This window comes from Lithobates pipiens, unplaced genomic scaffold (genome assembly GCF_037356315.1).
Source record: "Lithobates pipiens isolate NorthernLeopardFrog02 unplaced genomic scaffold, aLitPip1_a1.2 Scaffold_3, whole genome shotgun sequence".
Classification (NCBI taxonomy): Eukaryota; Metazoa; Chordata; class Amphibia; order Anura; family Ranidae; genus Lithobates; species Lithobates pipiens.
In genome coordinates this window covers 274,666,953-274,739,041 of record NW_027507790.1, presented here as the reverse complement: position 1 = coordinate 274,739,041, position 72,089 = coordinate 274,666,953, and the positions used below count along the sequence as shown (strand labels likewise).

The following is a 72,089-nucleotide window of genomic DNA, read 5'->3' as shown; positions in this document are numbered from 1 at the left end:
GATTTACAGTCCCAAGAAACACGTGGACATGTACGTGGCTGGGAGGAGGTAGCTGTGGATCATGTTGTCCTTAGTGACCCAGAGGACTCCGGACCGAATGCCTCAGCTAACCTACGCTGCATGGCCTCCCTGATCCTGCAAAGCCTGCGGAAGGATCCTCGTATTCTTCGGATCAAGGAGAGGGACCATTACTGGCTGGCCACTCTCCTTGATCCACGGTACAAGGGTAAGGTTGCCGACCTTATCTTGCCATCGCAGAGGGAGCAGAGGATGAGACATCTCCGGGAGGCCTTGCAGAAAGGTCTGTGCAACGCGTTCCCAGAGACTGGGAGGTTACAAACTCCTGGTCCTGGACAACGTGTTGCTGAGGCATCGGTCAGAAGGAGCGGTGGAGAAGGTGGCCATCTGACTGATGCTTTCAGACAATTTTTTAGTCCGCAGCCCCAAGGTATGATCGGTTCCAGCACCCATCGCCAGCGTCTGATTTACATGGTGCAGGAATACCTAGGGGCAAGGTCAGACTTGGACACCTTTCCCACCGAAAATCCTCTGGCTTACTAGGTCTTGAGGATGGATCACTGGCCAGAGCTTGCACAGTATGCAATTGAGCTACTGGCCTGTCCTGCATCCAGCGTTCTTTCGGAACGCACCTTCAGTGCTGCTGGTGGCTTTGTTACCGATCACAGGGTGCGCCTGTCCACCGAATCAGTTGATCGACTGACCTTCATCAAGATGAATCAGTCTTGGATCACCCACAGCTACCAAGCACCTGAAGCTGATGTAACCGAATAATTTTTTTTGAAATACCACATCCCTTCAAGACTGCCTATGCTGATGCTGAGTGACTGTCCTGTTATGTTGATTGTCTATCCTCTTCCTCCTCCGCTGATATGTTGGAAGAACATTTCTGGTTCTGGTTGATGCCATCAGCCCAATTTTTCTGCCCCTGTTTAACAGGGGCGTTTAAGTACAATTTTTGATGCAATGCTTTGCAGCAGGGCTAATTCCTGCAATCAAACAAGAGTATATGGGAGAGGTTGCAGTGGGGTAGCACCAGTGCCTAAGGCCCAATTTTTCTGCCCCTGTTTAACAGGGGCGTTTAATTACAATTTTTGCTGCAATGCTTTGCAGCAGGGCTAATTCCTGCAATCAAACAAGAGTATATGGGAGAGGTTGCAGTGTGGTGGCACCAGCACCAGTGCCTAAGGCCCAATTTTTCTGCCCCTGTTTAACAGGGGCGTTTAATTACAATTTTTGATGCAATGCTTTGCAGCAGGGCTAATTCCTGCAATAAAACTAGAGTATATGGCAGAGGTTGCAGTGTGGTGGCACCAGCACCAGTGCCTAAGGCCCAATTTTTCTGCCCCTGTTTAACAGGGGCGTTTAAGTACAATTTTTGATGCAATGCTTTGCAGCAGGGCTAATTCCTGCAATAAAACTAGAGTATATGGCAGAGGTTGCAGTGTGGTGGCACCAGCACCAGTGCCTAAGGCCCAATTTTTCTGCCCCTGTTTAACAGGGGCGTTTAAGTACAATTTTTGATGCAATGCTTTGCAGCAGGGATAATTCCTGCAACAAAACTAGAGTATATGGAAGAGGTTGCAGTGTGGTGGCACCAGCAGCAGTGCCTAAGGCCCAATTTTTCTGCCCCTGTTTAACAGGGACATGTAATTACAATTCTTGATATAATATTTCACAGGAGGGCCCCTTCCTGTGCCCACCCAGAGTAACGGTGAGGACATATAGTGTTGTGGCACCAGCACCACAACCACCAAAGGTCAATTTTTCTACCACTGTTCAACAATGGCATGTAATTACAATTCTTGATATAATCGTTCACAGCAGGGCGCTCCAGCGCCAACCAAAAGGGCTTACAATGTTGTGGCAAAACCAACACCTTGTTCCGCCATTTCTGCAGAGCATATAGGGCAGGCCCCTACTTTCAAACATCCAATTTACAAACATCTCCTACTTGCAAACGGAAGGAGACAACAGCAAGTGAGATGAAAAAAGATGGACGACAAAACAAATTATACAGGGGTGATAACCCTTCCCTATGTTTTCCAAAAAGCTTTAAAATAGTTTTTTTGACTGGAGCTACACTTAAAAAATGTACCAGTTGAAAATTACAAACAGATTCAACTTAACACAACAAACCTACACAGTCCCTGTCTTGTTTGCACCGCCTGTATACTGATGTTCTGAGTATATAGGGCCTGGGGGCCACACGCATTTCCTTTTTTTAATATGGGTACGGGGTTCCCCTTAATATGCGTACAAGACCCAAATAGGCTGGTAATGGGCAGGGAGGGCTACCCATGCCATTTTTCTCAATGATTTAATTTTCAACCATATTGCAGGAACCAGATATAACATTAAAACCGCAAGCAGTTTTAAATGGTGTTATTTCCGTTAAATGTCATTTTGTGCAGGGACTGTTCTAAACACGGGAAACACGTGGCACTTCACAGGCATACTACAGACACCCCACAGGCACCATATTTAAAGGAATATTTCACTTTTTCTCCCACTTTAATCGTCATTAAAATCAGTGCTCCCGCCAAAACGGCAGTTTTTAAAACTTTTTTTTGCATTGACCCATGTCCCCTGGGGCAGGAGCCAGGTCCCCAAACCCTTTTTAGGACAGTATCTTGCATATTAGCTGTTAAAATTAGCACTTTTCATTTCGAACGTTCGAGTCCCATAGACTTCAATGGGGTTCTAACGTTCGTTCGAATTTGGGGTCCGTTCGAAAGTTCTGGTGCGAACCGAACCGGGGGGTGTTCGGCTCATCCCTACTCAAGACCCATTAAGCCAGAGGATGTTCGGTGGGAAAGGTGTCCAAGTCTGACTTTGCCCCTAGGTATTCCTGCACCATGTAAATCAGACGCTGGCGATGGTTGCTGGAACCGATCATACCTTGGGGCTGAAAAATTGTCTGAAAGCATCAGTCAGACGGCCACCTTCTCCACCACTCCTTCTGACCGATGCCTCAGCAACACGTTGTCCAGGACCAGGAGTTTGTAACCTCTCAGTCTCTGGGAACGCGTTGCACAGACCTTTCTGCAAGGCTTCCCGGAGATGTCTCATCCTCTGCGATGGCAAGATAAGGTCGGCAACCTTACCCTTGTACCGTGGATCAAGGAGAGTGGCCAGCCAGTAATGGTCCCTCTCCTTGATCCGAAGAATACGAGGATCCTTCCGCAGGCTTTGCAGGATCAGGGAGGCCATGCAGCGTATGTTAGCTGAGGCATTCAATCCTGAGTCCTCTGGGTCACTAAGGACAACAGGATCCGCAGCTACCTCCTCCCAGCCACGTACAAGTCCACGGGTTTCTTGGGACTGTAAATCATCCCTACAAGACTGCTGCTGCTGCTGATGCTGAGTGCCAGCCTCCACCTCCGTGCTGACACAATCATCCTCCTCCTCCTCTTCCTCCCCCTCATCCTCTTCCTGTGTGATGGGTGGCACAGCAGGAACACTGTCTGGATAAAGGGGGCCTTGAGGGGCAAGGAAGTCCTCCTCTTCCTGCCTCTGTTCTGCCTCAAGTGCCCTGTCCTTTATTCCACGCGGCGTATGCTCCAAGAGGTGGACAAGAGGTACAGTGTCACTGATGCATACACTGTCACTGCTCACCATCCTTGTGGCCTCCTCAAACGGTCACAGGACAGTGCATGCATCCCTGATGATGCCCCACTGGCGTGGTGAGAAAAAACCGAGCTCCCCTGACCCTGTCCTGGTGCCGTAGTCGCACAGGTACTCATTGATGGCCCTCTGCTGCGTGTGCAGCCGCTGCAGCATGGCTAACGTTGAGTTCCACCTGGTGGGCATGTCACATATAAGGCTGTTCTTGGGCAAGTTCAACTCCTTTTGGAGCTCAGCCAGCCGAGCACAGGCATTAAATGATCGGCAGAAATGCACACAGACTTTCCTGGCCTGCTTCAGGAAATCCTGAAAGCCCGGGTACCTGCCCAAGAACCGCTGCACCACCAGGTTAAGGACGTGAGCTACACAGGGCACATGGGTCAGTTGTCCCTGTCGGAGGGCGGAGAGGAGGTTGGTGCCATTGTCGCAAACCACCATTCCTGTCTTAAGCTGGCGTGGCGTCAACCACCTCTCGGCCTGCCCCTGCAGAGCTGACAAAACATCCGCCCCAGTGTGGCTCCTGTCCCCCAAACAAACCAGCGCAAGCACGGCATGGCATCGTTTTGCCTGCGTACTTGCGTAGCCCCTGGAACGCCTACGGAGCACCGCTGGTTCTGAGGACAGAGCACTGGAAGAGGCCATGGAGGAAGAAGAAGAGGAGGGGGTGGAGGAGAGAGGTGTATCACAACCAATAGTAGCATTTTGGAGGCGTGGTGGTGGAACAACCTCCAACACTACTGCACCTTGTCCTGCATCCTTCCCAGCTGCCAGAAGAGTGACCCAATGGGCCGTGAAAGACAGGTAACGTCCCTGTCCTTGCCTGCTGGACCATGAGTCAGCGGTAATATACACCTTACCGCTGACCGCCCTGTCCAGTGAGGCAAGGACATTGCCTTCCACATGCCGGTAGAGAGCCGGAATCGCCTTCCGTGAGAAAAGTGGCGTTTGGGGACCTGCCACTGAGGAACCGCACATTGTACAAACTCACGGAAGGGGGCCGAGTCTACCAACTGAAAAGGCAGCAGTTGAAGTGCTAGCAATTTAGCCAAGCTAGCATTCAACCGCTGGGCATGTGGATGGCTGGGAGTGAACTTCTTTCGCCGGTCCAGCAGCTGGGGCAGGGACATTTGCCTGCTATAATCGGACTTGGGTGTACTGCTAGCAGAGTGTCCGGAAGCACTTGGCTGTGACACACCTAATTCTACACCTTCATTCCTCTCAGAGCAGGTTTCAGAAAGGACTGAAGGTCTAGTGGGGTTGGAGATGCCAGCTGATGAGGAGCAAGGAGAGGTCTGCTTTGTTCTTTGGTGTGGGTCTTTGAGGTACGCTTGCCAACGAGCTGCATGGCAGGTCAACATATGTCTGGTCAAGCATGTGGTGCCCAAGCGGCTGATGTTTTGGCCACGCGAGATACGCTTGAGACATATGTTGCAAATAGCAGCGGTGCGATCTGATGCACTCGTCTCAAAAAAGGCCCACACCAAAGAACTTTTAGAATAACGCGCAGAGGCAGCGCCCTGCACAGGCGGAGCGCTGCGGTGTGATTCAGTCGGTGTGCTGCCCCTAAGCTGGCCCCCGGAGGGCATCCTGCCTTGTTGGACATGTGCCTCCTCCTCCTCCTCCTCCTCTCTCCTACCAGGCACCCACGTGGAGTCAGTGCCCTCATCATCCCTTCCCTCTTCATCGCTGGAGCAAACCTGGCAGTATGCTGCAGCTTGTAGAACATGACTGCCAGATTGCTGTCCTTCTTGAGCATCCCCTCTCTCTGCATTCACACTACTGCCTTCCTCTAGCTGAGTGTCATCATCAGAGCCTACAAAACACTGGGCATCCTCCTGGAGCATGTACCCAACACTGTGCTCAAAGAGTTCAGGAGACTCCTCAGGAGGACGTGGTGGGTCTAGGGAAGGAGTCACTGATGATGACATTGAGAGGAGGGAAGACGATGTGTTGGCAGCTGCTTTGCTAGTACCCTGAGACTGGGTGAGAGAGGATGAGGAGGATGAAGAGGGCTTGGTCATCCACTCTACCAAGTCGTTGGCATGTTGCGGTTCAACATGTCCAGCTGCTGAAAAGAAGGACAAGCGTGTCCCATGGCCACGTGCTGATGATGACGATGCACCGCGTCCACGACCAGCACTGTTGTCTCTAGACCCAGAGCCTGCTTGCCCTCTGTTATCGGCTCGCGCCTGTCTGCCTCTCCTTGCTGGCCTTCCAGACATGGTAATGGCCTGAAGGGAGTTGGGAAAACCAGCAATTGGGTAGTGAATATTGTGCTGGAGGCACACACAACTTCCACTAACTCCTGCAGATGGCAGATGGCTCAAATAGAGAAGAGCTATGTAGGTGGATATAGCGGTGTATACTGGGTTCAGAGCACGCAGACAGCATGCACAAGCTCCTACCACTGACTGCAAGCTCTATTTAAAACGAGCAAGATAGTTTGCTATATAGGTGGATATAGCGGTGTATACTGGGTTCAGAGCACGCAGACAGCACGCACAAGCTCCTACCACTGACTGCAAGCTCTATTTAAAACAAGCAAGATAGTTTGCTATATAGGTGGATATAGTGGTGTATACTGGGTTCAGAGCACGCGGACAGCACGCACAAGCTCCTAACACTGACTGCAAGCTCTATTATAAAAGATAAATATATAGCTAGCTATATAGGTGAATATAGCGGTGTATACTGCGGTCAGGGCACGCAGACAACAACCACTACAGAAGAGCAAGAACAAAAAATTGGCCGATAACGATCGGTGTATACTGTGTGTAAGGTACACAGAACACACACTAACTGCTACAGACGCCAACACACTACACAAGGCCGCCGCGCTGGCGGCCTTATATAGTGTGGGGCGTGTACTACACAGCCTGAGCTATGATTGGCCACAGGCATCCTGCCTGTGGCCAATCATGGCTCTCCTCGCTGCAGGCGCTGTGATTGGCCAAGCATGCGGGGTCACAGTGCATGCTTGGCCAATCATGAGCCAGCAATGCACTGTGCCATCGCAGTGCATTGTGGGCCGTGAGCGCCACACGAATTTGGCGCGAACGGCCCATAACGTTCGGAATTCGCCGAACGGGCGAACAGCCGATGTTCGAGTCGAACATATGTTCGACTCGAACACGAAGCTCATCCCTAGTATGGAATGTGCATAAGGCATTCATATGAGGCATTTTGATCCAACAAGGGGCTAGAATGATAAAATACTATAACTCCAAACCTAACATCCTCACATCGGAAATACACAAATTAGAATCTTAAACAAACATAACTGCACACCAACTATCTCAAATTATCTTCACAAACTCAGGGATGACCTTAGCATTCTCTTGACACAACACTATGACAATCTCCTAAAAAATTTAAAAGCATGCACATATGCCAATTCAAAAGAAACTTGCAAACTCTTAGCCAACAGAGTTAAAACAGAAAAAGCCAAATCCAGAATAGCTCACCATATCCACCCTACCCTCAACCACAAGATTACTAACCCGCAAGAGATTACTAACCAATTCACTGAATATTATGGAGATCTGTACAATCTTCGAAAAGATCCAACCCACTACAAAGGACATTGAGGTGTTTTTACACAAATTACACCTACCATCCCTATCTGACCCCCAATTACAAGTGCCAAACACCCCATTCACCCTTAAGGAAATAAACCAAATCATAGCCACTCTTCGAAATGGGAAATCACCCGGTCTGGATGGATTTTCTAACAAATATTACAAATTATTTAGCTCCATCTTATCCCCCCAATTTAATAAAGTGTTTTCTGAGGCAGCATCTTCCTCCTCTTTTCTCCAGGAAAGGCTCAAAGCACATGTCATAACTCCTAAACCTGGGAAAGACCCTATTACTCTATCTAACTTTAGATTTATCTCGTTATTAAACTCAGATATCAACATTTTTGCAAAACTTCTAGCAAGACATCTAATGGACATTATTTTGTCTTTAATTCAAAAAGACCAGATGGGGTTCATCGAGGGGAGACAGACCTCTGATGCAAGTAGGAGAATACTGAATGTTGTGCACTATGCAGAATGCTCACAAACGTCTTCTCTGCTACTTTCAATAGACGCGGAGAAGGCATTCGATAGGGTGCATTGTAGATATATGTCTATGGTACTATCAAAATTTTGGTTCATGGATTCCATCCTATCGGCCATCTTAGCACCATATTCCCAACCTATGGCACAGGTGTATAAATTGGGTCTACTGTCCACAACATTCAAGATTTTAAACGGTTGTCCCTTATCTCCCTCCATATTCAATCTAATGATTGAACCCCACGCAGAAGCGATTGGGACTCACTCCCTCATCACTGGCTTTCAGTTTAAGTCACGACAACATGCCATCACCTTTTTCACTGACAATTTCATACTTACTCTGACCAATCCGCATGATTCCCTCCCTGCAGCCTATTAAATCCTGCCCAAATTTAGTGAAACATCTCATTATAAGGTCAATTTTTCAAATTCCCTAATTCTAAACCTCGGCCTCAGCAATTCATGAAAAAGTGCTCTCCAGAGTGCTCTACCCTTTAAATGGAGCACATAAGGCATTCCATACCTAGGCATCACACTGACATCACAAGCCACAAGACATCACAAGCCTCTGAACTACCCTCACTAAACCTACTCCCCCTTATAAACAAAATCAAAGAGAAACTGAAACAATTCTCAACATGGGAACAATCCTGGGCGGGTAGACTGGCCTCCTTTAAAATTATACTTCCCCAAATTCCTTACCTATTCAGAGTGCTCCCCATCCCCATACCAAATTACTATCTGAAAACCCTGTCGAGTATCCTTAGTAGCTATGTGTGGTAGGGTAAAAGAGCCTGATGCTCCCAATCCCACCTGGTTTCCCACAGGCCAGTAGGAGGAGCAGGATGGGTAGATATTCAAGATTATTATCAGGCTGCTCACATGAACTAACTTAAATTTTGTCTCCGTGACACTGTCCTTCCATTGTGGACAGAAATAGATCTAGCCCTAGCTCCTACCACTGACATGCTTCAGCATGCCTCATTTCAGTGTCTGCACATTTATTTACATCACTCGGTTAGCATGGCCTTGGTTCTTCCCATACATGTTCCATTTTTCGCTACTGCTTGTTTTTTGCCTCCCTTCGAGGCTACTTTTTCGCAACATGTTTTGCAAGCTCGTTTCCAGTGGCAATAAACTCGGCTACTCACATTTACTGCATTTTGTAGTTTCTCCATTGGGTCAGTCAAGTTCAGGTTGTTCATCCTGAACCAGGTTGGACATTGTTTTCTCAAAAAATAAAAATAAAAAGGAAAAATTGTAAAAAAAAACTTTTCTAAAAAAAAACACAAAATGTTCTGCATCTTCACTCAGGGGAATAAGTCACATGTGAGGGGTGGGTCAGGATTTATTCCATACCAGATTAAAACTTGGACTCCTATGTCACCTTTCCTACAGATTCTCGGTTGACTAGGTTTCTCAGCCTCAACCAGAACAACTAGGACATTGAGACAGGTGTGTGGTACACGGGTTCCACCCTCACATCACTCTGCAGCATCCTTTCACCATGTTCACTTCACATATGCGATTTGGGCTGCTCATCAGGCGTCAGCCACTGTCACATGTTTCTTTGCACTACATTCTATTTTCCCTTCACCTATGAAGACAAGGCCTCTAAACATCAGGCTTAAAGACAGCGAAAGCATTGGCAGGCCGAACATATGTCACAAACTACAGAATGCAACATTTCTACTTAGGCCATATCAGACTTCAGCTTCTTGCCCCAGTACACCCTAGGGCTCTGGTCCACAGGTGTTTGCTTAGCGCAGACAGGCACCCGAGTATTGGTTACCTGGCCAGTCCCCTCCTTGCTCACCTCAGTTGCAATGCATTCTTTTGAGTTTTCAAAATTTCCACTCAACAGTGTTTGACACCCCCGAACGCAATATGGCTTCTTCATTGTGTCTGTTGTTCCTTTGCTATTCTTCTTCACCTTTTTCCATCTATGTTTATGTACTCCATCTCTCCTCATTTTGTTCTTACATTTCCGACTCTTCTTAAATATACGCGCTCCACATCAGCTGATTTGTCCCATCGATTCTAATCCATTGCTCAAAATTACACATTTTTCTTTTACACACATCCCAAGCTTCCACAGCACAGCCTCCCCCTCGCGGCACCTGCCACAAGCAACCAGTCACTACTCGTACCATTCACTAGTAAGTTGGCACACACTCGCTGCTCATATAATGCTCCAGTTTACAGTTCCATCACGAGTCAGCACGTTCCATTCTCATTTACCTACATACGATCACGATACACGACTAGCATGGTCCATGGATCCTCCCCACACTGGCTCCCATTTCTCTACTTCCTTTTGTTTTCACAAACATCAAGGCAGCACGCCATTTCAACTTGTCTACCAGTGGCACGATTACTGCCACTCATAATCTACAGTAGCACACGTTCACGGCCACTCATTCACATGTCTGTCTTTTCCCTCTGAGATCAGTTGGGTTAAGCTTGACCCATCCATGTCATGTCATGGGCTGACAGCGTAGATCTTGCCTCCGTCCCTCCGACACAGCCTGTGGATTCTGAGCACGGCACACTCAGTCTCTGAGGGGTTGGAGGCTTTGATTTCTATGACTACCATCAGTCATTCACAGATGCAGCAGCAGCCAAACACTCTCATTTCCAAGTGGCTCCAATTGGGGCATCTTGGACTCCAAACTTTTATGCCGCCACTTGCGGGCTTATGTTCCCTGCTCTGCCCCATCTGTTCATCCTCCACACATAGGATGAATGGGTGTTCCAATGCAGATTCCAGACATCCCCTGACCATCTCCTGTACTGCACAGGGCATGCCTGCCACCACTCAGCATTTGCAGCTGGACAAATCGGGGCAGCCTGCCCAGTCTCTGGAGGAAGCACAGATTTGCAACAATTTCCACTATGCTCTCCCTCATAAAGCCAATACCATCTGCTCCACATCCTCGACCTAGCCATACAGGGCTTCATCAGCACAGGCATGGGCATGTAATGGAAATTTGTAGGTTCTGTATATAATTGTATTCTATTTTATATGTATTGCACAATGCCCTCACTGTGCACACGGCACTAACAATGTTTTCAGTACATGTTTTGCATTCTTTCGAGTTCTGATTAGAATAAGCCTGCCTATGTAACGCCCCTTGTTACCATAAATGTACAATTGTAATATTAATGTGATACCTACGTAATCATGTGTATAAAAGCCTTCAAATGCGTCATAATAAAGGAGAACGGTTATTTGGAAAGATGCTGAGCGTATCTTTTGTGTCTGTTCCCTACTGCAGTAGTTATTAATTTGGAACCACTAATCAATATGAGGATAGGAGTTGCCTATCATCAAAATATCCATTTCAGGTGGCGAGCCAGCCAGGAGGGGTTATCAGGTGACCCTGAGTATCCGAAACGAGGAGCTTGAGACGATCCGGGAAATTCTGATAATCAGCCGGCTGAGGTAAGCCTTTTGCTTACATTTGGGTTATCAGACTTCCTTGATCGGTAAGGCATTTTCGGGACAAAGGGTACCTATTTTACTCCCCTTAATCGAACTGTATTGATTAGTGGTTATATGTTATGTTGTCACTGTCTACTGTCCACTGTCCGAGTGTTATAGAGAAAGGGAAGAATAGTGCTGTTCACAGGTATAATGTAGTACATCTGCTAGATAAAGTAGTCTAGAGGCAAAAGGGTATAGGCACACATAGAGAAGACTGGCCAGTCATTATGGGCATTAAATTAAGTAAGGGAATGATGGGTAAGAGACCCTCAAAAATGCCCAGCGCAAGAGGAGCGCTATATATGAACCGAAGGTGCGGTTTCGCCTATACTGAGCCCCTAGATTAATGGTTGAAGTGGACAGGGATCCACAATGGGTAACTGGGTTACCACCAAAGTCCACAGGGACAAAGAATCATGCAGAGTATACAGCTAGAGAAACAGCTATTTATGTGAGCAGGATGGATCAAGAATGACATTAACACTAGAGAGAAAGAGACTTTTGATGTTAAGTTGTGGGCTGAATTTGGGGTCAGGCACTACAACTAGTAAAGTCAAGAAGCAGTAATGAGAGTTAAAACAGAATGCTTTATATGTTGTCAGAGAGGGAAGATGGGATGAGCACTATAGCTACCCGTCTGATCATAGAAGGTACAGTATGTGAAGTATGGAATTACAATACATTGGATGTAAAGGATATCAGAACAAAATAAAGAAAGCAGAAGTTTAAGCAAGGAAGTATTAAAAAAGCGTTAAAAGAAAGTGAGAGAATGATATGCATGTGTTGTGTACAAATGGGAATAATGTAAGCAATTTTAGAGATATACTTGTGTATGTTTGTGAATGCTGGAACTTTTAGTTCTATCGCTTGTGTCATGTACGCAGATGTGACCCCCCTCCTTTGTGCTCTCCTGAAAGAATGTGGCTGACATGAGAGATTGGTGATAAGCTGGAGGACACCATGCCAATTTCAGTTTTTTAGACAAAACATTTATAACAAAATGTGCCGGGTTAACGAATCTAATGATAAACAATGTGATCACAATTATTTTTGAATCTGTGTTCCAAACATGGTAAAATGAAGGTTACATTTAACCATGTCTTACACTAATTGAATATCTTTTGATAGTGGAAACAGTGCATTAAAAAAAAAAAGAGAGAGAAATTGAGTAAAATTAAGTAATATGTCCCCCTTTAAGGACATTTATCTGTGCATATATATTAGTGTGTGATATTGAAATGATCATATGAGTATTAATTTCTAATATGAGTTTAACAATTTTATTAATAAATATAGATATATTGAAACTGGTTTAGACAACCTTTGGTTGGAAATGAAATCCAGGTTAATGGGGAAATTGGTAAAAAATGGAATTAGTTTAGATTAAGATAACAATTTTGTAATTTCACATTTATTGAGTGGAGAGAAAAAAAAAGATTAAGATGAGGTTGTTAATTTGAATACAGCTGCAATAATGTTTAACAAAGCCAAGATGAATGGGATACATAAGGAAGTTTTTCTACAGAAATTAAATCTTAAAGTCTGATAATAACTTAATGTGCGGTCCATGATGTGAGAGTAATAATAACATGTAAATATAACAGACCCATCACATCAAGTCCACACACTCTGTTAGGATAGATGCTGCCTGCAGCCAGTTGGTTTATAGTTTTTGATGGCCAAGTGCTTTCTGGTCCGTCATACATATGGTTGGTCCTTTTGTTTTTATGTATTTTTATTTTTGAAATCCAAAGCAGAATGTGTGGATTGTGAAATGATGTGCCCCTTTTCCTTGTAAGTGCAGTGGGTATAAGTAGAAGAATATTTAGGATTTATGGACATCTCTGTATGACTGCAGAGTATTGTTATCATTTATTATAATATTGCCAGGAAAAAGTTGTCTTTTTGAAACATTAAACTGGAGTTCTTACACAAACAGCATGATAGAAAACAAGCCATTGTTATATTTATGCAAGCCGGACCCAGTAATCAAGGGTTCACTCCGATGTATCAGAGCTGTAGTTTTATGGAAAGTTGCTATTAGACAAAGTTACAGATATTATTTTGGTTGAATATTTAATTTTTAATAGTCCGACATTCTGCACAGCAAATATATAGCTAAGTGTTTGTCTAATGAAAGGTTCAAAATATGAATTTGTTTTGTGTGTTTATGTACAAATCTAACAATGAAAAATGAGTACATTTGGATCCAGCCACCTTATTGCCTCTATTGGAGGAGGCTGGAGACAAAGAAAAAGCACATGTGTTAAATTGATGACGTGGGAATCAGCTGCTGTGAGCCCAGTGCAGGACACACTCCCTGAAGTCCCGAGTATTTACTTTTTTGTAGTGTTATTCCTGGTTTTATACCGAGGATGAAGTTTATCACCCAGAAGGATACTCTGTATTCAGAGTCATTGGATCCTTTTTCCCCAGCTCAAAAAGCAGAGCTCCATGTTTTAGAAAAGCCTGTGAGCTATAAAAAGAGTATATATTTATATAGTCAAGAGATAGAGAGCTTTTGGTTCCATTTGAAGGGTCAGAAGTTTGTTTTACTTCGGCAGGTAAACCAATCAAGCATGCCAAGTTAATTTGATCGGCTGTTTTCAGCCTTCCAGGTTCTTGCTGAGGTAGCCATACTAACAGTAAAACTCACATATGGAAGCAGACCAGGCGACTCTAAGGATGCTGCATTTACAGCCCTGGACACTTGCTGGGTCTGTGCAACTCACAGATTCCACCCTAGTTCTGGCCCAGTATAGCTGGGATTAATAATTCAACTTTAAGGACCCCAGAACGAGAAGCACAAGTGGTCCACAGAGGGCAACTTCTTACAAAACAGGACTTTGGAAAAGGTGATCATTTATGTCTGCCAGACACTCTTTTCCCTCCAGCTTGACACGTGGAGCGTGTCATCAGTCACAAGCAGTTATGGCTGCCTTAGTAAATGAGCATGGGATAGAGCCAGGGTTCTCCACAGTCGTTTTTATAACATACCACTTCTTGTTTTACCTGTTACCAAAGGTGTTACCAAAAGCTGAACATCCCTTCCAGAGATAACAAAAAGATATATCCAGATGCCCAAGTCAGGATGTTACGAGTATGTATTTTGTTTGTATGGACATGTTTTATGGATGTCCAGTGGCAAATGCTACAGCAAAGGCCATAGTAAAAAAGTGTTATCAGAAGTAGTTTTTAAGTACAGAGTGCAGAATCTACAGAGAGTAACAGAGGAAATCATTTTTATAGGAGAGTCCTTACTAGAAGTTTTGAGGTTTTATTTTTACACCCCCTACTGTCTACAATGTAGCAGACAAAGTAGAGTAAGAAACTAGAAAACTTTTTCCTGAATGTTTTATTATATTTTATCAAGCCCGTGAGGGGATATTGGACTCTCTCCCTTTGGGATTTGGGTTGGGAGTGTGTTACTCACTTTCTTATATTTTGTCTCAGCTGCTGAAGTCCTCCATTCGGATCTCACAGAGAATGTTGCTGATTTTTTAAGGTTTTTGACAAACTCATTTATGTGTTTTCTCCCCAATTCCAGATCCTAAAAGTTTGGAAGGATCTAAAACTAAAGCCAGTTGACTTGTGGATTGTTAAAAGACATTTATATATAAGGAAATGTTTGGAGACTCAATACAGCATCTATTTCATGTACAGTTTTGCAAAACTTGAAGGGAAAGTCACCTGGATCCACACCAGACACTGCAAAAATGACTAAATGAAAGAAATCTCTGTGTTTGATTTGTTTCCCTCTTGCGATAACAGTCTAGGATACTTTTTGATTCAATTACTTTAATTGTAAGGGATACATATATTTGAAAAGTAGTTTAGCCATGTTGAAGTCATATTTGTCTTTTGTACCTCTTCCATTTTATGTAGAATTGTATGTGTTTACATGTGCTGATAAGTCAGCATACCAGCAATTAAGCTAGAAGGCCATTCTGGCCACAGGAGTGTACAGTCAGTACTCTGTAAATATGTCTTATCAATCATTTGTTTTTCACAGTGAAAAGTCGTTTTGTAATGAAAAAAGCTGCTCAGCTATTATTTTCTCCACAATGGAGTTTTTGCCTCTTTGGCCAGGACTACCTCCACCTAAGCGTGTGGAGGTTCCAGGTTAAAGGTGATAGCAGGTATGGTTAGTGATCAAAATATTGATCAAAAGAGAGGAGACTGTAATGGAAATTTGTAGGTTCTGTATATAATTGTATTCTATTTTATATGTATTGCACAATGCCCTCACTGTGCACACGGCACTAACAATGTTTTCAGTACATGTTTTGCATTCTTTCGAGTTCTGATTAGAATAAGCCTGCCTATGTAACGCCCCTTGTTACCATAAATGTACAATTGTAATATTAATGTGATACCTACGTAATCATGTGTATAAAAGCCTTCAAATGCGTCATAATAAAGGAGAACGGTTATTTGGAAAGATGCTGAGCGTATCTTTTGTGTCTGTTCCCTACTGCAGTAGTTATTAATTTGGAACCACTAATCAATATGAGGATAGGAGTTGCCTATCATCAAAATATCCATTTCAGGCACATGGCTGTCCAAAGTGGACATTTTGCATGCCTTCAAACTGTTACCCATCGAGCCATCCTTGCCCACAATGCCGCGTCTTAAAGGGCAACGTACAGGTACGTTAATATGCCTGTATGTGCCCTTATGCTGACGTATATCAGCATAAGCCGGTCGGCAAGGGGTTAATCTGCTGGAATATTTGGTGGAGTCCCACTGTTTTAGGGATGATTGCAGAGTAGGGTCATCAATAGGAGGGTGAAGTTTTGGGGGACCAGATTAGGTTATAGATTGGTATAGGAGAGCAGTTCAAAATGTTGAGATGAGTCCAAATTGGTAACTCAGAAGTATTGTGAAGAACTTCTATTTAAGCAGCCCTGTAGTATTTAGAATTGATGGGTGCATTAACTTATTCACCCCAACTGGACATTCACTTTTCATCCTGTGATGTAAAGTTATATTAACAATATATATATATATATATATATATATATTTTTTTTTTTTTTTTTTTTTTTTTACAGAAGAATATCTTGAAAATGAATAAATCTAAATCTAAACTACTACAAGCGTACTTTATATGGAATAAAGAATAAACCAACTTTATTAGATCAGTTACACTGATATAGATGTGATATTTTCAGACTGATGCTATTATTATTCTGTTCTTTGTTCTGTAGTGTAAATCGGTGTCAGTCGATGTGTATAAAGCTCCGGTGATTGTGTCTCCCCTGAGCAGAGCTGCCGGTGACTGAGAGGATCTGCTGTGTGACATGAAATGTTCTGCGATGTTCTGTGTCTGTTTACTGCTGATACTCTTCATTCCTGTCACATCTTATGGAGTCGTATTGAACTGGAGATCAACACATCGTTGTAGACTTAATCTGGTACAGCCAATGTTTGAGTATGAATATTACAAGGAGGGAGATGTTATTATCGGAGGATTGGTCTCTGCTCACTTGAACAGCAAATTTGATACAACTTTAAATACGAGAAAGTTTGGTTGGCCTAATTCACCTGTAAGCTTTTCCTTTTGTGAATTGTAAGTCTCTTTTTATCATCTTTGCTCTCTCTATATGACTCAACAAAGAGAAATATAATTCTTTGCTTTCAATGCAATATTTTTTGAAAATGTACAAATGTTTCTACTGTTATGCTATATATTTTCTCATTGTTAAATGACAGTCTGTGTTTCACCAATATACAATGAATACATGGGGCTTCCATAACATTGGTCTTCAGGTTGTGTTTCTGCCAGGAGAGAGGGAGGGAGGTGTGCTGTCATTTAATAGTTGTGTGTGGGATCTTCTACTATTCATGGCTGTTCACAATGATGACTATTCGCAGCATAGCAATAGGTCAGCCTGGTGTAAAATTATGGGTACTGTATATGTAGACAATACGACATTCAACAAATATTAAATGCAGGTGAATATTCACTTCAGCTAAATGTGTTTTACATTGCCTTGAAAAAGTATTCATACCCCTTGAAATTTTCCACATTTTGTCACGTTGCAACCAAAAATGTAAATGTATTTTACAGGCATATCCCACTTTTAAGTACACAATGGGGTTTATTTACTAAAGCTGGAAAGTGCAAAATCAGGCTCACTTCTGCATAGAAACCAATGAGCTTCTAATCCCAGCTTGTTCATTTAAGCTTTGGTAATAAAACCTGGAAGCCCGTGCAGAAATGAGCCTGATTTTGCACTTTCCAGCTTTAGTAAATAAACCCCATTGTGTACTTAAAAGTGGGGTATGCCTGTATTGGGATTTTATGTGATGGACCAACACAAAGTGGCACATAATTGTGAAGTGGAAAGAAAATTATTTGTATTCAAATATTGTCCCCCCTGAGTCAATACTTTGTAGGACCACCTTTCACTGCAATTACAGCTGCAAGTCTTTTTGGGAATGTCTCTATCAGCTTTCACCCACATCTAGGGAGTGCTCTTTGTGCCCATTCTTCTTTGCAAACTAGCTCAAGTTCTGTCAGATTGGATGGAGAGCTGTGAACAGTAATTTTCAAGCCTTTCCACACATTCTCAATTGGATTTAGGTCTGGACTTTGACTGGGCCATTCTAACACATGAATATGCTTTGATCCAAACCATTCCATTGTAGCTCTGGCTGTATGTTTAGTTGTTGTATGTTTGTTGTTGGTAGGTAAAATAGGTAAAAGTAAAATAAAATATGAAAAAAAAATTTTTTAAGCGTGCCCCGCCCTGCCGAGCAAACACATACATGAGTAGCGCCCGCATATGAAAACGGTGTTCAAACCACACATGTGAGGTATTGCCGAGATCGGTAGAGTGAGAGCAATAATTCTAGCCCTAGACCTCCTCTGTAACTCAAAATATGCAACCTGTAGAATTTTACATTTTAATTTTAAACATCGCCTATGGAGATTTTTTAAGGGTAAAAGTTTTATCGCTATTCCACGAGTGGGTGCAATTTTGAAGAATGACATGTTGGGTGTCAATTTACTTGACGTAACATTCTCTTTCACAATATCAAAAATTTTTATTTTTTTCCAAAAAAAGTGCACTTGTAGGACCACTGCACAAATACAGTGTGACAGAAAGTATTGCAATGATTGAAATAATTTTCTAGCAAAAAAAAAAACAGTTTTTAACTTGTAAACAACAAATCTCAGAATAAGGCTCGGCCCTTAAGTGGTTAATGAGCAGGCCATTTTTTTGTGATATGGCACTGCAACGGTTTAACTGACGCTGTACCCAGACGAAATTGATGTCCCTTTTAAAAAAAAAAAAAAAAAATTTGTTTTACTTTCTGCTATAATACATATCCCAAAAATATATATAAAGAACAAATTTATTCATCAGTTTAGGCCAATATATATTCTTTTACATATTTTTGGTAAAAAAAAATTGCAATAAGCGTATGTTGATTGGCTTTAGCAAATGTTATCACGTCTACAAACTACGGGGTCGACTTTGGGATTTTTTTTTATTGTTTTTTACTAGGGATCAGCCCGATGTTCAAGTCGAACATAAGTCACGGGGTGTTTTCTTGTTCACCGAACAGCGAACATTATGCGGTGCTCGCAGCAAATTCAAAAGCCGCAGAACACTGCTAAAGTCTACGGGACATTAACATGAAAAACCAAAAGTGCTCATTCTAAAGGCTAATATGCAAGTTATTGCCATAAAAAGTGTTTGGGGACCCAAATCCTGCCCCAGGGGACATGGATCAATGCAAAAAAAGTTTTAAAAACAACAGTTTTTTCAGGAGCAGGGATTTTAATAATACTTAAAGTGAAACAATAAAAATGAAATATTCCTTTAAATATTGTGCCTGGGGGGTGTCTATAGTATACCTGTAAAGTGGCGCATTTTTCCTGTGTTTAGAACAGTACAGCAGCAAAATGACATTTCTAAAGGAAAAAAAAACCTCTTGTTTACACAGAGATCTAAACGCATCCCCTCCCCTTTTAGGTGGGCTGACCTACAACAAGAGCATTTGGATACACCGCAGCTGTCCTTGTTGTAGGCATATTATTAAAGGGGAGGTTGTGCGTTCTCATTCTAATGTGGAAGAACAGAGACTGCGGTCATTCTATAATTGCAATATCAAACATGTTGTGTAGATCATCACATGCAGACTCTGCAATGTACAGTACATTGAACGCACGATCAGACGTCTCAGGGATAGATTCATTGAGCATTTATCCAGTATTGAGAAAAATCATTGCACCAAAGTTGCTCACCACTTTAATCAATAACACAATGGTGACACCTCAGCAGTCGGAGTACAGATCCTTGAGAAATTCAGCCTGTCTAAATAGGGAGGGGATGCATTTAGATCTCTGTGTAAACAAGAGGTTTTTTGGATCTTTCATTTCAAAACTCATATACCATATGGTTTAAATTTCACATGAGATATCACACATTTTTATGACTAAATTAGATAGTTTTTATGTTCTCATTAATGAACTAGTGATTTATCGGTTTTGGTATTTTTTGCCATTTTGAGTTTTTGTACGTCATGCTGGACAGGATTGGTTTCCAGGATTTACCATCATGTCATTCTTTGCTATCTTTAAGTATTCATATATTATTGGATTCCGCAAGGTTGTCATAATATTTTATGGTTTTTAGATTGCCCTCATTTTTATTTAGATGTTTATTGCTTTAATGTAGCATTTGTGAATATTGGATTTCCATTGCTGCATTTTTATTTAGCACACCGTTTTTTAAATCTCTGCTTCTTGCAATTGTTTTTGTATTGTTATTTGGTCTCATACTTTCCAAACACATATATATTCCGTGTGTACTTTTACATATATTCAGATAAATGTTTATAGGAGTTCAAAAGAGGATTTTTTCTGTTGTTGGATTTGCTATCTGATTGTATACACACATATTAAATAATTTTTTTTTATATACATATATATATATATATATATATATATATATATATATATATATATATATATATATATAAAAATGATTTTTATTTTTTTACGTAGTTATTTTTTTTTCGATCACTCTTCTACAATCGATATGTATATATTCTCACTTTTATATTCAGTGATTGCTTCTTGTGTTCTCTGTTCCGGGTTAACTAACCAATCAGCGCATATTGTTTATATTAATTTTGTTTTGGTTTTATTCCTGATTTTTTTCTAAGTCCTTTTTGGAGGTCTACAGCAAGTATCTATATTTATATATGTTTATGTATACTTCTGCTCATGCTGTACTCTTTGTTCTATCTTCATTATGTTTGTTTTTTCAAGTCTAGTTTTATACACTTTGTGATTCAATGATTCAATGATTTTATCTGGTGTGTTTAATTGCTATACAAGTTGGTCAGCCAATCAAACTGGGCTTTTTTGTTGTTGTTGTTGTTGCATCACTTTTGGGTGGAACATTTAAATAGCTCAGGTTTGGAGCAAATATTGTAGCTGCTGACTTTTAATATAAGCACACTTACCTGTCCAGGGATCCCGCCATGTCCGCACCCCAAGCCGATTCGTCCATTGGCTGTGGGTGCAGGTACCAGCATTGCAAGTAAGGAAAACTGGCAGTAAGGCCTTCAGGCTTCACAGACGGTTTCCTATTAGGCTGCTTTCACACTGCAGCAGGAGCGGCGTCGGCGGTAAAGTGCCGCTATTTTTAGCGGCGCTTTACCGTCGTTTTAGCGGCGGTGTGCGGGCGCTAGCGGGGTGGTTTTAACCCCCGCTAGTGGCCGAAAAGGGGTTAAACCCGCCCACAAAGCGCCGCTGCAGGGGCGCTTTGCCGACGGTATTGCCGCGGTGTCACATTGATTTCAATGGGTAGCAGCGGTTTAGGAGCGGTGAATACACCGCTCCTTCACAGCTGCAAAGATGCGGCTAGCAGGACTTTTTTCACCGTCCTGCCAGCGCATCGCTCCAGTGTGAAAGCCCTCCGGCTTTCACACTGGAGTTAAAGGGGCCGGTTTTTTTCAGGCGTTACACAGGCGCTATTTTTAGCGCTGTAACGCCTGAATACCGCCCCAGTGTGAAAGCAGCCTTAGACATGTGCATTTGTTTTCGTCCGAATTTCAGGTATTTTTGTTATCGTTTTGACAAACGACATAACGAAAGTGCAGAATCCGAAAAACAAAAGATCCGACATAAATAAATTCTTTATTTTCATTTTCGTTGTGACAACAGTTCGATACAGAATAGGAGATTCGACATGACTCTGACAATAGCAATCTGTGTCTATTGAACTTGTATCATTAACAGTCCATTCACACAGGGGCAACATGACTTCCAGCGCGACTTTGGCAGGTAACTTGGACACAACTTGAGTGTAAATCACAGCGCAACTTGGGGCGACTTACAACAAATTTTCACTCGCCCCCAGGCCAGGCCAAATTAAAAAAAAAATGGCATGGGCCTGGTATGGATATTAAGGGGAACCCCGTGCCCCCAAAAAAAAATAGCGTGGGGGTCCCCCTCAAAATCCATACCAGACCTTTATCTGCACACGCAACCTGGCAGGCCACAGAAAAAGAGGGGGGATGAGAGAGCGCCCCCCCCTCCTGAACCGTACCAGGCCACATGCCCTCAACATTGGGAGGATGCCCCCCAAATCACCATGTCCTCATGTTGATGAGCACAAGGGCCTCATCCCCACAACCCTGGCCGGTGGGTGTGGGGGTCTGCGGGCGGGGGCTTATCGGAATCTGGAAGCCTCCTTTAACAAGGGGACCCCCAGATCCCAGCCTCCCCCTGTGTGAAATGGTAAGGGGGGTATCGTACCCCTACCATTTAACCAAAAAAGTGACAAAAGTGTTAAAAATGACAAGAGACAATTTTTGACAATTCCTTTATTAAAGTCTTCTTTCATCTTCTTCCTTCTTCCTTTCTTCATCCTTCGGTTTCTTCCTCCATCTTCTTCTTCCTCCGATCTGCTTCTTCTTGCTCCAGTGTTCTCGTCCGGTATCTTCCTCCGCTGCGTCTTTTCTTCGTTCTTGGGCCACTCTGCCCAATGGGAGGCTCCCACTGTGTGATGCTTCTCTTCCACCCGGTGACCCCGCCCCCTCTGATGCATGGACCCGTGCATGAAGATGGAGAAAGAAACCGAAGGATGAAGAAAGGAAGAAGGAAGAAGGAAGAAGACCAGAAGATGAAAGAAGACTTTAATAAAGGAATTGTCAAAAACTGTCTCAGATTGTCAAATTGTCAAAAACTGTCATTTTTAACACTTTTGTCATTTTTTTGATGAAATGATAGAGGTACTTTTGTACCCTCTTACTATTTCAAACAGGGGGGGAGGCCGGGATCTGGGGGTTCCCTTGTTAAAGGAGGCTTCCTGATTCTGATAAGCCCCCTGCCTGCAGACCCCCACAACCACCGGCCAGGGTTGTGGGCATGAGGCCCTTGTCCTCATCAACATGGGGACAAGGTGCTTCGGGGGGGACCCGAAAGCACCCTCCTTGAGGGCATGTGGCCTGGTATGGTTCAGGAGGGGGCACTCTCTCATATCCCCTCTTTTCCTGCGGTCTGCCAGGTTGCGTGCTCAGATTTTGAGGGGGGCCCCCAGGCAATTTATTTATTTTTTTGGCGCGGGTTCCCCTTAATATCCATGACAGACCTGAAGGGCCTGGTATGGATTTTAAGGGGGGCCCCCAAGCCATTTTTTTTTGTTGGCACGGGGTTCCCCTTAATATCCATACCAGACCCGAAGGGCTTGGTATGGAATTTCGGGGGACCCCCATGCATTTTTTTTTCTTAATTTTTTTTCTTAATATTAATGCTAACATGACCTGTGTGCAATGCAAATAGCCATGAAAAAAAAAAACCATAGAAGACGTACAACATTAGAATCCTACTATAGCTTGTAGTCTAAATATTCGACCGGGAATGTATGATTGCAGCATCATACAGTGAGTTTAGCTGCTCCGTCGAATCTTCTTTAAACATTCGACAGACACCATAAGCCTTCAATGACAGATTCAACCGCAATTCATTTGGATTTTCAAATAAATTAAATTTTTTAACGAAAAACTGAATAAATAAAAACGAATTTTGGTAGTAACTAAATACATTTGTTTTTGGGACGAAAACGAAATTCCAAAACAAAATATTTCAGTCCGCACATGTCTATTTCCTACTGCAAATGCGTAAGTCGGGCTGCACTTTCTGAATTGTCCCGTCATCTTCTGGGACACACACAGGCCCCATAAGGCAGTGGGAGGGGGGTAGGAGGAGTCAGAAATTATGGAGATCGCTGATTTTACCAAGAAGTGGGAGAGGGTACCTGTAAAAACCAGGTACCCCCCCTCCCCCCCTCAAAAAAGTGCCAAATGTGGCAATGGAGCTTCCCCTTTTGGGTGGAGCTCGGCTTTTAGAGCATCAGATATGGATAGATGTGGATAATCAGAGGATTTATTAAAGGCCAATAGACTGTTCACTCTGCAAATTCAGTTTTTTCAGAGCTTAGTAAATAAGGGGAAGCTCTGCTGACTTCTATCGTCCAAACGTGTGAGTAAAAATGATTTTTTTATTTTATTTTCATTGCAGATGATTGGGTGTTCTTTGCAAATTAAGCTTCACCTCTTTTAATGAGATCTGGAGCAACTGTTTGCCTTTTGTAAATCAACCATTATATGTGAAGGGAATGTGATAGGGCTGTTGCACATTACAAATGATGATGATGATAATACCGATAACAATGTGTAATAAAACAGTATGTGCTGAATAAGTAGTCCAATAATATGAAAATGGTGATATAAAAAAAAAAATGGTGAAAAAATATACATAAAAAAAAATCTAAAAATGTGATGTACATAGTGTAAGGATCAGGAGTATGTGATGTACATAGCGTAAGGATCAGGAGTATGTGATGTACATAGCGTAAGGATCAGGAGTATGTGATGTACATAGTGTAATGATCAGGAGTATGTGATGTACATAGTGTAATGATCAGGAGTATGTGATGTACATAGTGTAAGGATCAGGAGTATGTGATGTACATAATGTAAGGATCAGAAGTATGTGATGTACATAGTGTAAGGATCAGGAGTATATGATGTACATAGTGTAATGATCAGGAGTATGGATGACCCAAACCCCCCCCCCCGGTTCGGTTCGCACCAGAACTTTCGAACGGTCCCCAAATTCATACGAACGTTAGAACCCCATTGAAGTCTATGGGACTCGAACGTTCGAAATTAAAAGTGCTAATTTTAACTGCTAATATGCAAGATACTGTCCTAAAAAGGGTTTGGGGACCTGGCTCCTGCCCCAGGGGACATGGGTCAATGCCTAAAATGTTTTTAAAAATGGCCGTTTTGGCGGGAGCACTGATTTTAATGACGATTAAAGTAAAAAAAAAGTGAAATATTCCTTTAAATATCGTGCCTGGGGGTGTCTATAGTATGCCTGTGAAGTGCCACGTGTTTCCCGTGTTTAGAACAGTCCCTGCACAAAATGACATTTAACGGAAATAACGTCATTTAAAACTGCTTGCAGTTTTAATGTTATATCTGGTTCCTGCAATATGGTTGAAAATCATTGAGAAAAATTGCATGGGTAGCCTTCCCTGCCCATTACCAGCCCCTTTGGGTCTTGTACGGATATTAAGGGGAACCCCGTACCCATATTAAAAAAAGGAAATATGTGTGGCCCCCAGGCCCTATATACTCAGAACAGCAGTATACAGGTGGTGCAAACAAGACAGGGACTGTGTAGATTTGTTGTGTTAAGTTGAATCTGTTTGTAATTTTCAACTGGTACATTTTTAAAGTGTAGCTCCAGTCAAAAAAACTTTTTTTAACCTTTTTGGAAAACATAGGGAAGGGTTATCACCCCTGTATAATTTGTTTTGCCGTCCGTCTTTTTTCATCTCACTTGCTGTTGTCTCCTTCCGTTTGCAAGTAGGAGATGTTTTTAAGTTGGATGTTTGAAAGTAGGGGTCTGCCCTATATGCTCTGCAGAAATGGCGGAACAAGGTGTTGGTTTTGCCACAACATTGTAAGCCCTCAAAGTGACTCTTGGCAGGCGCTGGAGCGCCCTGCTGTGAACGATTATATCAAGAATTGTAATTACATGCCATTGTTGAACAGTGGTAGAAAAACTGACCTTTGGTGGTTGTGGTGCTGGTGCCACAACACTATAAGTCCTCACAGTTACTCTGGGTGGCACAGGAATGGGCCCTCCTGTGAAATATTATATCAAGAATTATAATTACATGTCCCTGTTAAACAGTGGCTGAAAAATTGGGCTGCTGGCACTGGTGCTGGTGCCACGACACTGCAACCTCTCCCATATACTCTAGTTGTAGTGCAGGAATGAGCCCTGCTGCTAAGCATTGCATCAAAAATTGTAATTAAACGCCCCTGTTAAACAGGGGCAGAAAAATTGGGCTGATGGCATCACCCAGAACCAAAAATGTTCTTCCAACATATCAGCGGAGGAGGAAGAGGATAGACAATCAACATAACAGGACAGTCACTCAGCATCAGCATAGGCAGTCTTGAAGGGGATGTGATATTTCAAAAAAAATATATTCGGTTACATCAGCTTCAGGTGCTTGGTAGCTGTGGGTGATCCAAGACTGATTCATCTTGATTAAGGTCAGTCGATCAACTGATTCGGTGGACAGGCGCACCCTGTGATCGGTAACAAAGCCACCAGCAGCACTGAAGGTGCGTTCCAAAAGAACACTGGATGCAGGACAGGCCAGTAGCTCAACTGCATACTGTGCAAGCTCTGGCCAGTGATCCATCCTCAAGACCCAGTAAGCCAGGGGATTTTCGGTGGGAAAGGTGTTCAAGTCTGACCTTGCCCCTAGGTATTCTTGCACCATGTAAATCAGACGCTGGCGATGGTTGCTGGAACCGATCATACCTTGGGGCTGCAGACTAAAATATTGTCTGAAAGCATCGGTCAGACGGCCACCTTCTCCACAGCTCCTTCTGACTGATGCCTCAGCAACACTTTGTCCAGGACCAGGAGTTTGTAACCTCCCAGTCTCTGGGAACGCGTTGCACAGACCTTTCTGCAAGGCCTCCCTGAGATGTCTCACCCTCTGCTCCCTCTGCGACGGCAAGATAAGGTTGGCAACCTTATCCTTATACCGTGGATCAAGGAGAGTGGCCAGCCAGTAATGGTCCCTCTCCTTGATCCTGCAAAGCCTGCAGAAGGATCCTCGTATTCTTCGGATCAAGGAGAGGGACCATTACTGGCTGGCCACTCTCCTTAATCCGAAGAATACGAGGATCCTTCCGCAGGCTTTGCAGGATCAGGGAGGCCATGCAGCATAGGTTAGCTATGGCATCCGGTCCGGAGTCCTCTGGGTCACTAAGGACAACATGATCCGCAGCTACCTCCTCCCAGTCACGTACAAGTCCACGGGTTTCTTGGGACTGTAAATCATCCCTACAAGACTGCTGCTGCTGCTGATGCTGAGTGTCAGCCTCCACCTCCATGCTGACACAATCATCCTCCTCCTCCTCCTCCTCGTCCTCTTCCTGTGTGATGGGTGGGACAGCAGGAACACTGTCTGGATAAAGGGGGTCTTGAGAGGCAAGGAAACCTCCTCTTGCTGCCTCTGTTCTGCCTCAAGTGCCCTGTCCATTATTAGCGTATGCTCAAAGAGGTGGACAAGAGGTACAGTGTCACTGATGCATGCACTGTCACTGCTCACCATCCTGGTGGCCTCCTCAAATGGTGACAGGACAGTGCATGCATCCCTGATCATGCCCCACTGGGGTGGTGAGAAAAAACCAAGCTCCCCTGACCCTGTCAAGTGCCGTAGTCGCACAGGTACTCATTGATGGCCCTCTGCTGCTTATATAGTGTGGGGCGTGTACTACACATCCTGAGCATCCTGCCTGTGGCCAATTATGGCTCTCCTCGCTGCCGGCGCTGTGATTGGCCAAGCATGCGGGGTCAGAGTGCATGCTTGGCCAATCATGAGCCAGCAATGCACTGCGATGACGCAGTGCATTGTGGGCCATGAGCGTCACACGAATTTGGCGCCCATAACTTTCGGAATTCGCCAAACGGGCGAACAGCCGATGTTCGGCTCGAACGTATGTTCAACTCGAACATGAAGCTCATCCCTAATCAGGAGTATGTGATGTACATAGTGTAATGATCAGGAGTATGTGATGTACATAGTGTAAGGATCAGGAGTATGTGATGTACATAATGTAAGGATCAGGAGTATGTGATGTACATAGTGTAAGGATCAGGAGTATATGATGTACATAGTGTAATGATCAGGAGTATGTGATGTACATAGTGTAAGGATCAGGAGTATGTGATGTACATAGTGCCAACTTAGCACAACACCATTATTATCTTTTTATTTGGCGTTTTCTTTTTTAATCTAGAGGAGGTTGTTTGGTGTTGGTGTCCCTTGTTATTAATTTGGCTTTGTATTTTTGAAATGAAAAAAAACTTTATTTAGGTGTCAGTAGCAAATAAAGAGGGAGGCAGTGCTGGAGAAACTGGGGAGATTAGCGAAGCCTTTGGCCCCCACGGCACACATCAACTATTTAAATACAAAAATTGGTGGGCAGAGCAGTACATATCTGAGGGAGAGCAGTCTGGTCCTGAAGTCCAAGAAACCCGAAACAGCAGCAGATGACATCTATGTTCCCAGGCTGTGGTCCTACAAGAGGCTGCATCTTCTGTCAGACCAGACTGAACCCAGGTCTCTGGTCTTCCTTCCACACTTCCTTCCAGGCTGTGGCTGTGGTGCTGGAGGTGTGGCAGAAGGAGGAGGAGGAGGAGCATGGTCCAAATCACACAAGTGTGTTGCTTGTGTGCTTTGGCCCAACAACCCCTTGTTGAGGGTGTGTATGATGAGCTCCTCACACAAAAGGTGTTGCCCCTCCTCCATTTGCTGGAGTTTGCAGGCAGTCAAGGCAGCAAGCGGCTCTTGATATGTGGGGTGGCTTTGAGGGCCGCTGAAGCCTCCCCGATGAGCTTCCAAGCCAACTCCTCCACATTCCCCCCCTTTCTGATTCAGTCAGGCTCCTACGCCTGTCCACCTCTTGGCTGCCGCTTACCCCTGCCTCCTCCTGGCTGCCACTTTCCACAGCCACCTCCTGGCTGCTGCATTCCACACCCTCTTCCTGGCTGAGGTCTTCCTGTGTATGAAAAAGGGACATCGTTTCAGTTTTTGGTTCATCAAACACACACAATTTCTAGCTCAAGACTGTTGAAAATTGTTAACAAATAGAAAAGACTATCATTCTGAGCCCAGCATTTTTCATTCTTGGCCCAAATGTTTTGGCCACTACTGTCTATTGATATGTGAAACACTTTCTAAAATCAGCAATTAGTGAGCAAAAATCAAATTAACATCATTCATTTTTACTTCCAAAATATGTAGATCAATACTATACCTGGCTCAAGCTGGGCTTCTCCAGTTCTTCCTGAGAGGAAGGCCCAGGTTGGGCATCAGAAGACTCATCAGGGGTGGAATAAAGCATAGAAGGATGCATGGAAGGAAGGGTAGAGAGGGATTCCCTGACCTCTGCCTGGTCTGACAGAAAATGCATCCTCTCATAATACCACAGCCTGGAGACATAAACGCCATCTGCTGCAGCTCCAGTTTGCATGGACATCAGCACCTTCTTGCACTCCCTCAGATATGTACTCCTCAGGCCACCAATTTTATTTCTTAAATAGGTGATGTCTACCCTGGGGACCATTGGCTTTACCAACTCCAGCAGTTTCTCCATCGCTGCCTGCCTCTTTAATTTGTTACTGTAGTGTGGATGTGTAGCTTGCCACAAACAGCGCAGCTCTCTGTACTTATCTGAAAAATAAATTAAGCTTTGGCGCTAAAACCTAAATGGTGTACTAAAAATGCTAATATTCTGCAAATTACATAAAATGAAGCCCAATGTGGGAATTTCACCAATACACTGTATATGTGATATTAAAAATATATGTGAATGGGAATGTGTATCCGTTATCTTACATAACAACTATGCACAAGTGTGGTAAAAAATAATAATAACTATGCACAAGTGTGGTAAATAATATGATGAAAAATACAACTAATCTATCACAACTAAAAATGTAAGTGCTTTGGTAAAAAGTGCTTTTGCTCACATAAATGAGCCAATACTTATACTCTAAAAAGTGATAATCAAAAAGGCATTGTGAAACTACCAAGTGAAAACATCAAAAAGATCATATAATGTCCAATCCAAAATATATTATAATGTCCAACTGAAAATATTTATTCAAAGTCGCATCATCTAGTTGCTGAAAAAACGCATAAGACTTTTATCAGATAGGAAGGTGAAGCAAGGTGACTGGTGAAAACAAGGGTTAAATTCCTCTCCGGTGCGCCACTCTGTGTTAGAGAAGAAATGTATATATGCGCTCACCAGACATTAAACCCCCAATGGGTTAGCCAAGCAGTCACAGTATGAGCCACTGTGCAGCTCTCTCAAGGCTCTGCCACCGCTGTGCTGTGGGGATATTTTACACTCTTCCTTCCGTGAATGGTCCGTTTAGCGTTTGTACATGAAGGGAAACAGAAGTACAGCCATGGTGCAATATTGTTGTGTAAACGTACAATGTTTATTAAAATCAGTTTTACTCACAAATTCCAAAAAAGATAGATCGCTGTGAAATATGTTCCGCCGGCGTTACTGCTTGAATAGCAGTGTAAGGTGCACGTTCTAGGCCACGCCGTGGCCTAGAACGTGCACCTTACACTGCTATTCAAGCAGTAACGCCGGCGGAACATATTTCACAGCGATCTATCTTTTTTGGAATTTGTGAGTAAAACTGATTTTAATAAACATTGTACGTTTACACAACAATATTGCACCATGGCTGTACTTCTGTTTCCCTTCATGTACAAACGCTAAACGGACCATTCACGGAAGGAAGAGTGTAAAATATCCCCACAGCACAGCGGTGGCAGAGCCTTGAGAGAGCTGCACAGTGGCTCATACTGTGACTGCTTGGCTAACCCATTGGGGGTTTAATGTCTGGTGAGCGCATATATACATTTCTTCTCTAACACAGAGTGGCGCACCGGAGAGGAATTTAACCCTTGTTTTCACCAGTCACCTTGCTTCACCTTCCTATCTGATAAAAGTCTTATGCGTTTTTTCAGCAACTAGATGATGCGACTTTGAATAAATATTTTCAGTTGGACATTATAATATATTTTGGATTGGACATTATATGATCTTTTTGATGTTTTCACTTGGTAGTTTCACAATGCCTTTTTGATTATCACTTTTTAGAGTATAAGTATTGGCTCATTTATGTGAGCAAAAGCACTTTTTACCAAAGCACTTACATTTTTAGTTGTGATAGATTAGTTGTATTTTTCATCATATTATTTACCACACTTGTGCATAGTTATTATTATTTTTTACCACACTTGTGCATAGTTGTTATGTAAGATAACGGATACACATTCCCATTCACATATATTTTTAATATCACATATACAGTGTATTGGTGAAATTCCCACATTGGGCTTCATTTTATGTAATTTGCAGAATATTAGCATTTTTAGTACACCATTTAGGTTTTAGCGCCAAAGCTTAATTTATTTTTCAGATTTCTAATCTATTCCCATCTTGAGGGATAGGTTTCAAGCACAGGCAGCTTTAACCCTTCACAGTTCACTTTATTGTAGTCATTTTAACATTTAAACTTATTTAAACTTGTCTAGCAAACAGGTAAATTTGTCCATAGCGCAATCTTATCTTTTCTTTTTGCTATTTTCTCTGTACTTATCGATGAACAGAGGGAGGAAACTATGGTCGTTAAACCCATCCATATTCTCTGCAAGACACAACACAAGACAAACCCTAATGTCAGGCTAAACTCTACTAAATCTTGTCCCAATACAGGCCTCAATCTAGAAGCACTATAGGTTAGTGATGTACCAAGTTAAAAATTGTTCCTTCATTTGCACGATCGGAGCATCAGCTTCTCCCTCTGCTCACAGATCGTACGTACGACACATGCGCGTTGCGTTTTATATACAGTGCACATGCATCAAACTCCTCCTGCCCCTGACGTTCTTTCTAGACTATACCCCGCCCCTTCTCTTTTGGCACAGTGGGGAGAGCACATGGCAGAGACACAGCAGGGGCATGCTAATTCCACTAAAGAGGAGAAGGATGAGGAAAGCCCGGAGCCTGAAACGTCCCCATCTGGAGGAGAAGATTTAAGGAATCAAATATGTCTTTTGTTGAGATATTGGAGATGGTGGACATATTGAAGAGGAACGACTATGACGGGAAGTATGGACCTTACCCAAACCCAAATATCAGAAAGGCCAAGATCATGACTAAAGTTGTGAAGAGTTTTAAGAAGAATTTTGGGGTACGACAAACCCAAGGATCAACTAAGAAAACGCTGGTCAGACCTGAAACTGAGGGAGCACGATCAGTACAGAAGGATCAAGCGAGTTCTTCAAAAAAGTAAGTAGTTTGTGTTCATATTATTATTATCGCTTGCATACTGCTCCATGTGCTTTGATTTCATGTTGTACAGTTTAAAATGGCCACTTTCATGTTCATGGGTTCAGTCGATCGTAATAAACATTGTTCGTTAGCCCACTCCAAAAATGATGTTTTGCCAACTTGCACTTGACTACATTTGTTCACACAACAGGTAAGTATTCCAGCTTTAGAAAGTGTCAAAAATTATGTTTTCACCTTTGAACTCTTCCAAAAAACACAATTGTACAACACTTCCAAGCAATGTTTCATATTCCTATTTCTGCCCTCAAATATCTGTGTGCTAAGTATTCCTTTTTTACATTCTCATAAGGGAGAGAAGACTCTGGACGTCTGAGGACACCAGGGACCCCACACCTCCCAAAGAAGGGGAATACCAAAAGCACAAGCAGAGGAGGAGGAGGAAGGTGAGATTGTCGAAATTGGCACCACAACAGGTGAGTGTCGGAGACCACAGCTTCAGGTAAGCTAATCAATGTATGTCAGCATATTTATAACACATGGTGTGTGGTTTTTTTTTGTTTTTTTTAGGTGATGTGGATGTTGTGAAAGAAGAATCACATTTTACCAGTGAAAGTGTGCCTCTTTGGGGAGATAATGGGATGCAATTGCGATTTAGAGAATATCCAGAAAAACATCAATGATGTTCAACAAAAAATTAAGAACATCATTGATATTTTAGAGAGAATCTGAAACACCCAAAACTAGCTAGCATCCATTTTAAATAAAAAAAAAACACTTTTATAGATTTTTAGAAAAGCCAAATTTGGAAGATGCACACAGTGTGTCAACATGTACTATCTCCCATCATGGGGTATCAATGTACGTGTTTTGTGGATGCAACCCCTTCCTTGCTACTGAAGTGGCTGAGATGAAGGAGTTGCACCCCCAAAACACGTACATTGATACCCCATGATGGGAGATGGCACATGTTGACATTAGGCATGGGATCAGGAGGAAACTGGACACTTTTTTATTCTCAATTTGTGTGCATCTTCCAAATTTGGCTTTTCCAGGGGTGACACCCCATCTGATGAAGGCAATTTGCCTTTAGTAAATAACACCCACAGTGATGTTAATCCCCAATCACATCATTTTCATGACCCCACATATTTCTGCCATGGTGCTGAAAATGAGCAATATTTTTCTCAGTAATGCACTACATATATTATCAAAAAAAAAAAAACAAGGTGTGTGTGTAGCAGACCCACAACATAATAAGATTATCTGAAGAAGAGACTGTCACCTCATCTTGCTCTGAACTTGGGTTTGCACTGTTGTAGAAAAAGGCCCAAAAAAACACAAAAAAAACCTAGGCGAATCCTAAAACAAAGCCAAGCAGTAAATGAAAACAAAGATTATTGGAGTTTCAAAGAAAAATGTATTACAAAAATGCCTCTCAGACATTGTCTGGCATATCAATGGCCCCCCTACCCACAAAGTACACCACATATCTGGATCGGACCTCACGGGCGCTTTGGGGGTGCAAGCCAGGATGAGCAGCTTCAAGGGCCATGAGGTTCACATTTTCCATCAAGTCTGCATCAGGGCCAACTGAGGCCACATAGTCTACAGGATGTTTTTTCAAAAAATTGTGCAGAACGCAGCAGGCAAGCACAATATGATTTAGTTTAATTTCGGCCATGTGTGTTGGAGTCAAAAATAGGCGGAACCGGCTGACCATTATCCCAAAAGTGTTCTCCACTACTCTTCTGGCTCTGGTCAGTCGCACATTAAAGATCCTCTGATCCGGGGTAAGGGTCCTCATTGAGAAAGGCCGCATCAGGTGGTTTGCCAGAGCAAACGCCTCATCCGCGACTAAAACGAACGGGAGTCCTTCTACATTCTCCTCTGGAGGTGGCAAGCCCAGACTGCCACTCTGGAGACGCCAGTAGAATTCTGTCCGCGCGAACACTCCACCATCCAATATATGGCCATTTTTCCCCCATGTCCACATACAGCAAGTCATATTTCGCTGACACCACCGCTAACATCACCCCTTGTAATTATAATAGTAGGACTCCAAGTTGGGGGTGGGATGATGTGGACGTGTTTGCCATAAATTGCACCTCCACATTTGGGAAAGTCCCAACAGCTGGCAAAGTGGGAGGCCACAGTCTGCCATGCCTGTGGTGTTGAAGGAAACTGTGGAGTCAAACAAGAAAAAAAAATATGTCATTTTGCACATCAACATTGCAAGAAAATTAGACACAAACATTTTTGGCCAATATCAGTATAACATTTTTGGGAATGAGTATTTAAAGCCTAAAGTATAAGGTCCCCTTATGAGATTCCTCACCCCCACCCCCCCCCCCCCCTATCTGATGGGCCATTGCAAAAAATGTGGGGGGGGGGGGAATGTTTTGGATAGGTAACCCCCTCCACTTCATTGAGAGCTGAATGCATAAATAATGTGTGATACTTTGGCCAGCCCCTTCTTACTTACACTATTGGCAGCCCACCGGACAGGTAAGAAGTGTCATAATACAAAAAAAGGAACAAATGGAAGCACATTTTGATATTCCGCTATTACCTATCAAGATAATAATAGGAGAAAAAAAAATGTAGCATTTGAAAGTATCGAGGCAAGCCCTTGCACTACATGCTTTGGTGAATTCATCCATAAATCTAACCAGAAAAAGGTAGGTATAGTGTGTATTGGATTTGGCAAAGTCAGCAGATAGAGGATTGCTATCAGCTGACCTAGCAGTTGGGGGGAGGGGGGGGTTTCTAATGAGTTTGGCCCAACAAAAAAAAAACCTGGCACTCTGCATGAATTTAAGCACACACATAACATTTGTACTCATTTTAGGGGGTGTTTAGGGGAAAGCAATACTATAGAGCTGACAAAATGCATTGCTAAGTGACTGGGCTATAAGTTTATGGCCCCAGAAGAGTATGCTGGGGAAGTTAGTGAAGACAAATATGCATGAAGGAAAAAAAGGAACTTGAAAAGCTTCCAAAAGAAAAGAAATACAATACATTAGCAAACATTAAATACATAGACTGTGATGTTAAAGGATAAAACTTACCTTAATATAGTCCTTCTGCAGGACCTGAATTATGGCAGAACAGGTCTCTGGAATAATGATTCCCAGAGCCTGGGGGGAGATGCTTGTCGAGAACTTGAGGTCCTGAAGACTTCTCCCTGTCGCCAAGTAGGGCCAAGTGGCGATGAGCCTCTGCTCCGGAGTGATGGCTTGCCGCATGCAGGTATCCTGCCTGCTGATATAAGGGGACAGCAAAGCCAGCAGACGGTGAAAAACGGGGTCTGTCATCCGGAGATAATTCCTGAAATCATCAGGATTATTCTCCCAGATCTCACGAAGCAAAGGCATGTGCGAGAGCTGGTCATGCTGGAGCAACCAATTCTTGGTCCACGAACTCCTCCTCGCCCTGTTCATGGACCGGGCTTGTGTCAAAGCCAAAAGCCCATCACCAAGCCCCTGCACAGCACGAACTCTACGACGAGTATGTGCACAAAACATGGCTTGAAAACAGTCAGAACGGACAACAGAAGGCACCGATAAACAGCAAGGCCTGAAAGAACGAACTGAAAACGAGAAACAAGCAGACAATAAGCAATGAAAATCAAAGATACCAAGATATAGTCCACAATGAGCAACAAATGCTTACTGACTACACGCACTGATAAGCAGATACACACCGACAAGCACAAACTGAAGAGCAGTAACGATCTGAAGCACAAATTTGAAAAGCGTGAGTAGAGACTAACCAAACTTCTACTAACACGCGATAAACACGAGATCAGCAGAAGGAGCCCAAAGGGTGCTGAACTTCCCTTTTCTAGTCCAGTCGTATGCGGTTTACATCACCACGTTCTTGGCAACCAGAAATTCCGACAACTTAGTCCGACCGTGTGTATGCAACACCACTTTTGGACCACTTCTGGACTAAATCCGTCGGAAATTTATCCGACGGATTTGGTTGTCGGAATGTCCGACCGTGTGTACAAGGGCTTATGGCAAAAACCCACTAGAGAATGTCAGTCAACACATTTTGTCCACATTTTGTCCACAGGCTGGACACCATATTTCTTAATACAATAAAAATCCCATATACTGGGGAATTTTATGCAGACATATAAAGGTGGCAGGGAAACAGAATCATGAACTCCAGGATTGCGGGGAGGTGTTGTAGTGAATGGAGGACAGGACATGCACATGATGCTTATTCCTCTATTTCAGGGCCAAAACTTCTTCATTCTTCAACTCACTGACCCTCCTCTTAAAGCCTTTTGGTCACAGGATTTTGTGGGAAGCCCTTACTAGTTGTTTGTGCTGTACCGCATGATAACGTTTTCTGGAGGTAAAGGTGGTGGAAAAGGGTCAGGCTTGTGTAAATGTTGTCCACATAGATGAATAATGGCAATGCAAGGCCCCACACAATTTTTCCACTGCTCCCCATATATAATAGGTTGGGCAGTCAGGGGGCTCCAGCTGGTTATCTTTCCCTTTTTACAAACATTTTAGGTATAGATATACCCTTAGGCTCTCATAAAGTTTGTATAGCTTCACCCCATATATGGCCCTTTAACTGAGGATGTATTGTTTGATTTACGGCCTAATATTAAAATGGACTCACCAATGCAAATATGCTTCTCAGAAGTACACAATGAGCAAATTTATGGGGGAGAAAACAATAATAAGTGGGCAAATATTGCAAAGTTTATCATATCCATGGTGGTATCTGGGAAAGCACAGTGTATTCTCACTAAAATGGAGGAGGCACATGATCATTTAACAGTGTGTCCTTGACATAACAGATGAATATGGTGACATAGGATAAATGAGATTTGTTGATGAGTAAACGGGTACTTCATTTTTTTTTGTAATCCTATGTTAAGGGTGTGGGACCAAAAATGTTTTGAATCCATCCACTGTGATATGTCTCAACTCAAATGTATGGGCATAATGTGAATTTGGGTTATTCATGATGTATTGCTGGGTAAAAAGACTGCTCTGGTGCAAAATTAAATGGAAAAAACATTGGTGAAAAAATAAAGAAAAAAAAAATAAAATGGTGTAAAATGTTGGGTGTTGGCCTAAATGCCTGGCTATGCAGTAAAAGAGGGGGTAATAGTGGATGCTAGGTTACAAGGAAGCCATACCAGGTTTGTAGGTGCCTCTGGGAGACTTGTATGGGCTCTGATTCTTGGTGGATGATGTGACACCCCACTTCTAGTACTATGGCTTTCATTCAGGGGTACTGCATTGCTGGTGGTCGCCACTTCACCAGGATGATGTACAGCACTGCTGTTGGCTGCCTGCTCTTCAGAAAGCCTCATGCTTCTTATAGGCATCCTTTCATCTCATTCAGTTATTGACCCACTGCTCTCCATTGGCCCATATTCCAAATCCAAATCTGACAGTGAGAGCTCCCCGCTGCTCTCATCTGTCATTGTCAGAAACTGGAAGGTGAGTGAACAATAATTGAAGCTCTAAAATATCTGTTGCTCGAGCAAGTACACCAATGGCTTAAATGGATCAAAGGACCAGGTATGTGGGGATAGTGGCAAGTCCTTATTGTGTGCAGTGGTCCATTAGTCCTAGGTTGTAACACACTTGGTAGGCAGCCCACTATAGAGCAAAAGATACTCTGTGAACACTGGAAGAGAAAGAGAGAGGGGCAGTGCCAATCTAAGTGCAGCAAGGATACAACCAGTTTATTAAGGATTGTAATACATTTGATAACATGGGCTCATCAAAAGGTAGCAGCCTTGTGGTTAGCAGAGATCTGGAGGGGCAGCTGGAGAGTGCAGTATCATTGCACCCAATGGTGTCCGGATGAGAATGAGGCTGCACGCATTGAGAGCATGCATGCTTCTTCATCGGGCAATCTCCGAATGTGTACACAGCTTCCTCCTGCACCCTTCCTTCCGACCTGGGACCCCGGGAACCACCAACGCCATCGGGTACGATGATACTGCACTCTCCAGCTGCCTCTCCGGATCTCTTCTAACCACAAGGCTGCCATGTTTTGATGTGCCCACGTTACCTACGTTTTAGTAAGTGTATTACTTTCCTTAATTAACTGGTTGTATCATTGCTGCACTTAGATTGACACTGCCCCTCTCTCCTCCTCTTCCAGAAAGTGGAAGGCCTCTTTGCTGGTGTATATTTTTTTGAACATGATGTATGCTGGCTCTAGTGACACTGGAATAGGTGTTTCTGCAATCAGGGATACAGTGTATGGCTGCACTGATATGGCTGTTCAGGGCACTGATGACCACTGCACTGGTGTGAGAGGTACACTGGCTTCACTCAGGGCACTGTCAGGTGGGTCTATGTGTGTAACAATGTAATGTAGGGTAATGTAAAGATCAGAGGAAATCACAATGGAATTGTTAAAATTACAGATCCTGGTACTGATCTCTCTTCTTCCTCTCACATGCGGTCTGTGCCTGAGTAAGGAGAACTAGTAAAAGCAAGTACCGGCCATAGTGTACATGTTTGTGGTCCACTGTGTTTGGGCACAGCGATCACATGGTAAAATGCCACTGAGATTGGCCCTTTACCTAGATCTAGGCTATGTGATTAACTGTGTCCAAAGGATATAACAATTACAGATCATGGTGCTGCATGCCCCCTTGGTCATGTACAAGTTCAAAGAATAATACAACCTCCCGCCTGGCCGTATTATTACAAAAGGCAAGTGGAAAGCGGTTACATGCTGATTTAAAGTGGTTGTAAACCCTTACAAACCACTTTAACCTACAGGTAAGCCTAGATTAAGGCTTACTTGTAGATCCAAGAAATATCTCCCAAACCTATACGGTTTAGGAGATATTTGCCCGAAGACGGGCACCACTGTCTACGTCGCGCATGTGCCGTAGACAGCGGCGCGCAGGCGCACTGAGCGTGGCATCGTCGATGATGAAGATGCCGCGCAATGCCGCACGTTTCGGCTCCCATGCGCATGCGCATGCGCGGGAGTGACGTCATCGCTGCTCCGGCGAATCACAGCGCCGGAGCAGCAAGACCCACGGAGACCCACCAAGAAGATGGACGCTCGGAACTACAAGGGACAGCAGTGACTTCGCTGGCTCCTGTGTCAGGTAAGTGACACATAATGGGCTACTATGCGATGCATAGTAGTCCATTATGCTTTGCCTTTGCAGGGAATGAAAGAGGAAGTAAACTCATCAGGGTTTACTTCCTCTTTAAAGGTCTACACCAAAGTCTTAGTGAACCAAAAATGTCCACATCTACCTAATTTGATACATAGGGGTCAGATGGGCTTTGTCCCTTGCTTTGGGCCATAACCTAACATCTAACTGACACATCATTATGGGATTTCCAAACATGGACATCCACACTTTAGTGGCTCTATCAATTTTAGTTTTTCATATTATTTCTATTCCTTTCTCTTTCCTTTGTTTTTTGTGAAAAACAGTTTGTGTTAGTTTTGTGGGATGTGGCCAAACTGTAATCTCATAATTAACTATTTGGTGTTGTTTGAAAACCTCTCAATATCTTGCAGCGTTGACCCTGAAGAGTACAAAAGCCTCTTGCTGATGAAATTAGTTGTTAATGAAATTAACAAGAACCCCGATCTTCTGCCGAATGTTACCCTGGGCTATCATATATTTAGTACATGTTCTGATCCGAAGAAAACATTGGGATATGCCACAAAGATATTGTCCAGAGAAAAGGAAGCTCCTAACTATTACTGTAAGGGACATGGAGAAGTGGCTGGTTTTATTGGTGACAGTAATTTCCATTCAAGTCATGCGTTGGCCCAGTTACTTAGTCTGTATCGGTATACACAGGTAAGTGATCACTTCAATGTATTATATGTTCGTAATATGAAGTGTCCAATAGATAACTAAGTACAGTCTAGGTGATTTTTTTTTAGCTTTACTTTTCTAGTATGAGTGCCGATCAGAATGAACAGAACTTTGAATAATTCAGCTACACAGAACAAGTGGTGTCATTTGTTGAAGTTATACCCCTGTGGGGCCGCTGAGTGTAGTAGTTCCACCTGTCACCCTGCTCAGCCTGGCATTCACTTCCAGTCACTCTCCAGACAATGAACAGTCCTTCAGCTTTGTTTTTGTTGTTTTATTGAGGAATTAAACTTGGATGGGGTAACGGGGATATGGAATGCCCAGATCAATAGCGTCTAATCGATCAAAATGTAGATTGGAACCCCAGACTGCTCTAGTACAACACTTCTTGCATGAACTGTTACTTACTCTACTGTGCAATACTTGTTTCCTATTGCAGATAGCACATGGCTAGGCCCAACTCTAAATTAAACCTAACTTTGTAGAAAGGCCATTTGCTGTCAGGGGACCATTGGGTCCCTTTGGTGTATCAACCAATAGCAATAAAAAAATGTCCATTTTGTGCTAGTTGCATCTAGGTGGACTACTGGTCCCAATCAGTCCTGTGCAAACTCTGCCAGCCCTCCTGCAGCCTGACTTCAACTAAAGAAACATCACAGTCTCTCACTCTGACACTACATCCATTCGGTGTAATGAGTAGCACTCTTGCCTGGTTTACTGGTTCAAATCCCGACCCCGACACTACTTGCCCGGAGTTTGCATGTTCTCCCTGTGCTTGCGTGGGTTTCCTCGGGGTACTCCAGTTTCCTCTGGCACTCCAAAAACATGCAGGTAGGTTAATGTCCAAAATTGGCCTAGTATAAGAATGGGGACCTTGGATTGTGGGCTCCTTGTGGGTAGGGACTAATGTGAGTGTGCAATGTACAGGGATAGGGGCAATTGTAGACACTCACTCAGCTTGAACTGGATTGACTGTTGTCTTTATTCATCCTTACTAACTATGTAACTATGTACATCCACTCCTGGCATGACTCTCCCAGATCTCCCGACTGTGCCTGTCGCTCACCGAACAACAGGTGAATCCTTCCTGAAGATTTGCCTGGCAGTGTTCACCACTGTCCTCTCCTAGGGATAGGCGAATGGTTCGGGCCGAACTTTGGTTGATTGGACATTCAGCAAACAATGAACATTATGTGGTGTTCATGGCAAATTTGAAAGCCAGGGAACAACATTAAAGTCTATGGGACATGAACATGAATAATCAAAAGTGCTAATTTTAAAGGTTTATATGCAAGTTATTGTCATAAAAAAAGTGTTTGGGGACCTGGGTCCTGCCCCAGGGACATGTATCAATGCAAAAAAAGTTTTAAAAACAACAGTTTTTTCAGGAGCAGTGATTTTAATAATGCTTAAAGTGAAACAATAAAAATGAAATATTCCTTTAAATATTGTGTCTGGGGGTGTTTACAGTATGCTTGTAAATTGGCCCAGTTTTCCCAAGTTTAGAACAATACCACAGAAAAATTACATTCTGAAGAAAAAAAGTAATTTAAAACTGTAATAAATTGTCGGGTCTTGGCAATATAGATAAAACTCATTGAAAAAAACAGCATGGGTTCCCACCTCAGTCCATTACCAGGCCCTTTGGGTGTGGTATGAATGTTAGGGGGAACCCCAAACAAATTAAAAAAAAATTGCGTGGGGGTCCCCTCAAATCCCATACCAGGCCCTTCAGGTCTGGTATGAATATTAAGAGGAACCCCCGTGCCAAAATAAAAAAAATGGGGTGGGTCCCCCAAAAATCCATACCAGACCATTATCTGAGCACGCAACCTGGCAGGCCGCAGGAAAGGGGAGGGGGGACAAGAGAGCTCCCCCCTCCTGAACCAAGCGTGAACAAATGTACCCCTACCACTTCACAAAAAAGTGTCAAAATTGTAAAAATGACAAGGCATGGTATATTTAGGGGAACCCTGTGCCAAATTTTTAAAAAATGGTGTAGGGGTCCCCCCAAAATCCATAGCAGACCCTTATCCGAGCATGCAACCTAGCAGGCCACAGGATAAGAGGGGGCAAGAGAGTGCCCCCTCCTGTACCAAGCTATATGCCCTCAACATGGGGAGGGTGCTTTGGAGTAGCCCCCCAAAGCACCTTGCCCCCATGTTGATGGGCTACAAGGGCCTCATCCCCACAACCCTTGCCCAGTGGTTGTGGGGTTATGCAGGCAGGTGGCTTATCAGAATCTAGAAGCCCCCATATGGGGACGCCCAGATCATGGCCTCCCCCATGTGAATTGGTAACAGGTACATTGTACCCCTACCATTTCACCAAAAATGTGTCAAAAATTGTCTTTTTTACTATTTTTGACACTTTTTTGGGGGGGAAATGGTAATGTACAATATAGCGGTTACCAATTCACATGGGGGAGGCCGGGATCTGGCCGCCCGCATACCCCCACTGGTCAAGGGTTGTGGGGATGTGGCCCTTGTCCCCAACAACATGGGGACAAGGTGCTTTGGGGGGCTACTCCAAAGCATCCTCCACATGTTGAGAGCATGTGGCCTGGTATAATTCAAGAGGGGGGGCGCTCTCTCATCCCTCCTCTTTTCCTGCAGCCTGCCAGGTTTCGTGCTCGGATTAGGGTCTGCTATGGATTTTGGGGGGAGCCCTACGCCATTTCTTTTTAAATTTTGGTGCAGGGTTCCCCTTAAAATCCATACCTTCGGGTCTGATATGGATTTTGGTGTGGATCTCCACACCATATTTTTTTTAAATTTGGCAGAGGGTTCCCCTTAATTTCCATACCGGAACTGAAGGGCCTGGTATGGGTTTTGGGGGGCCCCTATGGAATTTTTTCCCTTTGGGTCTGGTATTGGCCTGGGGGGGAATCCATGCCATATTTTTCAATGAGTTTTAGCTATATTGCCGAGACCCGACCATTCATTACAGCCGCAATCAGTTTTAAATGACTTTTTTCCTTTAGAAATGTAATTTTGCTGTTGTATATTCTAAACACGGGAAACATGGACCATGCAGCAGTAAGGTGTATATTACCTCTGACTCATGGTCTAGCAGGCATGGGCAGGGATTTTACCTTTCCTTCATGACGCACTAGGTAACTCTGCTAGCAGCTGGGAAGGATGCAGGACAGGGTTCAGTAATGTTGGAGCTTGTTCCACCACCACGTCTCCAAAATGCTAGGGGTGATTCTGCCACAGCTCTCTCCTCCACCCCTCCTCTTCTTCTTCCTCTATGGCCTCTTCTGCAGATTTGTCCTATGAACCAGCGGTGCTTGGTAAGCATTAAAGGGGCTACGCAATCACTCAGGCAAAAAGATGCCATGTGGTGCTTGAGTTGGTCTGCTTAGGGGACAGGAGCCACACTGGGGCACAGATTCTGTCAGCTCTGCAGGGGCAGGCTCAGAGGTGGTTGACGCCAGGCCAGCTTCAGCCAGGAATGGTTGTATGTGACAATGGCATCCACCTTCTCTCCGCTCTCCGACAGGGACACTTGACCCATGTTCCATGTTTGGCACACGTCCTGAATTTGGTGGTGCAGTGGTTCTTGAGCAGGTACCCAGGCTTACAAGTTCTCCTGAGGCAGGCCCGAAAAGTCTGTGGTCGTTTCTGCCATTCATACAAGGACAGTGCTCGGCTGGCTGACATTCAAAGGGAATGCAATCTGCCCACCAACCGCCTCATTTGTGACATGTCCACCAGGTGGAACTCAATGTTGGCAATGCTGCAGTTGTTGTAAATGCAGAAGAGGGCCATCAATGAGTACCTGTGTGAGTATGACACCAGGACAGGGTCAGGGGAGCTTGGCTTCTTTTCGCCACTGATCAAGGATGCACTATATATATGCACTGTAGAATGTAGATCTAGGCTACACTGACTGGATGCTGAGATGCTGAAAAGAAAAGTATATATATATATATATATATATATATATATATATATATATATATATATATATATATATATATATATATATATATATATATATATATACATATATATATATATATACTAAACTGACTGTATATATATGCAGCACTAACCCCCAAAGGAGCTGCTGGTTTTATTCGGGCTTACCGTTACCTCACTTGCTTGCTTCTTCGTCTTAGGGGGGTCCCATTGGAAAGTAGCCCAAATGATGATAGATCTGACACTTAATCCTTTTTGAAGATTTATTTAGGGATAACACAAAAGCAGCAGAGGAAACACAGTCTTTCAATAAAGGACAAACAGTCTTTCAGGTCCAGAGGACAAACAGCTCCACAGACTGGATCCAGCAATCACCAGATAGGCCCCTCTCACTTGACCTAGCAGCCAATGAGATGCTCAACAAAGTCTCTGCCACAGACTTGTCAACTGAACTTAGAGAATTTCGAGAGTTTTAAGAAGAACTACAATACAGTACCAGATTCTTTTAGCCGAGCTGGCGATACTGTAAGGATATTGATCCGAGTCGTGTCCTCCAAGTTTCCAGGCTCCTCCAGAGACACCAGCCTTGTGCTTGGCCCTCCACCCAAGAAGTCCTCCCCTGCATCCTCCAGTTTTCTTGGCTTCTCCCCGCAGGTGAGACAGCACAGGACCACCACTGGATCAGAAGGCCCCAAGACATTCCTGGGCCCACACTCTCAGTTGCAAAACCTCGGGCCAGCCGGCCCCAAGGCACTGAAGCATGTGCCATAGTCCCCAGGCCAGGAGGGCCATGAGGTCGGGATAGCGGACCCCAGAACAGGGACCCAGAAACAGACCCAATAAAATGGTGTCGGTACCTTAAATACCCTCTCCCAGAATGCACAACAGGGAAACCACACCCACTGAGCCATTTCTAAGCAAGAGGTGGCATTCAATGCATCCAGCCTACTGCTGTTCCACACCCACCGATGGTGACAGCGACACCTATGGTCAAGTGGGACTCAGTGCAACCCAACTGGACTGGTACAGAAACCAGAACATTTAGAGAGAATTAATCTGAGCCAAACTACAGCTTTAGACACTTAAATTTGAAAAAAAAAAAAAAAATAGCGCCTGCCCATCAGGAGCAGGGCGCTACATATATATATATCAAATACACTGCCTGAAGTAGATCGGAAAATAGTACACCCCAGAATGCACTGTAGAATGTAGATCTAGGCTACACTGACTGGATTAGACATGCGCATTCATGAACGTACAGAATCGGACGAAAACAAAATTCGAAACTAAATATTTCAGTGTGCACATGTCTAATATATATATATACACACTAGACTGACTGTATATATATATACCAAATACACTGGCACTAACTGAATAACCTGCCTGTTTAATATAAATCAAGCTATCCCTCCATCCATGCCAACAACACTACACAGGGCCGCTGTATAGGCAGCCTTATATAGTGTGGGGCATGGACTTAGTCCCCCTGAGCCATGATTGGCCAAAGGAGGCACCCTGCCTTTGGCCAATTATGGCTCTCTTTGCAGAGGGCACTGGGATTGGCCAAAGCATGCCGGTCAGGTGCATGCTTTGGCTAATCATCAAACAGCAATGCACTGCGATCTCGCAGTGCATTATGGGGCATTCCACGGGTGCTCAAATTTTCCAGCAAACGCCCCATGATGTTCGTTCTTTGGCGAACGAGCGAACACCCGATGTTCGAGTTAAACTCATGTTCGACCCGAACATCAAGCTCATCCCTATTAAGAACATATACATATTTTTCCTCAGAAAAGATACTCTGCTCAAAGAAATTCTTGTCTTTCCAGGAAGATGAAGATGGACAGCCATCCCATCCCATGGGGACCCTAAAAGAAAACACACAAAAAAAAAACACATCCTACACTTACACGTAACTTTGCACTGTACACAATTTCTACTGAAAGGGGGTAGCTTCCTTACAGCAGAGAATATTGAGCCAAAAAAGCACACACATTTTCCTTGTCTTGTTCTGTCAGAAGGGGATTATAACCAACAACAGAACAATAAAATAAAACGTATGTACAATAGGTGCACAGTCCTCTTTAGAATTGCTGATGGCAGGGGCCCCTCCCTGAACAAACAGGATCCCAAAGAGGTAAAGCAGGAACAATGTTACCCAAAGCGTCCATGTAACAGACAGTCCCTCTGTCAGGTACATAGGGTGAAAGGCTTAATTTGTTTCTACTGAGTCAGGGTAGAAAAGAAAAGAACACAATCTTCCATAGTTCAAATCCCCAAATTTTAAGCATTGAACCGAGGGCCTGGTAGTCTCTTTGAACCCTTTTCTCATCTCTCCATGGGAACCAAATTACTTTCTACAAGCTGACCAGCCTTGCATATCAGCACCCGGTCCTTGTAGATGGTCCTCTTAAGTCGTCATTCTTCCTTAAACTCCAGGAACTGGGTCCAGACTGCACGTCTGGCAACCTTGATGGCTTGGGGATACATAGGTAGCCCAAAATCGTATCATCCTCCCATCCTCCCTGGGAGCTCTTGATGTCCTCCATGATTTGGGACGGAACATAAAGGAAATCCAAGCCCCTCTCCATGGCCACTCTCTCCTGCTCCAGACGCTGAAATCTGGAGAACCTAGGCAGCTCCTTAGGGTTCTACTTTCCATACAGGACACAGAAGTAAAGGCCTGACTGTCTTACTGCCGATGGGCAAATTCCTTGGTCTGGGTGGTAGAAAGCCTGGATTCTGAGAACTGCACGCTGCTGACTGAAGTTCCTACTGGTTATTCCGGCTCCAAAGCTGGCTCTGGTCTATGCCCACTGTCGGAGCCATGGGATTCCCCAGTCTACCACTCCTCATCAGTATCTTCTTCAGGGGACGACCGCTACGGCAACCTCTCTAGGGACCCAAACTTGGCCTGCACTCTAGGGAAACCCAATCAATGACTCGGCCCTCCGCCCCTTCCCCCGGCTCCTTATGGACTACAAGGCCAAAGGGTTTAGTGCTGACCAGCTCTTTAGGGGAAGCCTCTGGCTTTCGTAATATAGTACTTATGGTTACCAGGCCCCTGGCCAGGCCACAAGTCTCAGCAGTCTCTCTCCCGCTGTCCTTGGTATTCACAAAGGGGTCTCCAGGCTGCAACACCTCTCTGCCTTTAGTGTGTGATCTCAGGCCTTCCAGTTCTTCCACGGGTTGGGCGTACAGAGTCCTGATAGCAGGACTGTAATACCTTACATGCTGTAATACTGTGAATCCTGCTGAATAGATCTCAGCCGGGTAAGTGGCTCCTCACAATGGCTGCACTGGGCCCAATCAGTCACCTTTGCTGTCAGAATCTGGCACTCAGGACAGAGCAGGCAGAGTCACTCTGCTTCATCAATGACTCCCAAGGTGTGCCCTTTGTGAGGCTCCGACTGGACGCCAGTGTCCACCAGCACCCGCATTTCAGGCAACCACTGTAAGGTGGGCATCAGCCGATTACCCTCCACCATCTTCCTTCTCTGCCTCGTGCCTGCTGCTAGCAGGAACTTTAAAGTTTCCTCCAGGGTGTGGCACCGCCCCCTCGCTTCCAGGCAGACTGGCGCCAAACAAACTGATATGCACACTCCTCCCTGAAAAATCAAAATATTGCAGGACGGAGGACAATCAGGGAAAGCTAACATTGTCAAAGGCTTTCTCCGCATCAAGGGAGATTATGGCTATGTCTTTACTGGTGTTAGACTTGGCATGTTTGAGGACTGTGAGAACTTTGCTGATATTGGAGGATGTGGATCGGCCTTTGGCGAAGCCAGCTTGAGCCGGGTGGATAAGGGAGGGCATGATTCTGGCCAATCTATTGGCCATGATCTTGTAAAGGATCTTAGAGTCTGGGCTTAGTCATGAGCTGGGTCTGTAGGAGCTAGGTTCAAAGGGATCTTTACCTTTCTTGGCTATCAGCTTTATGTGCGCTTGATATCCTGATGGGAGGTAATCTCCACCCTCGAGAATCATTTGGTAGACCCTCGCAAGGGTTGGAACTATTGTATGTGCTGTGAACTTGAAGAATGCAAGGGTGTACCCATCTGGGCCTGGGGCTTTCCCGTTGGCAAAAGAGGAGATTGTTTTGTGAATTTCTGGCTTGGTGATTGGAGAATTTATGATCAAGGAGAGTGGAATCAATTTGAGGAAGAACATTTTTTGTAAAAAATTTTGTGCGGCATCTGGGTCAGACAGATCTGGGCTATATAGAGTGGTGTAATATTGTTCAAGGGTAGAGGGAGAGGAGCATAAGTTTCATTGGGAATCTTTTAGGGAAGTGTGTGGGGACATGTGCTCCCTTGCACAGCTTTGCTAGCAATTTCCCTGACTTGTTGCCAAACTTATGGTAATGAAGGTCAGAATAAGATTGATGTATACGTTCTTGAGCTTCCATCGATCAAAGTTTTTTTGGCTCCTCATCAATTCTTAGGCCGCGTACACACGGGCGGACTGTCCGCCCAACCTTGTCCGCTGAACAGTGTTTGGGCGGACAGTCCGCTCGTGTGTGGGCTTTCAGCGGACAGTTTCAGCGGACAGTTGGACGGACAAGGTCTTTCGGAAATTCCGAAAAACTGTCCGCTGAAACTGTGTTTGAGCGAACAGTCCGCCCGTGTGTGGGCTTGTCCGCTGTACTTTCGAAATGAGCGGACTGTTCCCGCTCGGAAAGTCCGCCCATTTCGAGCGCGTGTACAGGTAGGCGGGGCCCGCGAAGGAAACGTCGCGGGCTCCGCCGCCTGGAATGGGCTTAAAGGGGAACCCCAACGCCGAAAAAAATCGGCGTGGGGTCCCCCCCAAGTCCACACCAGACCCTTGTCCGAGCACGCTACCCGGCCGGCCAGGAAAGGGGGGCGAGCGAGCGCGCCCCCCCTCCTGAGCCGTACCAGGCCGCGTGCCCTCAACATGGGGGGGTGCCTTGGGGAAGGGGGGGCCGCGCGGCCCCCCCACCCCAAAGCACCTTGTCCCCATGTTGATGAGGACAAGGGCCTCTTCCCGACAACCCTGGCCGTTGGTTGTCGGGGTCTGCGGGCGGGGGGCTTATCGGAATCCGGGAGCCCCCTTTAAGAAGGGGGCCCCCGGATACCGGCCCCCCACCCTATGTGAATGAGTATGGGGTACAATGTACCCCTACCCATTCACCTGTGAAATAAAGTACAATAAAACACACAACACAGAGAAAAAGTATTTTATTGCACAGCCGGGGGTCTTCCGTCTTCGGGGGTCTTCTCGCCGGACTCCTCCGCTATGTGTGTGTAGCTCTTTTGCCAGTGGAGGAGTCCGGCTTTCTTCCTCCCCGCCGCCGGCCTCTTCTCCCGACTTCGGGGGTCTTGTCCCCCTCTTCGGTTCTTCTGCCGGGCCACCGCGCCTGGTCCGGTGGCCCGGTCTTCTGTCGCCGTCTTCCGTTCTTCTGTCGCCAACCGAAGGGCCACCGCGCCTTCTTGTAGCTCTTTTACAGGCGGTGGCCCGGTCTTCTGTCGCCGCTGTCGCCTTCCGTTCTTCTTCTTGTTCTTCTCCAGGAGATGTTGACACGTCGCTCCCTCCGGCCGGAATGCCAGAGCCGCCCTGCGCTGTGACTTATATAGTGACAATGGGGCGGGGTCACATGGTATATGTCACATGGGTTGGTCACATGGTGACCCCGCCCCCTTACGATGTCATAGTCCCCATGTGACATCAACCCATGTGACCAACCCATGTGACATATACCATGTGACCCCGCCCCATTGTCACTATATAAGTCACAGCGCAGGGCGGCTCTGGCATTCCGGCCGGAGGGAGCGACGTGTCAACATCTCCTGGAGAAGAACAAGAAGAAGAACGGAAGGCGACAGCGGCGACAGAAGACCGGGCCACCGCCTGTAAAAGAGCTACAAGAAGGCGCGGTGGCCCGGCAGAAGAACCGAAGGCGGCGACAGAAGAACGGAAGACGGCGACAGAAGACCGGGCCACCGGACCAGGCGCGGTGGCCCGGCAGAAGAACCGAAGAGGGGGACAAGACCCCCGAAGTCGGGAGAAGAGGCCGGCGGCGGGGAGGAAGAAAGCCGGACTCCTCCGCTGGCAAAAGAGCTACACACACATAGCGGAGGAGTCCGGCGAGAAGACCCCCGAAGACGGAAGACCCCCGGCTGTGCAATAAAATACTTTTTCTCTGTGTTGTGTGTTTTATTGTACTTTATTTCACAGGTGAATGGGTAGGGGTACATTGTACCCCATACTCATTCACATAGGGTGGGGGGCCGGTATCCGGGGGCCCCCTTCTTAAAGGGGGCTCCCGGATTCCGATAAGCCCCCCGCCCGCAGACCCCGACAACCAACGGCCAGGGTTGTCGGGAAGAGGCCCTTGTCCTCATCAACATGGGGACAAGGTGCTTTGGGGTGGGGGGGCCGCGCGGCCCCCCCTTCCCCAAGGCACCCCCCCATGTTGAGGGCACGCGGCCTGGTACGGCTCAGGAGGGGGGGCGCGCTCGCTCGCCCCCCTTTCCTGGCCGGCCGGGTAGCGTGCTCGGACAAGGGTCTGGTGTGGACTTGGGGGAACCCCCACGCCGATTTTTTTCGGCGTTGGGGTTCCCCTTTAAGCCCATTCCAGGCGGCGGAGCCCGCGACGTCTCCTTCGCGGGCCCCGCCTACCTGTACACGCGCTCGAAATGGGCGGACTTGTCTCCGCCTTACGTGGGCGAGTCCGTTCATTTCAAAAGTTGAGCGAACTGTTTGCCCAACCTTGTTCGTCAAACAGTCCGCTCGTGTGTGGGCAAGTCCGCTCATGCTAATTTTGAGCGGACTGTTTGCCCAAACTGTTTGACGAACAAGGTTGGGCAAACAGTCCGCGCGTGTGTACGCGGCCTTACAGTTTGTGGTGGCTTCTCGACAATTCTTATGGTTTGTGGTGGTATTGGTACATGATAGCTGCCCTCTGGTGAGTCTGAGGCAACCACTGGCTTCACGGTACTTTGTAAGAACCTTCCTTTTGTACATAATGGCAAAAGCGATGATCCTACCACATAGGACGGTTTTACATGCATCCCAAAACATGTTGGGGTCAGAGCATTGCGGGTCATTAGTCAGCTTGTAGTCTGACCAGGGTTTTCTGTAGGGTTTTCTGAAGGTCGGGATTTTGGGCCTAGAATTGGGGGAAGATCCATATTCTCATAGGGGTAGAGGGCTGAAGTTATGTAATTTTATTGAAATGGGGGTATGGTTGGAGGAGATTGCACTGTCATGGATAAGAGTTTTTGGAGGTTTTGGTCAGTTGCGCGGAATTGCATAAAAGGTAATAAATCCTGGATAGCGTGTGGTGGAGGCTGAGTAATAGGAGTATTCCCTGCCTTCTGGGTGAGCTAGGCGCCATGGGCCACTAAGCTGGAGGGCTGTTTCAAAGGAGGTTATTCGAGTTGTAATGGATTGAGGGGGAGGTTAAAGTGTGGGTAGTGCCTTGCATTTGCCCTCTTGTGTATCCATCACAGTGTTAAAGTCACCTCCTAATAGGAGGGGGTATTGTATATAGGAGGCTAAGTGTGCAGTGACCACATGGAGAAAGGGTTTGGTGGGGGAGTTTGGTGTGTAGATGTTAGTGATTGTAAAGGTCTTTGTTGGAAATGCAAAGGTGAAGATTCATTTAAATCATGAATGATTAGGTCTGTTGAAGCCAGATCTACATCAAATCCAGATATCAAGAGGGAAGTAAAAAGAAGAGAGAGGAGAAGAGGAGAGGGGGATGCAGAAAAGGATATAGTTGTGAGACAATGGATGAATTTATGATGCTCAGTATGGCTCCAGTGTGTGTAGGGCCTGTTACAAATGTAGTGGGGAATACGCAGGGCTCAAGTCCTGCAGGAGCTCATGGGAACGGAGTTCCTGTACTTTTTCCACAACAGGAACTCAGTTCCCATTAGCAGCCATGTCCTGCAAGACTTTGAAGTATGCGAGCTGTGTGGCAGGTGCTACACCAGCAGCCGCCAACGCAGCTCGCAATAGTAAGTGCCGCACACCTGACCATTCAGGCATTGCCAGTAGGGGGCCCCATGACAGCTTCCACTTCGATCACGGCTAGCTGATGGGTAGATCAGGTCCCTGCTGCTAAGAGATTGTATTTAGTAAGCTCCTCCCTGCTGGCCTCTCCTGATTTTCTGTCTCCTCATCCTTTCCCCCTTGTCCTGCATACTTGCTCTGTGTGTCCCACTGAATCTCCCCCTCCTCTATCTTCAGTGCCATATGATGAGAGAACCCAGAGGAGGAGCACAGCTATTCTGCTCACAGGACATGCAGGGAGAGAGGTGAGCTGAGGGAGGAACATCAGTTTGGGGTGGTAAGCTGAGCACAATACCTGGCAAAGTTTAATGCCAGGAGGGAAGTTTATGTGGAAATATGTGAAGGGTTGGAATAGCAGCAAGTGTGTGTTGGAGCTCTGCAGAGTTTGCAGCCCCCCAAGCTAACATACATCTCCTAAGCAGGAACACATCACTATCTCCCCAAGCATTCTGTCCAGATAATGTGCACTTCATTTATGACCTTTCCGTTTAACCCTGTGTTATCCAAACTCTGTTCAATGAAAAGTGTAAACTCACCACATAAACACTCTATATACAAAATAAAATTCCCCAATAAAGATCAGAACACAATGTTCACATTTGCATGGAAGCACAATTGACTGAATGCTGATTATTCAGAGAATTACCGTATTTATGTTTATTGAGAATTTTTTTTTTTTTATGTACTAACAGTTAAGCTTCATACACACAATACGAAAAATGGATGAAAAATACCACTTTTGAAGCGTTTGTGCATTTGAGCGTATCATTTTTTATTTATTTTTTGGTGGGGGGAGTGGATCTTGGGTGTGAGTTCTTACACTTTTTTCCCCAGGACTTGACCCCTGGGAATACGGCATGTTTGTGATTTTGGTGGGCATTAGAGAGCTGTGTTTAGTCAAGCTTGAGATAACTCAGGTCATTTTCCCAGAGAAACCAATTTAAGATATTTTTTTTTTCTTTACAATTGCTTGATATGAAAAATAATCATTATCATTTGGGGTGTGTTTGGGTTTTCTGATTTCCGATATTGATTGTAAAATAACAATAAAGAAAATATTTGATTGAAAAAAATAGATACATTTTGGAAAGGTCAGATGAGCTTTAGCAAACATGAGTTCCAACTGTTGTTGAATATATGGAGAGCAGTATTTTTCCACGATCATGTGATGAATAAGCGTTTTAAAAAAGCATGAAAGAGGTTGGGCCGTTCATCCAGGCCCAGACCCAACAGAGCCAACTGAGGCATAATTCTTTGTGATATGTCTGTAACACTTTCTATAAACACTTGTACATCTTTCCAGAAGGGTGAAAGAATTGGACAAGTCCGTCATATGTGGGCAAATGATCCAATCCCAGATAGCAAGAAATTGTGGTGCAAGTTTGAAAATTACTTGCTAAGCTATGACTAGACTTGCCAGGCTTCACAAGTTTGTTGCACAAATGCAGCAAGTCCACATTGCATGACTCCAGATTACCTTTCTTTGTAAACATTCTGCAAGTCTGCTGCAAGTTCTTTTTCAAATAAATCAGAAACTTCAGTCACAGAGGTCCCAGCTAAGCCTTTCCAGGCTTTCCATGTGCTATCTTGGTGTCTCAACACACAGTGGAAGCAAAAAAATGTTGCATTATTTCCGCTTTTAATGCAAAACATGACATCGCTTTCACACCTGCAAATCGCGTAGTGTTTCCATATTTTTTGTCCAATCCCTGTACAATGCACAACTGGTATAGCTACATCAACTAGAAGATGGGGGAAGGGTAAAATATGAAAAATTAGGGGCTTGGGAATTATAGGAAGTCAAGGATGAAGAAAAGAAAGAAAAAAAGCAAGAAGTTTCCCAACAGAATAGTGGCCATGTTACAGGAGACATATTGTTGTGGTAATGTATGCAATATAAATATGTCCATAGGCCTAAGGTGTCTGAGAGATCTAGATAAATCCTTGCATAGCTATTAAAAAATAAAATAAAAATAGTATGTTACTATCGAAATCCTGAGACAGTTGGAGCATAAACACAATTCCATATTGTGACAAACCTAGCCGGGACACAGGCTTTTTGAGAGGACTGAATGCGAGCCTCTTGCCGACTGATTATGGGCCCAGGATTTTAAGGGGCACAGGGTGAATAAGAACCCCACTCTAATCTGTGCTAGTCAGATTCAATGCTGTGTATATGTATATATAATGTGTGTTGTCTCATGCTGTTGGGACACGCACTGTCAGATGCTAATGTCATGAACTCCAGCCACCTGTCTGTTGGCTTGTATAATGTAAATTAGTCTAGTCTGGTACATTGTTGTTTGGGCTAATTAACCCTATGTTGATGTTTATGGTAATGTTTATTGAATTGTTAGTGAGCTAGGAGCCGAAAAGTCTTATCCCTCAGTCAACTAGCCTGAGTGTTGATTAGATAATTAGCTCATGCTAATTAGGTTAGGTTTTAGTCACCCCACTGTATATATTTTGTGTGAGATCTCAAATAAAGGTCATTCCTGATGTCCTCCAAGACTGGTGTCGTCTAGTTCTTGGGGGTTCCTATAGCCAGATCCACTGGACTTGTGTTCCAAGACTTAGGAAGCAGTATACTGACAGAAGCACTCCATCGGAGTGTGGGATCGATTCCGTCACACGTATACAAAGCTAAAGAGGTAGCCTTAAGTACTTTTTAAAGTAACTGATATGACTGGACCATGGAAATAAAAGGGGGGTGAGGCATGGGCAATTAAAGGGGAAAAAAAGGGGGACGCTGAAAATAAACCAGGTGTCAGGCAAGCAATACAAGAAAAATTGTAGGTCATATCAGCTATGCTAATCAGCTTAGAAAGGAATATGTTCCTCAACAGTAAAATATCATCAGTAAAAGAAAACAGCAACCTTTTATAAGGGCATATAAGGCTCATCAATTGTAGCATCACTAAAGTAACTCTTTAAGTGTGGAGGGTGGATAAAGATGAGTGTGGGCGCTTAGTAGAAATTACCTTTTGCAAAACCTGCGGTTCAGGCAGGTAGGGGTTCCCAGCCTGCAAGTTTGGGACAAGGAATGTACAGGTCCCTGGAAAAGGAGGGAAGATCTTCAGGAATCCTGAGTATAAATTATTTACCATCTCTCTTTGCAATAAGGCTGAATGGGAACCCCCAATGGTAAGACATATCAGATTCCCTGAGAATTGCCAATTTTGGTTGCAGAGAGTGACTTTTTCTCAGAGTCAACCAGGAGAGATGCAGATACAGTTGAATGGGAGTTCCATCAAATTCCAGGTTGCCCATATTGTGAGCCTTGTGCATAATGTCCTCAATAATGATATAATAATAAATACTACAGATGACATCCCTTGGCTGTGAAGATAACCCACAGGGAGTGATGATCTATGATCCCAATTGAATTCAATTTTATGGGAAGCCGGTTCCCACAGGATGTTATTCAAAATTGCTTCCAGAGTCTCTTTCTGATGCTCAAGGCTAATTGTGTTTAGTAGGCCTTAAAGTCTGATGTTATTTCTACGCCCACAATTGTACAAGTCCTCTAGATTACATTGAATGTCTCTAACAGTGGCGTTTTGAGCTGCTATCATGATATGAAGAGTATGAATCTAGGGTTAGACCTCATCCTCCACCGTTTTCACATGATTATTAAGGCTCTGTAAATTGTCATGCAGAGCAGTGTTTTCAGTGTGGCAGGTGTCACAGACATCTTGTATGAGCATTCTGAAATCTTTTTTTGTAGGAATAAATAAATGGTTCCTTAGTATATGATTTGGAAATGGTGGACATAGGAGAGTGAAGTGGGGTGCCCTTGGGATTTTCCAACATTGAGGTGGAAGGGCATGATGGAGATTACTGAGAAGCTGCAGTGGAAATTGCAGCAGGAGTATGCACATTCTTCCATGGTCCCCACCACTGATCTGAGGGCAGGTCAGCTAATGCAATCACTCTGAAGATGTGTAGAAATAATGGTATGACTTCCTACTTGTGGAGGAACACTAGAGGAGCAGGTGTGCAACTGATATAGTTTACATGTAGGCTGTCTCTGTTGCTTGGATGTATGCTGCAAAAATGTATGGTAGACTCAACATATGGTAGAGAACACTTGCGAATGGTGGTAGTAGAGGCACGAGGCACAGAATGCAATGGTTGTTCACTTGCTCCCTGGTGATCTGTGGCAGGAGAGGCTATTACACAGTCCAGGTGCTGTGAATGCAAGAGAGCTGGGAAGCATGGAAGAGTCGGCAGCTGGCTCTGTGGGAGAAGCATGTGGTGCCATCTTGAATATTTTATTGGGATTTTAGGTGATAGACCAACACAAAGTGGCACATAATTGTGAAGTGGAAGGAAAATGATAAATGATTTTCACATTTTTACAAATAAATAAGTGTTGCGTGCATTTGTATTCAGCCCCCTTTAACCACCTCAATACAGGGCACTTACACCCCCTTCCTGACCAGACCAATTTTCAGCTTTCAGCGCTCTCACAGTTTTAATGACAATTACTCAGTCATGCAACACTGTACCCATATGAAACTTGCGTCCTTTTTTCCACACAAATAGAGCTTTCTTTTAGTGGTAATTAATCACTAGTGGGTTTTTTATTTTTTGTGCTATAAATAAAATAATACGTAAACGTAAACGTAAATAACCCACATTAGTGTATATTATTTGGTCTTTGTGAAAGTTATAGAGTCTACAAACTATGGTGCCAATCACTGAAAACTGATCACATCTGATCAGGCCTACAGTACATCAGGTGTATCTCATTTCTTGAGACACTAACAAGTCAGGAAATTACAAATACCCCCCAAATGACCCCTTTTTATAAAGTAGATATTCCAAGGTATTAAGTAAGTAGCATGGTGAATTTTTTTAAGTTGTCATTTTTTCCCACAATTATTTGCAAAATGAAGATTTTTTTTTTTCTTATTATTTTCTTTTACAAAATTGTCATATTATCAGGTTATTTCTCACACACATCATATGCATACAACAAATTACACCCCAAAATACATTCTGCTACTCTTCCCGAGTACGGCAATACCACATGTGTGAGACTTTTACACAGCCTGGCCACATACAGAGGCCCAACATTGAAGTAGTACCTTCAGATGTTCTACGAGCAAAAATGACGCATCTCATTTCTCAAACACCTATTACACTTTTGAAGGCCCTGGAGTGAGGACAATGGAATTTCCCATAAAATGACCCAATTTTGGAAAGCAAACTCCCCAACGTATGATCTGTGAGGCATAATGAGTCTTTTGAACTGTTAATTTTTTTACAGAGGTTTTTAAAATAAATTTTATAATTTATAAGATATTTCTAACACATAGCATGTATATAGCAAAAATTACACCCCAAAACACATTCTGCTACTCCTCCCGAGTATGGGGATACCACATGTGTAGGACTTTTACACAGCTTGGCCACATAGAGAGGCCGAACATTGAAGTAGTACGTTCAGGCGTTCTAGATGACACAATCCCATTTCATTCCTACCTATCACACTTTTGAAGGTCCTGGGGCACCAAGACAGGGAAATTACCCACAAAATGACCCCATTTTGGAAAGAAAACACCCCAACGTATATTCTATGAGGCATGGGCTGCAAATAGGTACTTGGGTACTCTGATGAGCTGCAGATAGGTACTCGGGTACTCTGATGGGCTGCAGATAGGTACTCTGGTACTCTGATGGCTTGGTGACAGGTACTTGAGTACTCTGATGGCCTGGTGACAGGTACTTGAGTACTCTGATGGCCTGAGGACAGGTACTCGGGTACTCTGATGGCCTGGTGACAGGTACTCGGGTACTCTGATGGCCTGGTGACAGGTTCTCTGATGGCTTGGTGACTGGTATTTGGGTACTCTGAAGGGCGGTGACAGGTACTCAGGTACTCAGATGGACTGTGACAGGTACTTGGGTACTCAGATGAACTGTGACAGGTACTCAGGTACTCAGATGAACTGTGGCAGGTACTCAGATGAACTGTGACAAGTACTCGGGTACTCAGATGAACTGTGACAGGTACTCGGGTACTCAGATGGACTGGGACAGGTACTCGGGTACTCAGATGGGCTGTGACAGGTACTCAGGTACTCGGATGAACCGTGACAGGTACTCGGGTCATCTAATAGACTGTTACAAGTACTCGGGTACTCTGATGGACCGTGACAGGTAATCGGGTACTCTAATGTGTTGTGACAGGTACTCGGGTACTCTGATGTGCCGTGACAGGTACTCGGGTACTCTGATGGGATGTGACAGATACTCGGGTACTTTGATGGGCTGTGACAGATACTCAGGTACTCTGATGGACTGTGACAGGTACTCGGGTCTTCTGATGGACTGTGACAGGTACTCTGGTACTCTTATGGACAGTGAAAGGTACTCAAATACTGTGATGGACTGTGACAGGTACTCAAGTACTCTGATGGGCTGTGAGTGACAGGTACTATGAGGGGTGGTGACAGGTCCTCTTTATTGGGGGGGCAATCAGTGTGATTGGTTTACACTGTGGGTGGTAACGAGAGAGATGTTACCGAAATCTCCTCCTCACACACGATTGGTGTGTGAGGAGGAGAACCCGGTAACATCTCGTTACCGCGGTTTGTTTACATTTTAGTGATCGGCTGTGAAAGGATCACAGCCGATCACGTGGGTAAACATCCGGCCAATGGGTGTTTAACAGCACTGGTGCCGAGCAGTGTTCCCGGGGAACACGCCGCCACTGACATGCACGTGCAGTGCGATCGCGCGCATGCGCCGTGCACAGTGGGGGTGTGGCCATCTGTGATTGCCCGTGACTTCATCGCGGCCGATCATGTGGTAAACAGCCATAACCAATGGCTGTTCACCCCCTTCGGTGGCGAGCGGTGTCTTCGTGACACGCCACCACCGAAGAAACAGGGATGCACGCGCACGATCGCGCGCATTCCCTGTTTAAACGGGAGGCCGTCATATTACGGCCTCCTGCCACAATAGGTGCGCCGCCTGGCCGTCATTTGACTGCCAGTGGTCAGAAAGTAGTTAAGCTGATACTCCTAACTAAAATCTAGTAAAACCAATTGCCTTCAGAGGTCACCTAATTAGTAAATAGAGTCAATCTGTGTGTAATATTTTCTCAGTATAAATACAGATGTTCTGTGAAGCCCTCAGAGGTTTGCTAAAGAAACTTAGTGAACAGACAGTAACATGAATGCCAGGAAACACACGAGACAGGTCAGCGATAAAGTTGTGGAGAATTTTAATGCAGGATTCGGCTATAAAATTTATCCCAAAGTTTTAAAATCTCACAGAGCACTGTTCAATCCATCATACAAAAATGGAAAGAGTATGGCACAACTAAAAACCTACCAAGATATGGCCGTCCACCTAAACTGACAGGCAAGAAGAGTATTCACCAGAGAAGCAGCCAAGAGGCCCATGGTAACTCTGGAGGAGCTGCAACTCAGGTGGGAGAATCTGTCCACAGGACAACTATTAGTCGTGTACTTTGCAATTTGCCCTTTATGTTACAGGGCAATCTTAAAAGAAAACCTGTAAAGCCCCGTACACACGAGTGGACTTTTCAACATCCAAAGTCCGACGGACTGAGTCCGTTAGACTATTCGATCGTGTGTGGGCTGCAACGGAATTTTGACTCGCCAAAGTCCGAAGGACTTTAGAATATGGAACATGCTTCAAATTTTTCCGAAGGAACTCCGCCGGACCCGGTCCCTTCGAAAAATTCGCTCGTGTGTATGCTATTCCGACGGACTAAAACCGACGCTAGGGCAGCTATTGGATGGCTACTGGCTATGAACTTTCTTATTCGAATCCAGTCATACGTCATCACGTTCGAATCCGTCGGAGTTTAGTGTGATTGTGTGTGGCCTAGTCCGCTCCGCCGAAAAGTCCGTCAGAACTCCGTCGGAACTCCGGCAGAACTCCGACGGAACTCCTTCGGAAGTCTGTCGGACATAAGTCCTCTCGTGTGTACGGGGCTTTAGAGTCTGCAAAAGACTTGAGACTGGGGTGAAGGTTCACCATCCAGTAGGACAACAGCCCTACACATACAGCCAGAGCTACAATGGAATGGTTTAGATAAAAGCATATTCATGTGTTAGAATGGTCCAGGCAAAGTTCAGACCTAAATCCAATTGAGAATCTGTGGCAAGACTTGAAAATTGCTGTTCACAGACGCTCTCCATCCAATCTGACAGATCTTGAGCTATTTTTCAAAGAAGAATGGGCAAAAATGTCCCTCTCTAGATGTGCAAAGCTGGTAAAGACATCCCCAAAAAGACTTGTAGCTGTAATTACAGAGAAAAGGGGTTCTACAAAGTATTGACTCTAGGGGGCGCCATACAAATGTACCTCACACTTTTCACATATTTATTTGTTAAAAAAAATTGAAAACTATTTATCATTTTCCTTATACTTCACAATTATGTATCACTTTGTGTTGGTCTATCATATAAAATCCTAATAAAATATATTTACTTTTTTGTTTGTAACATGACACAATGGGGTGTGAATACTTTTTCAAGGCACTGTATACTCTGCTTCCCAGGCTAGTTAAGGGCAATGTTATTTAAAGCAATTTTGCTTTTATGTACGTGTTTGGGGGGGCACTTTCCAGTCTCTTGTGTGATTTGCTTGACAATCCCTGACCTATAGGTCTAGGAAAATACAATTTAATACATGGCTCTTATTGACTTTAATGAGTTCCAATCTGGCACCAAAATTTCAGCAGTGTTCATTGAACTTGCCTACGACCAAACCCAGTTATATTATGCCTATGCTGACTAGGAGGTGCTGGGTCCATCAGAAATTTGATCTGCTTTGAGGGATACTAACCTCAACCACCTATCACCATGGGGAATTTTTTCCCACCTTTCTGTAGAGAGATTCCTTAACACCCCAACCCTACCAGCTAGAATGCTTCTCAGTCAGTAATATGGTAGGTTTCTTCTTCTGGACATGGGAAAAACATGATACTACAAGTGATCTTAACCAACAAGTCCTTGGAGCCAAAATAGCTAGAAGTAAAAACAGAAAATATAATTAATAGTTTCTAATAAGTTTCCATTCAATTCATCCCTTTTATGACCACGGTGCCCCGTCAACCACTGTTGACGTGGTGGGACCCCGGGGAAAGTAATTTGAGTCATGGTAAGAAAGTATGAGCAAGGGTGTGATCTAGTAAAATCTACTTATTAATTTAGGCAGAAATGAACAATAAATCTGCCTTGGGCCCCCCTGTTTATCTGATAAGGTCTGGGCTCAGTACAACAGGACCAGTTGTACTGCCTTATCAGCAGCCCTGGTTTCAGGAATGTTGGTCATATTCAGTACAGTATATGGAAGGAACAGCTTCTAAAGTGTAAAGCTTGGGGATCATCAATAAAGTATAACCCTACAGGTTTCAGAGAATATAATCAACCAATAATCAATAAGCCTTCCACTAAAAACATTGAGGAACTTTCCATCTTCAGAGGGGGGAGGATTCTGCTGAACCTCTAGACTTGGAAGTGAGTTCCGTGTCAATGTTTGTGAAGAAGACATGGAGACTATTCAATATACAGTGCCTTGAAAAAGTATTCATACCCCTTTAAATTTTCCACATTTTGTCATGTTACAACTAAAAATGTAAATGTATTTTATTGGGATTTTATGTGATAGAGCAGGGATATGCAATTAGCGGACCTCCAGCTGTTGCAAAACTACAAGTTCCAACATGCCTCTGGGTGTTATTCTTGTGGCTGTCAGAGTCTTGTTATGCCTCATGGGACTTGTAGTTCCGCAACAGCTGGAGGTCCGTGAATTGCATATCCCTGTGATAGGACAAGAAAAAGTGGCACAAAAAAAAATCTGAAAAGTGTGGCGTGTATTTGTATTCACCCCCCCCCCCCCCCCTTTGCGTTTCACAGATTTATTGGAAAAAAAAATGTAAAAATTTAAAACCATTTATCATTTTACATCCACTTAACAATTATGTGCCACTTTGTGCTGGTCTATCATATAAAATCCTAATAAAATACATTTACATTTTTGATTGTAACATGCCAAAATGTGGGCCATGAATACTTTTTCCAGGCACTGAACAATGTGTGTAGACAGAGAAAGGAGCTACCAATGGGTCAGGTTTTGGTGAGGTGGTCCCATCCCTATTAAACTCTATGAAGAAAAATTCCCCCTGAATGGGTGGGATTTTAAATGACCACCAACACCAAACAAAGGTTCACAATGTATACAACATTTTATTAATAGTTACAAAAAATATACATACTACCACCACAAACTAAAACATGTCCCAATGGTGTATTAACAGATGGACAGTTACATAAATGAAACAAATCACAGAAATATGATAAATGATTAAAATACTCCTCTTATATCACCCACACCCGACGCGTTTCCAGTTGCTGGTATCACAGAACTTTCATCAGGGGTGAAAAAACTTGATGATATATTGATACAATGATCTAATGGAATGTATACTCGAAGGTCAACCAAAGATACGTATCACTTTAGAGTGTGGATATGTCTGCAGGCTGATTTAAATATAAATAACGTATCATGCAAGTGCATACTGTCCTGCATATTCCTTCCAGATGCGTTTTACTAATTGCCCAAAAGGTGTTTTTTTTTCTTAAAACGGGAAGCGTGGTAGATGCCTGGGTGTCTCAAGTCCACTTGTGTCTGCATATGAGGCTAAATTAGCATATGTACGACTTGCACCCAAAAATGCTTTATCCCATCCAACAGTAAATGCGGTAAACACCGAAGAGGGACTGGAAGATGAAGTCCAACCACCTATTTCAAGCAGGAGGACATTCCTCTATGTGAAGGGTGTGAATGACGCTTGCATAGAGGAATGTCCTACTGCTTGAAATAGATGGTTGGACTTCATCTTCCAGTGCAAGTCGTACATATGCAAATTTAGCCTCATATGCAGACACAAGTGGACTTGAGACACCCAGGCATCTACCACGCTTCCCGTTTTAAGGAAAAAAAAAACACCTTTTGGGTAATTAGTAAAACGCATCTGGAAGGAATATGCAGGACAGTATGCACTTGCATGATACGTTATTTACATTTAAATCAGCCTGAAGACATATCCACACTCTAAAGTGATAAGTATCTTCGGTTGACCTTCGAGTATACAGTACATCCCATTAGATCATTGTATCAATATATAATCAAGTTTTTTCACCCCTGATGAAAGTTCTGTGATACCAGCAACTGAAAACGCGTGAGAGGTGGGTGATATAAGAGTATTTTAATCATTTATCATATTTCTGTGATTTGTTTCGTTTATGTAACTGTCCATCTGTTAATACACCATTGGGACATGTTTTAGTTTGTATGCCCCTCTGGAGGTGCTATGCATATTTTTTATAACTATTAATAAAATTTTGTATACATTGTGAACCTTTGTTTGGTGTTGGTGGTCATTTAAAATCCCACCCATTCAGGGGGAATTTTTCTTCATTGAACAATGTGTGTGGTAGAGAGCATGGGGGACTTGAGATTGTGTGCATTGGAGAAGGATATAATGGGGAGACTAATATGTGTATGCTGGAGGGGGATACTCACTGTTTGCTCATTTAAATTCAACACTGGAGCCTTATGCCCTGTACACACAGTCGGACATTCCGACCACAAAATCCGTCTGATTTTTTCCAACGGATTTTGGCCGAAACTTGTGTTGCATACACACGGTCGGACAAAGTTGTTGGAAAATGCGATCGTTTGGAACAAGGTGACGTTCGTTCCATACGACGGGATGAAAGGTCAGTAGACAATAGCTTTCGTCTCATAATTTATTATGAGCATGCGTGGCACTTTGTCCATCGGAATTCTCTACAAACAATCTGAAAAAGTCTGATCAGACTTTGTTGTCGGAAAATTTTAGATCCAGCTCTCAAACTTTTTCCATCGGAATTTCCGACAGAAAAAGTCCGATAGAGCCCACATTAAATTTTCCGACAACATAATCCGATCGGACCTTTTCCATCGGAATTTCTGACCATCTGTACAGGGCAATAAAGTGAAATTAGAACACATTATATTATAGAGGAGGACAGGATGTAGAATATAACTGTTCTAAATGTTCTATTTTAGTTGTTTTTTGTTATGTAGATTTATAAGTACCTCAATAAATTTATATACATACTAAGGACAGTCAGCATCTTAATTCCAATAAATTTTTATTGAGTTTTACAATTTACAAAAAGAAAAACAAACAAAATGTAAAGAGACATAGCTTAATATTGTAGTCACATTCAGTTCACTTTAGGTCGTAAAACGTATACCATGTTTCTGATTAAACTATGCTGCAACAAGGAAAAGAACTGCTTCTTCCAGTATTGGAGAGGATAATTGTTAAGCCCACTCACGATCTCTCTTTAACGGTTGAGTGGCTGTATGTTATATATATATATATATATATATATATATATATATATATATATATATATATATTTATATATGTTTTCTTGTCAATAATATTCCATCAACTCATGTAACTTATGGAAGGAATGTACTACCAATAGGGATGAGCCGAACTGGTTCAGTTCGCACCAGAACTTTCGAACGGACCGCATATTCATGCGAACTTTAGAACCCCTTTGAAGTCGATGAGACTCGAACGTTTGAAATAAAAAGTGCTAATTTTAATGGCTAATATCCAAGATATTGTCCTAAAAAGGGTTTGGGGAACCGGCTCCTCCCCCAGGGGACATGGGTCAATGCCAATTTATTTTTTTTAAACTGCTGTTTTTTCGGGAGCACTGATTTTAATGATGATTAAAGTGAAAAAAAAGTGAAATATTCCTTTAACTATCATGCCTGGGGGTGTCTATAGTATGCCTGTGAAGTGCCACGGGTTTCCCGTGTTTATAACAGTCCCTGCACAAAATGACATTTAACGGAAAAAAAGTAATTTAAAACTGATTGCGTTTTTAATGTAATATCTGGTTCTGGCAATACGGATGAAAATCATTGAGAAAATGGCATGGGTAGCCCCCCTGCCCATTATCAGCCCCTTTGGGTCTTGTATGGATATTAAGGGTAACCCCGTATCCAAAATAAAAAAAGGAAAGGCGTGGGGCCCCCAGGCCCTATATACTCAGAACAGCAGTATACAGGTGGTGCAAACAAGACAGGGACCGTGTAGGTTTGTTGTGTTAAGTAGAATATGTTTGTAATTTTGAACTGGTACATTTTTAAAGTGTAGCTCCAGTCAAACAAATCTATTTTTAAGCTTTTTGGAAAACATAGGGAAGGATTATCACCCCTGTAAAATTTATTTTTGCCGTCCGTCTTTTTTCATCTCACTTCCTGTTGTCTCCTTCCATTTTCAAGTAGGAGACGCTTGTAAATTGGATGTTTGAATGTAGGGGCCTGCCCTATATGCTCTGCAGAAATGGGGGCCTAAGGTTTTGGTGTTGCCACAACACTCTAAGCCCTCAAAGTGACTCTTGGTGGGCGCTGGAGCACCCTGCTGTGAACAATTATATCAAGAATTGTAATTGCATTCCATTGTTGAACAGTGGTAGAAAAAGTGGGCCTTTGGTGGTTTCGATGGTGGTGCTGGTGCCACAACACTATAAGTCCTCACAGTTACTCTTGGTGGGTGCAGGAACGGGCCCTGATGTGAAATATTATATCAAGAATTGTAATTACATGCCCCTGTTAAACAGGGGCTGAAAAATTGGGCCTTAGGCACTGCTTGCTGGTGCCACAACACTGCAACCTCTCCCGGATACTCTAGTTGGAGTGCAGGAATGAGTCCTGCTGCAAAGTATTGCATCAAAAATTGTATTACATGCCCCTGTTAAAATTAGGCTGGTGGCATCACCCAGAACCAAAAATGTTCTTCCAAGATATTAGCAGGATCATTGAGGAGAAAGAGGATAGTTAGTCAACATACCAGGACAGTTACTCAGCATTAGCATAGGCAGTCTTGAAGGGATGTGATATTTCAATAAAAATTATTCGGTCACATCAGCTTCAGGTGCTTGGTAGCTGGTGGTGATCCAAGACTGATTCATCTTTATGAAGGTCAGTCGATCAACTGAGTCAGTGGACAGGTGCACCCTGTGATCGGTTACAAAGCCACCAGCAGCACTGAAGGTGCGTTCCAAAAGAACACTGGATGCAGGACAGGCCAGTAGCTCAATTGCATACTGTGCAAGCTCTGGCCAGTGATCCCTCCTCAAGCCAGAGGATTTTCAGTTGGAAAGGTGTCCAAGTCTGACCTTGTCCATAGGTATTCCTGCACCATGTAAATCAGACGCTGGCGATGGTTGCTGGAACCAATCATACCTTGGGGCTGTGGACTAAAAAATTGTCTGAACGCACCGCTCCTTCTGTGACTGACCAAAACCTCAGCAAAACATTGTCCAGGACCAGGAGTTTGTAACCTCCCAGTCTCTGGGAACGTGTTGCACAGACCTTTCTGCAAGGCCTCCCGAAGATGTCTCATCCTCTGCTCCCTCTGTGATGGCAAGATAAGGTCCGCAACCTTACCCTTGTTCCATGGATCAAGGAGAGTGGCCAGCTGGTAATGGTCCCTCTCCTTAATCCGAAGAATACAAGGATCTTTCCGCAGGATTTGCAGGATCATTGAGGCCATGCAGTGTAGGTTAGCTGAGGCATTCGGTCCGTAGTCCTTTGGGTCACTAAGGACAACATGATCCACAGCCACCTCCAACCAGCCATGTACAAGTCCACGGGTCTCTTGGGACTGTAAATCATCCCCAAAAGACTGCTGCTGCTGATGCGGAGTGCCAGGATCCACCTCCATGCTGACACAAGCCTCCTCCTCCTCCTCCTTCTGTCTGATGGGTGGGACAGCAGGAACACTGTCTGGATAAAGGGGGCCTTGAGAGGCAAGGAAGTCCTCCTCTTCCTGCCTCTGTTCTGCCTCAAGTGCCTTGTCCATTATTCCATGCAATGTATGCTCCAACAGGTGGACAAGAGGTAAACTGGACTTGAAAGCATTGATCTTATAATATGAGACCCAATTGAATACTTCTAATATATCATGTATCAGGGATTGAGCCGGATTTGAAAGCGATAATATGACATCATCTGCAAACAATGTGATAGTATGCTTTTCTTTGCCCATACTGATTCCCTCAATCTGAGGATGGGATCTAATCCTTTCTGCCAGAGGCTCCATCATAAGAGCGAAGATCAGAGGTGACAAAGGGCACCCCTGTCTTGTCCCATTTGTGATGGAAAACAATTCGGAGAACAAGCCCTCTGCATACACATGTGCCGAGGGCTATAAATAAAGAGCTGTTATGGCAGACAGAATTTGACTGATGAAACCGAATTTCGATAGGACTTTGGAGAGATAACCCCAATGTATTCTATCAAATGCTTTCTCAGCATCCAGTGACAGGAGAACCGAGGCTCATCCGTCACTGGATGCCAAGTATATTAAGTTCACTATCCTCCTTGTTGCATCCGTAGCCTACCTCCCTGCTACAAACCCCACCTGGTCGGGTTTTACCAGTGACGGTAGTAGTCGTGCTATTCTATTCATCAGAAGTTTGGCGTACACTTTGAGATCCACATCCAAAAAGTGAAATTGGTCTGAAGTTTTGTACTTTATCCGGCTCCTTCCCTGGTTTGGGCAGTGTAATCACTGTTGCTTGCAACATTTCTGATGGGAATGAGGCAGAGGAGGTAGCAGCCTGGAACACTCTGCATTATTGGGGATAAGATGTTTGTGAATTTTTGATAATACTCTGAGGATTACCAATCAGGGCCAGGCAAACCAGCTATAGTCTTTTGTATTTCTGATATTGAGAATGGGGCACTTAACATGTCCTGATCTACTGGTTGTATAGAAGGTAGCAATATGTCATTGAGAAATTGCTCTATCATTTCTAGTGTCAGTTGGGATATTGTTTTGTCATTTTTCAAGTTATATAAGCTTTCGTAGTAACTACTGAAAGCCTCCGCTATTTCCTTGGGGTTAGTTATTTTCAAACCATATTTTGGATGATATAAATATGGGATCCTTTGTTTATGTATTTGATCTTTAGCCTGATTTGCCAGGAATTTCCCTGCCTTGTTACCATGTGTATAGAAATTTGCCTTTAATTTATAAATGTTGCAGAAGTGTTTGGCCATTAGTAAGGCATGAAGATTGTTTTGTGCTTCAGCTAATTTGTTGCTTATGGTTGGGGGTGACTTTTTGTTCAGTGATTCTAAACTAGTGATATCTTTTAGAATATCGTCCATGTGCTGCCTCCTCCTCCTCCTCAACACTACACTTTGTAATGAGAAGACCTCTCATAAATGCCTTATGGGCATTCCACAGTGTAAATGGATTTACATCTTTGGAGTCATTATTTTTTAAGTATTCTTGTAATGAGTTTACAATGTCCTTTGCTATAACCGGATCAGAGAATAGTTGTGTATCATTTTTCCACCTATTTGCTCGAGTCGAAAAACTGTGGCTCCCCACAGTTATGAACACTGGAGCGTGGTCTGTCCATGTAATGTTACCTATCTCCGATTTTGAGTTTTTTTGTAGCAGAAATTTTTCCAGTAAGAACATGTCTGTCCTTGAATAAGATAGGTGGACCCGGGAAAAGAACGAGAAGTTTTTTCCATGGAATGTTGACATCTCCATATATCATATAGACAGGCCAATTAAGTGAAATTGGCAAGGACTGGTCTACGGGCATTTTTGGTCGAAGCACTGGATATGTCCATTTGTAAGTTAGACACAGCATTCAAGTCGCCACAGAGGATTGTGTGCCCCGAGCTTCGCTTTTTCACTTTTTTCCAAAGCTTGTTAAGAAAGCGTATCTGTTTGGTGTTTGGGGCATACACATTGACTATTGTGTACACTACATTATTCATTTCACAGGTCAGTATGATGAATCTGCCATCTTTGTCACAATAGTTTGATATATGTTTAAATGTTACTGTATTCTTGATTAGGATGGCAACCCCTCGATTTGTAATTGGCGCGTTAGCAAAGTACGTGTGGGGAAATTGGCTATGGGTTAAGTTTTGGTGATTGCTATCCTTGAAATGGGTCTCTTGAATGCAAAAGACATTGCAGGATTGAGTGTGTGCCTCTTTCCATAACATATGTCGTTTTTATGGGCTGTTCAAGCCATTGACATCTAAGGAGGTTATCTTGAATGTCATGGTGGAGACTCCGTGGCCCTTTTATTTAGCTGTATTTGGACAGAAGCCTTATGATTAAATGAGATTTTCCTTACAGTGATGGTTCAATACTGATAGAGACGAGCTTCAAAAGTAATTGCAGATTCTTACTTCTGTGACGGTGTTCACGAGAATGCTGTTGCTCGGAGGTGCTATGCGGATATTGATATAAACAAACTTCAAACTTATCAGAACTGCAATGAGAGAACAGGGTTAACAGTTCGAAGAACAAGTAACTAAGTAAGAAAGTAAAAGAGATTGAGCCTAGGTAAGCGCTCTTTTTAAAAAAAAATTGCAATTTCTTTGAAATCTGAGCAGATGGATAATCTTCTAATTCTGGGATACGTAATAACTGTATGGATGCTGGGTGGATCGTCCAGAACAGGTAGCCATGACCATAGTGAATGGGCATTAACTGCAGTAATGCTATCAGGTATTGGGTGATGGGGAATGCTCCCGCTGTGCGTTGGATTCTTCTGGTTCTTGGATAAGTATTCTCAATTTTTCCAGTAGCCTTAAGCCCTCCTCTATTGTATTTATATAGAATTCTTCTTCTCCTTTAGTAATGGTAAGGGTGGCTGGGAAATTCCAAGCTGTGGTTTCTGAGCGGTTTCGTTATTGTCATTAGGTTGTATCTCCTCTGCATAGTGTTGCTTAGAGAGATCAGTGAAGAATGACAGCCCTTGCATGCAGTCTGGGAGGCAGTCGGCATGTCTTGTAGCATTCGTTAATTTTTCTTTAACCCTGTAATAATGGATCCTAGCGATTGTATCCCTAGGCAGTTTAGCAGAGATATGTTGCGGTTTTGGAAGTCTGTGTATCCAGTCTATGACCAGCTCCTCCAAAGGCAAATCAGGAAGGGTCTCTTTCATTATATTGGTTAAGTACGCCATTAATTCACCATGCATCTAAGCCTTTAAAATTAGCACTTTTGATTTTTCATGTGTGTGTCCCATAGGCTTTAACTGTGTTCACGTGATTTGAACACATTTTTTGCCTGTTCGCATGTTCTGGTGCAAAGCAAACAGGGGGAGGGGGAGGTGTTCGGCCCATCCCTATATATAAAGAAAAAAAAAAAATTAATAATCTCTATGATTTAAATTCTGACAAGTACTACTTTTTTTTAATTAGAACAGTATATGATGAAGAGACCTTGGTCCATCATTTATAAATTGCATTTCTCATTTTTTCATTGTCTGAATAATAATATCCCATTGAAATATTGCCCAACATGTCAACCAGGTCAGTTATCGAGTCACTGACACTCGTCTGAGTGATGGAAAACTGTATCCAACTTTATTCCACATGACACCAGACAATCGGATGCGTTATGCAGCTATTATAAAATTGTTGACGTATTTTGGATGGAACTGGGTTGGATTAATACTATCAGATGATGGCAGCAGTGATGAGGAGTCCCAAGAACTGAGTAAAATATTGAGCCAACATGGAATCTGCGTAGATTATATAATTAAACTGACACTAGATATTGTACATGATACTGAAGGATTGATGAAAATGAGTAAATCAAAAGCTAAAGTTGTCATAGCGTGTGAAACTTTCACATCACACTTTTATTACTTTTCTCAGCTCATTCCCTCTACTTTAGAAAATATTACATTTATTTTCCCGCCTTCATGGAGTAAGATAAGTAGTAACAAATTTGACGACCTAACATCAATCAACTGCAGCTTCATATTTCTGTGGGCACAAAAAATATACGTACAAGACGGAAATCCTGAATATGGTGTCAGCTTCCCCCGTTGCCTTACTGACCCAATACTGGAAGATATTTGGATTTCTTTGTTTTCATGCCTTTCCCCTCACCCACGGAAAAATGACTTTTTTAATTGGTTTTATAACATTTCTGCAAAACCTTGTAGAGGTGTAAAATATTGGAAGGCATTTGATGGTTACACATCTCTGCCTTTCTATGCATACAGGGCTGTAAATGTTCTGGCCAATGCTCTACACTGGATGTACATGAAGAAAAATAAATCTGAACAAAATGGATTCCAGCACAGAGTAAGTTGTATAATAAGTGTTTATATTACTATGATCTTATCCTATATTATATAATAATTATGTGAATGCACAGCTATCTCCACCCTCCATCTAATTTCCTGGGCAATCAGGAAAACATCAACCCCCAAAATCTTTGATTTCTCTATACAGGTTTTAAATATAGATAAATAAATGGTTGTTTCTTTTTTAATGGGGGAAGGATTGATGGTATTTTACTAATTGCTTTGTTTAGACCATCTTAAGAGACATATTAAAATAGTTCTTATTCCTATTTCACATATTTTATCTGTGTTGTATATATTTATATGCAGTTATATTCTGTAAATTCATATCATTTATACAGTATCTCACAAAAATGAGTACCCCCTTTACATTTTGTAAATATTTTATTATATCTTTTCATGTGACAACACTGAAGAAATGACACTTTGCTACAATGTAAAGTAGTGAGTGTACAGCTTGTATAACAGTGTAAATTTGCTGTCCCCTCAAAATAACTCAACACACAGCCATTAATGTCTAAACCACTGGCAACAAAAGTGACTACACCCCTAAGTGAAAATGTCCAAATTGGGCCTAAACTGTCCATATTTTGTGTGGCCACCATTATTTTCTAGCACTGCCTTAACCTTCTTGGGCATGGAGATCACCAGAGCTTTACAGGTTGCCCCTGGAGTCCTCTTCTACTCCTCCATGATGACATCACGAAGATGGTGGATGTTGGAGACCCTGCACTCCTCCACCTTCCATTTTAGTATGTCCCACAGATGCTCAATAGGGTTTAGGTCTGGAGACCTGCTTGGCCAGTCCATCACCTTTACCCTCAGCTTCTTTAGTAAGGCAGTGGTAGCCTTGGAGGTGGGTTTAAGGATATTATGTTGGAATTCTACCCTGCAGCCCAGTCTCTGATGCTCTGCTTCTGTATGTCACAGTACATATATGTGTGCCCACTGCACTAATAAAAAACATCTGTTTGTGCTGCCACTTAATAGTCAATAAACATGCAAATGTGATGAAACAAATGTTAATGTAAAAAAGAGAGAAAAATAGTTCCACAGTAGCACACTAAATTAATCTACAAATCTCCTAAATATTAGCATTGTGAAATGATCCGAACACCCCCTGGTTCGGTTCACGACAGAACATGCAAACAGACCAAAAATGAAAGCGAACATGCAAACCCTGTTAAAGTCTTTGGGACACGAACATGAATAATCAAAAGTGTGAATAATACGCAAGTTATTATCCAAAAAAGTGTTTGGGGACCTGGGTTCTGCCCCAGGGGACACATATCAATGCAAAAAAAAGTTTTAAAAATGGCAATTTTTTTCAGGAGCAGTGATTTTAATAATGCTTAAATTTAAACAATAAAGTGAAATATTCCTTTAAATGTCGTACCTGGGGGGCTGTCTGTAGTATGCCTGTAAAGTGA

At 43.6% G+C, this 72,089-nt stretch overlaps 1 protein-coding gene across 1 annotated transcript; it reads left to right on the top strand.

Moving 5' to 3' along the window:
- The first annotated feature begins 16,467 nt into the window (after positions 1-16,467).
- LOC143941161 (taste receptor type 1 member 3-like) lies at positions 16,468-70,769 on the top strand. The gene is made up of 3 exons (XM_077463186.1): positions 16,468-16,763; positions 39,182-39,470; positions 69,875-70,769. The coding sequence occupies exons 1-3, from the start codon at positions 16,495-16,497 to the stop codon at positions 70,709-70,711; spliced, it is 1,395 nt and encodes a 464-aa protein (XP_077319312.1). The 5' UTR covers positions 16,468-16,494; the 3' UTR covers positions 70,712-70,769.
- The last annotated feature ends 1,320 nt before the right edge of the window (positions 70,770-72,089 follow it).

Coding starts and splice junctions, on each gene's coding strand:
- LOC143941161 (XM_077463186.1), top strand. CDS start 16,495: ATGAAATGTTCTGCGATGTTCTGTGTCTGTTTACTGCTGATACTCTTC. Junction 16,764..39,181: donor AGCTTTTCCTTTTGTGAATT/GTAAGTCTCTTT, acceptor AATATCTTGCAG/CGTTGACCCTGAAGAGTACA. Junction 39,471..69,874: donor GTCTGTATCGGTATACACAG/GTAAGTGATCAC, acceptor CATGTCAACCAG/GTCAGTTATCGAGTCACTGA.